At 48.7% G+C, this 71,680-nt stretch overlaps 1 protein-coding gene and 1 non-coding gene across 2 annotated transcripts; one reads left to right on the top strand and one right to left on the bottom strand.

Moving 5' to 3' along the window:
- The first annotated feature begins 28,053 nt into the window (after positions 1–28,053).
- Positions 28,054–28,126, top strand: TRNAK-UUU (transfer RNA lysine (anticodon UUU)). Its single transcript has one exon. It is a non-coding gene; the product is annotated as a tRNA-Lys (tRNA).
- Positions 28,127–31,548: 3,422 nt separating this feature from the next.
- LOC103001426 (uncharacterized) lies at positions 31,549–65,995 on the bottom strand. Its single transcript, XM_057528172.1, has 9 exons — positions 65,933–65,995; positions 65,706–65,831; positions 64,887–65,048; positions 61,557–61,752; positions 34,284–34,327; positions 33,311–33,769; positions 32,919–33,101; positions 32,506–32,691; positions 31,549–32,051 (listed from the first exon to the last, which is right to left on the bottom strand). The coding sequence occupies exons 1-9, from the start codon at positions 65,993–65,995 to the stop codon at positions 31,908–31,910; spliced, it is 1,563 nt and encodes a 520-aa protein (XP_057384155.1). The 3' UTR covers positions 31,549–31,907.
- Positions 65,996–71,680: the final 5,685 nt, after the last annotated feature.

The raw sequence follows: 71,680 nt of genomic DNA, 5'->3' as shown, positions 1-71,680 counted from the left end.
ACTTTAGGGAAGTGAAAATATTCTGTATAATATAATGATGGATAAATATCATTATATAATTGTCCAAACACATAGAATGTACAACACTAAGAGTGAACCCTAATGTAAGCTATGGGCTTTGGGTCATGATGACATGTCAGTGTGGACTCATTAAAAATAGTAAATGTACCCCCTAGTGGGGATGTTGACAATGCGGAGGCTATGCCTGTGTGGGGCAGGGGGTATATGGGAAATCACTGTAATTTCCTCTCAATTTTGCTGTGAGCCTAAAATTGCTCTAAAAGAAATCTTTAAAAAACTTTTGGAGTGATCTATCTTTTGCTATCTTGCTGATGTTCAGCAAACATTTTGTATTGACTGACGCTGTGATGGTCATTTGATGACCTCTCAGATTAGTACACTGTGCACGTTTCTTACTTTACCTTCCCAAGTAAAATCATTTTTCTGCAGAAAAAGTTAACAACTGAACTTTGGTCCATGGCTCCTACCATCAAAAGGGAAAGGGCCCAAGCTATGTGAGGTAGACTCCCCTTAGAATGAAAGCTGGGAACAAGAAGCAGTCTTTAACCACTTGGACTGGGTTTCTAGAAATGTTATTACTGAATATATTCACTGGCCATTGGCGTCAGTGTGAAGTCAAGTGGCATCCTGAATTTTCAAGATGAAAGTCCTTCTTCTCCGGCTGGTCAACCTGGAAGCATGGCTGCTGGAAGAGACCCGTACCTGGGTATCTGCTGCCACAGAGGCAACTGTCAATCACCTCAGATGATCTCATATAACACGCCAGGTGCCTTCACTCTCGCCTGGAATGCTTCCTTTTGCCTTCTCCCATCCTTCCTCCAAACGCCTTGTCTACAGAAAAACTCCACTGATTCAAGGAGATAAACAAATAGAAGGACTTTTAAGGAATCCAGAAGAAGCATCTGTTTTATACACACCAGCTAGTCTAAAATCAAACCTCATGGTCAGGCTCCTGGGGAGAGAGAGACGATTTTTAAATGTCATCAGAGTTTCCGGTCTCATGGATAAGTAGATGTCTTATAAATTCCCTGAAGAAAGGTCAAGCCTGCCACTTTTAGATAAAAAGGAAGGTGCTGCCAAAACACGCTATGTGGTTTGGAAAGAGAATTTCTGGGGTAAGGAGGTCTGTCAGGAGCTAAGAGTATTCCTTATTTCCCTCTTCAAACCAACAGGCTTTTGTATAACTAATCCCTCCTAACCAGAACAGACATAATTCTCTTCATATAGTGTCCATCAACTCTGCATCTGGTTGAGCTCGTTTCCCAATATTGTTTCTAGGATGAAAGAAAAAAGTCTCCAGACAGACCAGAGAAGAATTAGGTCCAATTTTAATCTTTACTTTCCCTGGACTGAAAAATCCATGATTCCAAAATCAACCCAATATTGCAGCCAGGTGCTTATCCTTAATTCTAACTAATTTCCTACCCACACCAAGGAAAAAGAAATATATTTTAAAAAGGGAAGTAAGACTTCTAAGTTGACTCTGGCTATGTCAGCAGCTCCTCTGGGTCTTTAATGCATCCCAGGACTCAGATGGCAGAGACTTTCAACCTTTTTAATCCATAGAGGGTTTTCCTCACAATGATTTGTTGACAAGGCAATGTCTCTGTACTGCTTAAAGCCAGGGAGAGGGTGTACAATGAAGATCACAGACACATGCAGAATCACATCTCACACTGAGGCACTGTCATGGAACGCCCCTCACTTGGCAGCACTTGGGGGTAGGGGGGTGACAGCATCCACCATACCTGAAGCTGAAGCTTGAGTTTGGGTAGTAAAATGATGCCATGCTATGCAGAGGTGAGTGCCCCAGAGCAAAGTCCAGTCTGCACGTCTCGTGAGAGCCTCTTTTTCAGTAAAAAGTAGTCTTGGAACCTGGGATGGTGGAAAGAGCAATTTATTAGCTACCTGGCTGTGGGTAAATCAGTGAATCTCTCTGAGCTCTGCTTTCTCATCTATAGAATGGCAGTCATCCATCCATCTCACGGGGCTTTGTGAGGGTTCCACGAGATAAGGCATAACTTACATCTGTTACGGAGTAGGTTTCCAATTTTAGTTGAACGTGGATCAAACCCCAATCACATTCATACTTTCAAATGAGTCTGTCTTAGTGTAGTAGATTTAAGCAACGTTTTTGTGGTTCCACAGACCGGGCTACAGGCCCAGCTCTGATGCTTATTATATGAGCATTCTTGGGAAAACAAAATTGTGTGTCTCATTTTCTCCTTTTATAAAATGAGAATATCAATAGCTACCTTATCAGGTCAGGAAGATTAGTATGATAAAGGATGTAAGCTTCAACATGGTACATACCAAAGAGTAAAAGCTGAATGTATACTAATTTGCTATGATTATAGGATAACCAAATTATACCTCTCTATATCTCTAAATAATTATAATTGTAGGATGCGCACCAAAAGGAGCATGACAGGCCTTCATCTCTTCATCTCAGGAAGATGAGAGTATTCAGGTCATCTGGCCACTGGGCTATCCGGTCCTCCAGGAAAGGTAATTTATCCAGTAACCCTTAAAGACACAGAAAAATAACTGAAAAATCTGAGTAGTAACTTTCATTTCCAAAATATTGTGGATAAAATAAGCTGAACCTACTACATATTTATATCAAGAAATTCTGAATAAAATGTATCAATCATTCTTTTAAGTATACAGCAAGCAAAGTCTACTGAGGTCAGGAATACAGGAGACTGAAAACCAGCGAGGGTGGTCCAGCTGTGGCAGCCCTGGGGGAGGCTATTCAGGGTCTTTTGTGGTTCTATATAAATTTTGGGATTACTTTTACCACTTCTGTAAAACATGTCATTGGAGTCTGCATAGGAATTGCATTGAATCTGTAGATAATTTGGGAAGTATGGACATTTTAACAATATTAATTCTTCCAATCTATGAATATGGGATTTTCCATTTATTCATTCTTTAGTTTTTTAAAAATAGGATTATAAAAGAGTTCAGCAAGGGTTTTGGATACAAAATCAATATACCCCCAAAAAACCCAATTATAGGATATCCAGTTCCAGAAAAAATGGGGTGAGAGGGAGCAGATTTACTGTCCTGCCTGAAACAATCAAAACAAAGATAAAAACAAACAAAATATTTAGAAAAACAGTGAACAGTTTTCAAAACTGAACATAAAGCAGTGAAGCAGTGACCCTGAGAGTTGAGGAACAAATGATGTGAGCCCTATACTTGCCCCAGCTTACTGTGTGAGAGTTCCCAGGCCACGGTGTAGGAAGGGGACCCAGGGAGACCGTGGAGGATTCCTTGAGTGGAAGGGTTGGAGGTGAGAGTACTGGAGAAAAAGGCAGCTGGGATTCAAGGAGAGAGTATCAGAGAGAGAGAAGAACCAACAAACAACCCCAGATATGTGAAGGCTCCCCCTGGAGTATTCAGCAGAGTAATGATCAGCACATCCATCTAAGGACACTATGTGAGGCCAGGGAAAGAATCTCGGGGACGCATTAGAGGGAAGAGTGGCTGGTGTCTGCACAGAGCCCAGAGGGGGGCCAGACCAGAAAGGGGCATTGGGTAGAAAACACAGAAGGGTTTTGTGCTTTTGAAAAAGGATTTTCAAAATCCTTTCAGGTTTTGTTTTTAAAAACAAAACTGTGAAACACACAGTTTTGTTTTTAAAAACAAAACCTGAAAGGATCAAACTGTTTCCAAGTAACAAAACTATGTCTCAAAACAAAATTCAAGAATATTTATAGGAATATAAAAATATCCAGCATCCAGCAAGGTAAAATGCATGATGTCTGGCATCCAACCAAAGCTAACCAGGCAGGTAAAGAAGCAGGACAATGCAACCCATAATGAAGTGAAAATCAGTCAATATAAACAGACCCAGAACTGACACTGATGTCGGCATTAGCAGACAAGGGCATTAAAACAGTAACTAAAACTGTACTCCACATGCACAAAAAACTAAGTGGAGACGTGGAAGACATAATAAAAATGACCTACATCAAACCTCTAGAGATGAAAACTGTAACGTGTGAGTTGAAAAATCCACTGGATGGGATTAGTAGAAGATGTGACATTGCAGAAGAAAAGTGAAATGGAAGCTATAGCAATAGAAACTGTCCAAAATGAAACAGAGAAAGGAAAAATAATTCTAAAAATGAAGAATGTCAGTGAGCAATGGGACAACTTCAAACAACCTAAGATTTGTGTAACTAGAACGCACGAAGGAGGGGAGAGAGAGAAGGTACAGAAGAGATGTCTGAGGATACAACGGCTGAAGAGATATATGCACCCCATGTTCACTGCAGCATTATCCACACTGGCCCAGATATGAAACAACCAAGTGTCCACTGATGGTGGAGTGGATAAAGAAAATGTAGTAGATACAGAAAATGGCATATCAGTCAGCCATAAAAAAGAAGGAAATCTTGCCTTTGTGACAACATTGGACGGACCTTGACGACATTATGCTCCGTGAAATAAGTCAGACGGGGAAAGACAAATACTGTAAGATCTGACTTCTATGTGAAATCTGAAAAAACCAAACTCACAGAAACAGGGAACAGATTTGTGGTTGCCAGAGGTGTGGGGTAGAGGGTGGGTGAAATGGGTAAAGGTAGACAAAGGTAGGAACTTCCAGTAATAAAATAAACAATTTCCGGGGATGTAATGTACAGTGTGTTGACTATGGTTAATAATATTGTATTGCATATTTGAAAGTCGCTAAGAGAAGTAAATCTTAAATTTCTCATCACAAACTTTGTAACTGTGTGGTGATGGATGTTAATTAGACTTATTGTGGTAATCCTTTTGCAACACATACAAACAACAAATCATTATGTGGTACACCTGGACAATCACAATGTTATATGTCAATTATATCTCAACAAAAGTGGGAAAAAAGAAAATCTTATGAATGGAATACAGATGACATCATATCAAAATTTGTGAGATGTCACTAAAGCAGGAAGCAGGGGGCAATATATTGCACTAAACACTTATATTTTAAAAAAGAAAGATCTCAAATCAGTGATTGGCTTTCACTTTAATAAACTAAGAAATGAAGAACAAATTAAAGTAAACAGAAGATGGGAAAAATTAACAATCAGAACTGTAGGGGAAGAGAAAGTTTTCCTCAACCCTCTTATGATCTCTGGTTGGGTCTGAAAATTGAACTGACAAAGACAGATTAACAGGAGAAAAGCAGGCACATTTTATTGAATGTGAGTGAAGGCCCTGAGAAATGACCAGAGCAGGAAGTCTGCGCCTTCCAGACAAAGAAACAATAAACTCGTGAAGAAGTGACAAGCCAGAGTGCTTTGGGCTTGGAGCAGTAAACGGTGAAGAAGTACTGGGAAGGTAAGGGTGAGTTTGATGAGGTTTGTATACAGCCTTCTTGGCCTTAAACTCCTCCGCTCCGGTGGGAAAGAGGTTCCCCCCACTCCTGGTACAGGGAGGGCACCTCTCACAGGGGAAATTAATCTCCTGCTTTTAGGGAAGAAGGGTGAGGAGGGGGAAGGTCAGAGTGACCTTCCTGCTTCTGCCATATTAAGATACTCAATATGTCAGGGTGCCTCATCTGGGGTGGCATGTCCTGGACCCCATCAGAGCAGAACTCAATGAAATAGAAAACAGGAAAATAATAATCACTGAAACTAAAACCTGGTTCTTTGAGCTGATCAATAAAATCGGTAAACTTTTAGCCAGATTGGATCAGAGAAAAAAGGAGAGAAGGCACAACACAACGATATCACAGTTGAGATGACGACATCCTACACAGGCCACAGGTAATGAAAGGATGCGGGAGTATGTCAACATGTGTGCCAATAAATTCTGGAATTTATGTGAAATGGACAATTCCTTGAAAGACACAAACTACCAAAGCTCACTCAAGAAATGTAGGCATCTTAAATACCTCTCTCTCTCTCTCTCTCTCTATATATATATATATATATAATATGTATATATATTAATAAAAATGAATCTGTAGTTGAAAACCTTCCCACAAAGGAAAGTGCAGTGTCTTCACTGGTCAGTCCTACCAATATTTAAGAAAGAAATAACACCAGTCATACACAAACTCTTCAAGAATGTTGAAGAAGAAGGAACCCTTGCCAACACATTCTGTGAGGCCATCATCACCCTGATACCAAAACCAGACAAAAATTTGATAAGGAATGACAAAACTTTAGACAGCCTTTGTGATAGTGAGATTGGAAATATGTAAACTTCTTCAGGGGGGAAAAATGGATGTCTCTATGGTGATAACATCTACAGTTGAAGACTGTACGGGCAGTGTTACAATGAATGAACCAAAACTGCATAAAGCTAAAAAAAAATTGAGCTAATATTGAGTTAAATAATATTGAGTTAACAAAAGTAAATTTCTATAAAATTAGAATTTATACAAAAACTATACATACAGTAGGATGACACAAAGTTTTTAAAACACACAAAATAATTACAGATTGTTTATGCAAACATACATATGTAATAAAGGTATAAAATGCACCGGTGAATGAGAAATACCAAATTCAGAATAATGGTTGCCTTTGGGGAAGCAGGAGACGAATGGTCTTAGGGAAACATCACATAGCGTGCTTTGACGGAATATGTGATGTTTTATTTATTTTTGTAAGCTATGTGAAGCAAATATGGCTAAATGATAAAAACTGACAAAAATTGGTAAATTTAATTGGTAAAAATTGGTGCTTTTACAGCTGTTCTTTATATTATTTCCTATACTTTTCTGTTAGGCTTGAAATAAATACCCCATGATAAAGCCATCATGGTTTGGAAAGTAGGTTAGCAGATGTGTTCTGCAGACTCGCTCCTGGCCTCACAGGTGTGACACCAAGAGGCCGCCGCCAAACACCCAGGAAGCCCCTTTATGTGGCTTGGACCACGGGGCAAAGGTTCTCGCACACCATGCAGGGGTCTATTTACTGAGATGCTCCTGGGTCCAGGCTGACTTTGATTCCCTGATGGGCATCTGCTCTTAAGAACGCTCCCTTCATGACCTTTGCACTGTGCCAGGCTTTCAAAGCACTTCCCAGATCATGCTTTTAAGTGTGACCCTCCTAAAGGAAAAAGACACAGAGCCACACAACCAAAGTAAACTCATCTGATGCTCTGAGAATTTCTGTTGGAAAAATAGACAGGTTTAGACTCACCAAGGCTGATCTTTAGACAGTTTCAGAAAGAAAGTCTCCCTTGGTGAGAGATGGGCTCGGGTGGGGTGGTGCCCAGGGAGATGGAAGATGTAGCTGATATTTCTGGTGGGATAACCAACCTTCGCATCTTCCGCCCCTAATCATTATCATAATACTTTTCCTACTTAATTCGGAAGCTGCTTATTTTTGTTTCAGCACGTCTCCTGGCAAAGCTGCACTGAAACACAAGCAGAAGCTTTTGTTAATAAATCTCACATTTCTCTCCATCAATACATGTAAATTACCTCTCCCTCAGGGGCAAAGAGAGGGACTTAGATAAATCTCCCAGAAAAAAAACAGGATGATGAGATGATTTCCTCTGCTCCCAACAAGATAAAAAATAACAAACATCACACCTTTTCCTTTTTTGCCCAGTAGAAAACAGAGATTCCAGGTTGATCTAGTTTCAACTGCTCCTGAGTCCTTTTACATTCATGTCAAATTGCTTCAGCCTTTGCTCCCAACAGCCAGGATTAAAAATTTAAAACTTCCAACTTCCTTCTTTGTTACCATACTATTATTTTTTAATAAACACTGTGACTGGGGGCATGAAGCAGAGGCTCGGGACTCCTGGGAGAGGGGGCCAGACCTGCCCTTCTGAGTCACACCCAACATCCGGCGGGGGGCCTGGGGTGTCTTTGGAAAGAGCGTGGTTTTCTGAAGGGAAGGCTCACCCAGGTGTTATTTTTAACAACTACAGAGATATTAGACACGATTTCATATAAGCCCTTCTTACAACTGCTCAAACTTCCTGTCTATAACACTTTGGGGTTCTTTTGAAAAAAACAAACTTAATTTAAATTATAATGTTTATTTTTAAAGTATGTCCGTGCAGAAAATGTGGAAGAATACAGAAATCACTTGCAGCAACGGGAACGCTAAGAGACAGTCACCAAAGATACGTATTTTTTTCTTAAAGGCTCTCCCGGCGGGTTCTTCTCCCTTCAGGCTTGGTGGGGTCCTCCAGGGCTCTTCGAAGACACTGTTTTTCGTGCTTCCAGTCGCGTGAGAGGGGCACTTCCCGCCCTTGTGAAGTCGGATGTGACTGCACGTGTCGTCTCTGCATCGTGCTTGGCTTTACACCGAGTCCGCGCTCACGGCCCTCCCTGGAGGGGGCCCCTTGGGCCCAGCAGAGAAAGGGGATCTACAGCTAAGGGAGACCCAAGGTCCGAGCAACTCAGGGCCACCTGCGGTCTTCCAAACTCAGGGCAGGTGTCCTTACAGGTGAACGGTCCTCAGGGGTCCAGTGTCCACCCAACCTGGGCAGGAAGGGGATGGAATTGCTCACCCAGCCTGAGAGCAGCCCTGGTGTCCACAGTCGGCAGGATTCTGCTTGCTCCCTGTAGGTCCCTCCGGCCATGGCCTTGGGGTCAGGGTCAAGGTCAGGGTCTGGGTTAGGGTCAGGTTTAGGCCCAGGTTTAAGGTTAGGATTTGGAACTCGGCCTTGGAACAGGAGAAAAGAAGGAGGGGCAGAGCCTAGTAATGGTTTTGTGGGAAACACCAGGCTGTCAGGTGAGGTACACGGCTGGGCATCGTTCAGCCAGCTGAGCCAAGAGAAAGGGCTGGATGCACGTGGTCACTGGGGCCTTCGGTGACGGGCCGCCCTGCTGCGGGGACGGGACCGCCCAGCGCTGAGCAGCTTTGACGGGGTCTCACCTGCCAACGGGAGGCGGAGCCGACGGCCATTAACAACGTCTTCCGTCAGTTTCTGCTTTTGCTTAGAAGGTGAAGAAAGAGAAAAATGCCTTGGCTCCTCTGAGAAACGAACACAAGCCCTATTTACGCTGTTTCTGTTCCTCCATTTAGAAGCCTGCAGCGTTCAGGAGGTAGCTCTGCTTCGGGGCAGCAGGTACGCGGCAGCTTGGGAACTAGCGCTCCGGGTCTGCCCGCCCCCTCCCTATGCCCCGCACCTTCCCCTCCCCTGCACCCAGAGTCGCCCTGTGGACCCCGGGGCACAGTGGGACCGCCCAGGCCCCGGTGGGGCAGCGAGGACTGTCCAGTGTCCTGTCTCGGTCCCTTCATCCCTCCAGGAGCCCCTGGAGGACAGCACGGAGGACGCGAGTTTTGTGTTTTGGGGGGTTTTCCTCCAGTTGGTGCAGTCCTGGGGTTCCCCCCAGCTGGTCAGGGCACCCACTGTCGCGGTCCCTTATTTGTGACAGGGCCCCGCCGAGGGGGCGCCTGTCCTGCCCCCGACACCGCCCTCCCACCCCGCCGCCCGAAGGCCCGACTGCTCTCTCCTCCCAGCACCCAAGCCTCAGGGGCAGAGAGACAGGAAGGGCCCTGCGGACGATCTAGGGAGAAGAGACGTCCCCTCAGGATAAAGCATGACACACCTTTCTCAGCTGAGTTACAACTTAGCTGCGGTCACACTTAATCAAACAAAAATAACAACTGCCAGTTGTTAGTATTTTACTGCAAGCCAGGCCCCAGATAAGGGGTTCCCGTGCTGTGTCATCGAGCCTCACACCTGGATGGACGGCCTGGAAGCTGCCGGCGTCTGAGCCTTTAGGCAGAGGCAGAACTTGAACCCAGACTGTTGAAGTCTGCCCCCTGTGCCCTGAAGTCCTGTGTTTGCTGCCTCAATGAGAAACAGCCCTGGTTTCCAGGTGTGTTCTGAGTTACGCTGTCGGCCAGGTGCAACCACGGGGTGAGGGTCCCGGGTAGCACGAGGCCAGCAACACCCAGCTCCCTCCTCCAAGCCGGGCTCCTCCACCGGTTCCCCAGGAGAGCAAGGCCAGCAGCACCCTCCCGCCCCATCCCCTCCTGCTGTCTATCTTCTGCTGTTTTCCTGTGGTTTTGCAGGTTTTGTTCTATTTTTCAAAACAGAGACATCTACATTCTGAACAAATTTCATCAAAAATTGATTCCCAGCAGAGAGAAGATGCAATCAAAATGGAAATGCTTTAAGCTTGCAGGCGGCTTTACATTTTGGAGCAAACAATCATATTTTTCCCTTTAGAATGTGGCCCAGCATCCTGAGAAAACAGGTCACCATGGTGATTGCAGTGTGTCTGCTGCATCCAGAGCTGGGATGACACCAGGTCCTTTCCTAGCTAAACAGTCCACTTTAGAGGACAATTCCTCTCTTATTATTGCCTGATATCGTGGTGGTATTAACACCCAATGCTCTCCTCACCTTTAATGGTGTTTTAATTTTGGTAGGCTCGATAGAAATCTACTGACGTTTAGAGAAAATATCATCAAAGTGATATTTGTGCAAAATACTTGCTCTGAACAAAAGAATGACTTTCGACTGTCCTTGTTCAGATAGCACGGAATCTGGATTAAGTTCGGTCAGGGTCCATCAGAGGAAAGAGCTGGCTTTAGCTTTGTCTCCAGCTGCCTGTGTTCTGAGCAGGGGAGGGGGCTCCCAGCCCCCATGCGTTCTGGGCGCCTGGTCCACGCGGCACCTCGGGGCTCCATCGCCCCGCCCAGTGTCTCCCCTGTGCTCACACATGCAGGTGTGGCCAGAGCAGTTCTGCCCATTTTCCCCGCCAATACCCTACTTTGAAAGCACATCACTATCCTAGTTGCAGTGGATGGTCGTGCAGTTACTCTTATCCTGAAACTGTGAGTGCCAGTGGGAAGACTGTGTCATTTGTTCAGGAAGACTGACCTGGGCTACGCTGGTTCATCGGGCCTGAGAGCCCCACCTGCTCCCAACAGAGCGGGAAGGACCCTCGGGGCTTTGGACTCGGCACATCCTGGCTTTGGGCAGGGAGCGGCCAGAGAGGAAAGGGAGGCCAGCGGCCTTGAGCTGCTGGAGCGCGTGGCGAGATCGACCGGGCCCTTCCTCGCCAGTCACAGCCTGTCCGCTGGTGTCTTAGGGACAAGTCCCACCACCCTCACCTCTGTCCCCTGGAGCTAAGAGCAGGGCTGGGAGCACGGGTCAGCAACTGTGGCCCGCGGGCCGGATGTGGTCCAGACCTTCACCCGCGGGCACAGTTAGGCATGGCATCTACGTTTCTTCTTAAGTTACTACTTCTGTCTGACAGGGAGGGAGGCCCAGAGATCAGAGTGCATATGACCCCACATTTCTTCCCTCCCTGCCTTACTCTTCCTTGTTCAGCACTTGGGTTTCTTACTTAAACCTGGTTTTCCTGGTTCCATCCATCCACATGGGGATGAAAGGGCTGCATTTTTCCAACGTCTGGTGTGCTCATTCCATTTGACTTACTAATGTAAGTGGCCTGGAGTTCTTTTACATATTTAAAAGGTTGGAAAAAATCAAAAGAAGAAGAATATTTCATGACACAGACAAATTATATAAAATTCCAATTTCAGTGTCCAGAAATAAAGTTTTATTGGTACATGGCCACAATGACATACAGCTGCATTTGAGCTGCAAACAGCAGACTTGCACAGATGTCACAGGGACCCTGTGGCCCAGATAGCTGACAATGTTTGCCTTCTGGCCCATTTCAGAAAAAATCTGCCGACCCCTGGCCTGGAGTACGCAGGCATTCCTGTGTAGATGGAAATATCCCAACAGGGTTTGTCCTGGAGTGTTTTCCTGATTGATTGTCACTGTTGATGTCAACTTTTGCTAAATCATTTGATTTTTTCTGTAATCATTTTAAAAGTAATATACATTTGTTGTAACAGATAAAAAAAAATAGGAAATATGTATGTTGCAAGTCATTCCTAATAGCCCCTCCCACCCCCACCAGCCCTGTCCCTCTGGGGTAACCACTGTTCATATCCCAGTGTGTTTTCTGCTCAGACACAGACTGTCATTATCGCTCTTTTTAGGAAAGGGGATTATGCACACACGTAGCTCTGCAACTTGTTTTGTCTCACTAAACACTGGACATCCCTTCAGATCAATTTGGACATCATTGATTCAATATTTTTAATAAATGCATAATATTCCATAGCAGACTTGGAATAATTTATTCAACTCTGCCCCATCAATGAGCATTCAAGGTCATTACCTTTGTTTTTTTTTTACGACTTTAAGTTCTGAAAATAACAATTTTTTTGTATTCTGGTGTTTCTATACTAGTGCTTTCATTCTGTAGGATAGATTCCTATAAATGGGATTGGTGAATCAAAGAGAACAGGTATTTCTCACCTTAATACACAGTATATTGCAAGATTTCTTTCCAAAAAGGGTCGTAGCAATTCACGCTGGCTAGTAAGGACACAGGGCAATGGACATCTTTTACCTTGGGGCTTGAATATTTTTTTGTCTTAAAAAAAATTCTTTCATAACATGCAGCTCTTTTTTTTTTTTTTAAAGATAGATTCACATTTTAAGGCTTAGTGGCTTGAAGAGAGCAGTCTAGGTTAGGGGGCTTATGCTGCGTGAGGAAGATTTTCTTGGGATGGAAGACCAGGCCCCAAGCCAGGGCCCATCTGCGCCCACCCCGTGTGGGCCCTCACTGGGTGTCTGTGAGAAGGCGTGGGGAGGGTGCGAAGGGATGTGACAGACATGTGCCCGGACAGGGCTGGGGGCTGGAGAAAGAGGACAGAGCGGAGACGGGCCCTGCCGCCAGGCCCGCCCTGGAGCCGTGCCACCGCAGCTGCTCTGAACCCCACCTGTTGGATGGCAGCCGAGGGCTGACCGTCACCGATTCTACTGGGTGTAGAAAGAACACATATTTTGTTTCTAAAATTCAGCAGCTTCTTTAAAAAAAAAAAAGGAACTCTCCATTTTAACAGCTTCCTCTGCTCAAATAAACTTCAAATGTTTAACTAGCCTGGCCTCGCATTCCTGGGTGGGATAGGAACAATAATCGTTGTATTTATTTTCTTTTTTTTGTAGAAAAAAGGAAGTTACAGAAACCTGAAGTGATCTCATTTCTCTTCAAAGAGCAAATCAGCTTTGCAGGCAGACTCTGGCGCCCACTCTGAAGGAGGTCAGAGAAAGCACGTATCTGTTCCTGGAGCTTGTCCCGCACCTTCGCCTTTGCTCCTTCTCTGAACCCCGACCTGCCCTCCTGCTCCGCTCGCTGCCGGCCCGGCTCCAGCACCGGCTCCAGCACCGGCTGTCCGGGGCCCCCCAGACGGAACTCAGGCCCCGAGCCCTGTGTTCCCACCCGGGGCCTCCCCACAGCCGTGTCCCCTCCCCAGTACCCGACCTTGGGAGGGCTCCTTACCCCTCTACTCAATGAACACAAATAGTTCCTACGGCAGAGGTGGTTCTAAAAATTAGACAAAAGAATGTGCTTAGACGGGGCTTCCCCAGGAGCGATCGCTAAAAAAAAATCATTATTCGTGCAATGCTAAGGAATAGCTCACACTCACAGCGCGTTTCGGGTGGGTGGGCCCTGGGCCCCCCCCCCTCCCTGGGAGACGGGTAGCAGCACTGAGTCAGGCCTGCACGACGGGCCCCTGCCCCCCAGACCTGGGGTCCCCGATGCCCCACAGGCCTTGTTCAGAGAAGTGGGAACACCCGCTCCATGTGCCCTGCTCTCCGAAAGGCCCATCGACATCTGAGTCTGCGCACGGTGGGCTCAGCTTGAGAGGCTGCAGCGACGACAGACCAGGAGGGGACCGGGTTTGTCCGGGTTGCGCCCCAGACCAGCCTTGGATGAAATGCTCTTGTTCCTTCCTCAGCAGGCAGCGTGAGGGCTTCTGTGCCACCTTTCTGAAGACGTGAGAAGCAGTACCCAGAGAACTTGCAGGTTTCAGCGAAGACTGGCCCATCTGCATACGTGTCCATGTTTTCATAATTTACTCTTTTCATTTTCTCGGAACAACTTTGGCCAACAAAAAATTAATCTGCATCCTTTGATCTATTTATTCAACAAATAATTATCACATGCCTACCATGTGGCTGTCAATTTAACTGTAAAACCACGCCCCATCCACTGCTCCAGAATAAATAAACAGAGCTTCCCAGGGCTGGCGCTTCTCAGAGGTGCTAATTCTCAGAGGTGGTGAACACCTAGGAGAGGGGCTATTTAGTGCCAGACCCTCTTCCAAATGCACCCCAGGTGTAAATTTATTCGATCCTCGTGACAACCCTGTGAGAATATTTGAGTACCCCTGTTTCACAGGTTAGGAAACCGAGGCACAGAGAGGTGGAGGGGCCTGTCCAGGGTCACCCAGCTGCTAAGTAGCAGAGGCAGGATTTGAACCCAGGCAGTCTGATGCCAGCTCTACGCTCTTAAATGCTTTGTTACGTGACTCTGCTACAATATACTAGTGGTGAGCGACTGAATGGAGAACCAGGTGGGCCTTAGCTACAAATTACGGTGATGGGTGTGGGACAGATGGCGAAGACTTCATCCATGTCTACGAGGCCCCGTCAGCTTGGTACTAAACATGTAAAGGGTGGAGGAGAGAGAGGCGAAGCCCGGGAAGGTGGTGGAGGGACTGTATTGCTGCCCAGCAGTTAGTGTGACAGCCAGCGCCCCTGGACTCCAGGGGACAGAGCTCGCGAAGGAAGGCGGAGTTTGATAAGGGACCCGAGGGGACCAAGCGTGTTCTACGATCAGCACTTCAAATGTAGGCACTCGCTTCACTCCAGCCAAGCCTGCCGCTCCGTGCATGCGAGGAAACCTGCTTCTTTTTCCCCTCGGCCACGGAGGCAGTTCCAGGCCAGCAGGAATCTGGCCCCAGATACCATCCGAGGGATGCATGTGACACCACCGCTGTCCCGCAGCGGCCAGGAGCTCACGGTGCTTTTGTCCAATTTCATCTCAGATGCTATTGTGCTCCTGAACAGTAAAGACGCTTGGTAACAAAAGAACCCAAAGGCTGCACAGATTCAAGCTGAACAGACTCAGATTTGACTTAGTCCCCAAACTTCTCGAGAAGGAAACCAGAAGCTGCGCTGGTGAGGCCCGTCGGGCTGAGATGGTGCGGAAGCCACTGGGGGACCCGCATGGGGTGAGGGGTGCAGCCCGCGTGTAGCTGGGGAGAGAGACCCAGCCAAGGCCAGAGTCACGGTCTCCCCAGCGTGGCCGGGGACAACCACCCACAAGTGTGAGTTCAAGCGAACAGTCCCAGCCTGCACCCACCTGCCCAGCTGGGGACTCTGGTCTCTCCTGCACATCAAGGTGACATGGGGCCACCCACCTCTCCTGGCCACTGTTCCCGCCATCCAGGGCCAAGGGCTGACCAGCTCGCCCGTCCTCCCGCCACATGGTTTCTGCGCTCGTGTGGCAGACACTTCCCAGAGCTGCCCCTCCTGACAGACCGCCTGCCACTCTCCTGAGTCCTTCCTGACAGAGTGTGCATGCGTGTACTTGTGCGTGCATGCACGTGTGCCTTGCATGTACATGCGTGCACTTGCATGCTCATGCATGTGTGAGCACGTGTGCACACTACTGAGTATGTGAATGTTCACACGTGTGCCCCAGTCAGCTTCTCTAAGGAGGGGATGGAAGGGCCCCGGGTCACTCACCGCTGGGTGTCCGGCCGGGCAGGCATGGGCCCCTCTCCGGATCCGCTGTGGGCAGAGAAGTGGAGCCCCGAGGTGGCCGGCACATATGACGCCCCCTGCCCTGTGGTTCAGAGGGGACCATAGGGTGGCACGAGATCAACGTTTTCTTTCCGGTATAATACACCGTTCTGTCTTCCACACACTGAACAAAATGGCAAGCGCGCTAGGGTGCACAAACGAGAGAGGAAGGTGGGAATCTTCCCCAGCCATGGAAGCAGGTCGAGGAGAATTAAGGAAAATGCTGCGTTTCGTGGTAGACGGGCTTTATCCAGTCCCCGGGATCAGTTTTCCCCTGGAGTGCAGGAGTCGTGAACAAGGGCCTGTGAATACCTGGAAAGCTACCTCCTTCCCGGCACCGAGTGCCGTGGGCAGGCCAGCGGTGCTGTCTGCTCGGGGCCACGGGGACGTCACCCCTAAGCCCCTCCTGACGACCAGGCTGAGCCTGGGACCCCAGGAAGCAGCAACACTTGATAAGAACCAGTTATTGGTTCATGCCAAGAACCTCCAACTTCAAATTTATCAAACCTGTTTCAACACGGTTTCAAATCCTTGTCAAGTGCAGGTGAAGGAAGACCTTTCAAGGTCATGAGTCAGCTCCGAACTCGCCTTTCACTCCCTTTGAAATTTAGGTGAATTCTGAAAAATAAAAAGTATTACGTTCCACAAATCAAAGAAACCTATAACTGTGTTGTCAAAGCGCTGTACGTTGTGTGCGTTTTGCCAACGTAACTTTATAACACGTGCGTGGTGTTTCTGAAAATGTCAGCCCCCTAAGGCAGGGGGCCCCGTGAGCTTTTCTCCCCCCGCCTGATAGACGAACACGTCACGTTTCATTTTATTTCACAGCACACTTTCCAATGACCTTGCAGTTGAGAAGCAAACCATCAGATCTGACCTTTTATCTTCCATCGTACCGGGTAAAGACAAGGAGTAAATAATAACGGCTGTGTCCTCTTTCCTTAGCTCTCAAGGGTGTCAAGTGCAGGTAACTCCCGAGAGGCTGACATGAAATGCCAATGATCTTTTTCTCTAAAGAACTCTGTATTTTATTTTATTTAATAACTTTAAAAACTGGGAAAAGCATAGCTACTGTTTTTAAATTTATCCGAAGCCTCTGTATGAAAGAGCACATTTGCACAATATACAAAAGGAAGGAATGATTACTACCTGTTGATTCCACAGCAAGTTTTTGCAACAGGACCAGATCACTGTTGGATATTTCTTTTTTTGGGGGGGGGGTCAAGTTTATTAAGGTATAATTCCATACAATAGAAGGCACCCATTTTAAGTGTAGAATTTGACAAATTTTGGCAAATGTTACCTCCATTTGTGACATCCACAATCAAGACCCCTCCTCCCCAAATGCCCCCTGTTCTTTGGAGTCAAATCCATGTTCCGCTGACCTGGCCCTGGGCAATCGCTGGTCTGATTTCTGTCACTATTAGTTAGTTTTGCCTGTTCTAGAACAATATCATCATATCATTGGAATCATGCAGTCAATATTCTTTTGCGTCTGACTTCTGTGCAGCAAAATGTTTCTGAGACTGGTTCATCTTGTACGTGTCAGTGGTTAGTTTCTTTTTACTGTGGAATACATTCTCTTTGTATAGATATACATTAATATGTTATATATTCTTCTGTTTTTGGACATTTGGGTTCTTTCCAGTTTGGAACTATTATAAATAAAGTCGCTATTAACATTTGTGTACAAATTTTGTATGGACCTGTGTTTTCATTTCTCTTCAGTAACCAACTAGGAGTGGAATTACTGTGTGTTTAACTTCATAAGAAACTGCTGAACACTTTCTCAAAGTAGTTGTGTTATTTTACATCCTTAGTAACAGCGCATGAGCTACGATTATTTCTCCTCCTTGCCGACATTTTAATTTAATCATCTAGAGAGTGTGAGGTGGTATTTCCTTGTGGTTCCCTGATGACTAGTGCCTTCGGGTATCTTTTCATGTGCTTATGAGCCATTCATATATCTTCTTTTGTGAAATTTCTATTCAAATTTTTAGTCTATTATAGGGTTACCCACTTTAATATTATTGAGTTGTTGGAATTCTTTATATATTCTGGTTTTAAATCCTTGGTCAGATAAATGGATTGCCAATATATTTTCCTCCCAATCTGTGACTTGCCTTTTCATCTTAACAGTGTCTTTTGAAGAAGTGAGCTTTTAATTTGGATGAAGTAAAATTTACCAAGTCTTTTCTTTTAGGTTTCGAGAGTTTTGTTTCCTAAGAAAGCATTGCCCTCTCCAATGCTGCAAAGATTTTAATTTTTGTCTTTCAGACACTGCACAGTTTTAGGTTTTATATTTAGGTTTGTGATTCAAGTTAATTTTTGTGTATGATGTGATGTGAGGGCCAGGGAAATACGTGGAGGTCTGGTTGTTTCCAGCAAGAATCGTTGAAAAGAGACTATTTTATCCCCATTGGAGTACACTTATGGAAACTATCAACCATACATGTGTGGGTGTATTTCTGGAACACTTACTCTCTTCCATGAATTTATAAGTTTAAACTGCTAAATTTTATTTTCTAATATTTTGCACGTGTTTTTACAAATATGTTCACGACAGATACTGTTCTTGTAATGTTCTCATTTGAGTATGTGTTATGTTGAGCTTATGACTCAAATTAGGAAGTGTCCCTCCTCCTGAACTTTCTTAACGTGATTGCAGAATTGCTTTTACTTTTTATAGTAAATAAAAAAGAATAAATAAATAGAATAAAGTGAAGCCACCTGGGCCTGGAGTTTTCACTGTGAGAAGGTTTATCATAGTCGATTTTATTTATTTAATAGATAGTGGGCTATATAGGGTTTTGGTCTTTTCTTGAGTCAGCTTTGGAAAGCTATATCTTTTAAAGAATTCATCCATTTCTTTTTATTATTATTATGGTAAAAAAGACATAACATTATCTATACCGTCTTAACCATTTTTAAGTGTACAGTTCAATAGTGTTAAGTATATTGTCATTGATCTCTGCAACTTTTTAATCTTGTAACACTGAAACTTTACATCAGTTAAACACTAATTCCCCTCCTTCGTCCCCCCAGTCCTCTATAACCACCTTTCTTCTTTCTGTTTCTGTGATTCTGAGTACTTTAGGTATTTCATATGAACAGAACCATACAGTATTTGTTCTTCTGTAACTGGCTTATTTCACTTAGTATAATGTCACATGTTATAGCATGTGACAAAATTTCCTTATTTTTTTATGGCTGAATAGTATTCCATTCCATATATATCATATATGATACATGTATACCACATCTTCTTTATCCATTTATCAGTTGAGAGCACTTAGGTTGCTTCCACCTTTTCGCTATTTGAATAATGCTGTGGTAAGCATGGTGTGCAAATATTTCTTTGAGATCCTGCTTTGAATTCTTTTGGCTATATACCCGTAAGTGGGATTACTGGGTCAATGGTAGTTCTATTTTTAATTTTTTGAGGCATCTGCATATAGTTTCCGTAATGGCTGCACCATTTTACATTCCCATCCATAGAGTACAAACGTTCTGTCTTCTCCACATCCTTGCTGACACTTAACTATTTTCTGGTTTTTGACAGTGGCCATCCTAGTGGGTGTGAGGAAACATCTCACTGTGGTTTTGATTTGCATTTACCTGATGATTAGTGATGTTCTGCATCTTTTCAGGTGCTTATTGTGTATGTCTTCTTTGGAGAAATGTCTATGCAAGTCCTTTGCCCACTTTTAAACTGTGTTGTTTTGTTGTTGCTGCTATTGAATTGTAGAAATTTCTTATATTTTCTGGATTTCAACCCCTTATCAGATATATGAATTGCAATTACTTTCTCCCAGTTCTAGGTTGCCTTTTCACTCTGTTGATTGTTTCTTTTGATGTGCAGAAGTTTTTAAAATTTAATGTCATTTCATTTGTCTACTTTTGAATTTGTTGCCTGTGCTTTTGGCCTCATATCCAAGAAATCATTGCCAAATCCAATGTCCTAAAGCTTTTCCCTTTGTTTTCTTCTAGAAGTTTCATAGTTTTAGGTTACATTTAGGTCTTTGATCCACTCTGAGTTAATTTATGTATGTGGTATAAGGATCCAACATTCTTTTTGTCCATTTCTTTTAATTTTTCAATTATACTACCACCTAACCATTTATAATATTCACTTATTTTTCTTTTAATGTTTATAGGATCTGTAGTAATGCTTTCTCTTTCCTTCCTGATTTTTTATTGAATGTTTTCTCCTTTTCCTTGACCAACTAGAGGTTTATCAATTTTCCACATCTTTTCAAAGAACAGCTTTCAGTTTTATTGATTTTCTCTGTAGTTTTCCTGTTTTCTATTTCATTGATTCTACTACTTTCTTAATTATTTTCCTTTTTCTTCTTACTTTGGGTTTCATTTGCTCTCATTTTTCTTGCTTTATGTGGTAGAAGAACATTTAGATCTTTCTTCTTTTCTAATGCAAGCATTTAGAGCTATACACTTCCCTGTAAGCACAGTTTTACCTGCATCCCACAGATTTTGATATGTCTGTTTTTATTATCACTCAGTTAAAAATATTTTCTAATTTCCAAGTATTTAGTCTTTCACCAGAGTTTTCCATAAATCCTTTGTTCTTGATTTTTTTAAATTTAATTCTGTCTTTGCCAGAGAACATGCTTTGTATTATTTCACTCATTTTAAAGTTATTGAGATTGTATTATGGCTCAGAATACAGTCTAAATTGGTGAATGTTTCATGTGCACTTGAAAAGAATGAATATCCTGCTGTTGTTGAGTGGAGTGTTCTAATTAGGTAAATTTGTTGGATAGTTTTATTCAAATCTTGTATATACTTAATAGTTTTCTGTCTAGATGTACTAACAATTACAGAGAGGACTGTTGAGATCTCCAATTGTAATTGTGGGTTTGTCTATTTTTCCTATAAGTTCTGTCAGTTTTTGCTTTATGTGTTCTGAATCTTTATTTTTAGGAGCATACACATTTAGGACAACTATGTGTTTTTGATGAATTGATTCCTTAATCATTATGAAATGCTTCTTTCTTTTTTTAGTAATATTATTTATCCTTAAGTCTATTTCATCTAACATTAGTCTAGCCATAATCAACTTTATAATGATTAGTGTTTCCATAGTATATCCCTTTTCCTTTTCCTCTTAGCTTTCTCTTTTAATTTAATAGATTTAGATTTTTTAAAAAAACATTTTAAAGATATCTTTCCATTGTCTTCCAGCTTGCATCGTTTCTGATGAAAAGTTGTGGAAATTCTGTTTTTTTCTTCAAGAGTTTCTTGGATATATATTTTTTAATTTTTATTTTATATTGGAGTATACTTGATTTACAATGTTGTGTTAGTTTCAGGTGTACAGCAAAGTGATTCAGTTATACATATACATATACATATTTCTTTTTCAGATTCTTTGTTCTTCTATGTATAATTTGTCTTTTTTCTTTGGTTGCTTTTAAGGTATTTTTTCTCTATCATTAGTTTTTAGCAATTTGATTATAAGGTGTTTTGTTATGGTTTTATTTTTATTTACACTGTTTGTGTATCTTGAGCTTCCTGGATCTGAGGGTTTCTAGGTTTGATCAATTTGGAAAATTTTCAGTCATTATTTCTTCAAAAACTGTTCTGCCTTTCTTTCTCTATGGGACTCCAATTTCATGTACATAATATACCCTGATAGTATCCCTTAGGCACTGAGTCTCTATTAATTTTTCTTCCATTGTTTTTCTTACTACACTTCATTTTGTAGAGATTCCATCAGTATATCTTTAAATAAAGCGATTTTTGCTTCCATAGTATTTAATCAGCTATTAAGCCCACCCGGTAAATTGTTCAGTTCAAATAGTGTATTTTTTTTTTTTTTTAATTTTTTTAAAAAAATTATTTATTTATTTATTTATTTATGGCTGTGTTGGGTCTTCGTTTCTGCACAAGGGCTTTCTCTAGTTGCGGCAAGCGGGGGCCACTCTTCATCGCGGTGCGCAGGCCCCTCACTATCGCGGCCTCTCTTGCTGCGGAGCACAGGCTCCAGACGCGCAGGCTCAGCAATTGTGGCTCACGGGCCCAGCTGCTCCGCGGCACGTGGGATCTTCCCAGACCAGGGCTCGAACCCGTGTCTCCTGCATTGGCAGGCAGACTCTCAACCACTGCGCCACCAGGGAAGCCCCAAATAGTGTATTTTTATTAATTCTAGAAATTTTATTTGGTTCTTTATATAGCTTTCCTTTTTCTTCTAGTTATGTTCAAACTTTCCTTTAAATCCTTAATTATGTTTATAATAGTTGTTTTCAATTCGGTTTGCTAATTCCATCATCTCTCTCATTTCTGGCCATGTATGTATTGACACACTTCTCTCCTGGCTATGAATCACAGCTTCCTACTTCTTCATGCCAAGCGATTTTTTATTAAATGCTGAACATTATGATGTTATGCTTGTGAAATCTGGATTTGTTGTCTTCCTTTAAAGATTGTTGTACTTTGTTTTGATAGGTATTTGAATAACTTGCTTATCAGTTTCATCCTTTTGAGACTTATTTTTTGTCTTTCTTAATAAGTTTTAGAGTAGCTTTTACTCTAGGGCTAGTTTAGCTCTTATCCTTAGGATTACTTACCCTTTTAGGATTGTTATTGAATGTTTCAGGTGTTCAGTGAGGTCTTTCTGGTTTGTCAGGAATACAATGTATTTGTAATTTCTGAGTTTCCCATTTCTATCACCCTGGTAGTTCTTTGACTGTCCTGTTGGAATTTCATCTATGCACACATAGTTAGTATTCAACAACAAACCTACAGGAATGCTTATATGGATTTCTGGAATTCTTTTTCTACATGGCTTCCTACTCTCTTATCTGCAAATTCCAGGCATCCCAGCATCACCAAATTCCCATCATTGTCTTCTCAACTTAATGAGGCCACCATGTTCTGCTTGAGCTCCTCCTCTCTGGGATGGAAAAGAAAAGAAAGTACTAAGAAAACCAGAGCAATCTTTGTACTCACCTCATTTTATTCTCTCATGGATCACAGTCCTATGCTATTTGTTTTCCACTCTCTGGAAACAATTATTTCATATATTTTTTAAGTTTTTAGTTGTTTACTTTGGAAGGGCAAGTCCAGTATCAGTTACTTCATCATGATTGGAAATTTGTTTTTCTGATTTGTTCATTTTTCCAACAAAAGTATATTAGTTTTTAATTAGAAAAGGCACCATATGAATATATATAAGTATACATATATACTTAAAGAACAATCTGTTGCTCTCTTTTTGCAAAATTCATCTGAAATAACTGTTTTGTTTACTCAGCTAGAATATTACCATAAAGAAAAAGGAAATTATTTTCCTTATCTCTTAATATCTTAGATCTTAATATTAGATTCTTTCTTGCTATAACACCTAAGGCCAATCCCTTGACATAATCTTTCCTCCATAGCTTTGCCATGTAACCCACATATACCCTGGTGTCCCAAGTGGCCTAGTCCCTTCAGGATGTTACAGTTTTTAAAAATTCACCCCTAGAGCCTTGAAGACATGTATATCATCACTATATCCTATTTCCTAAGATTCAGACAGTGGCAGCCATAACAGTATCTGACGTTCTCTTCCATTTGCAGAATTCTCAAATTTTAGTGATAGTCTCCCTTTTCTTATGACTTCTCCTCTGAGCTCTCTTCACCCAGCCTCCTGGCCACAATCACTAATGCGACTGCTGATTCTGCCTGTCAGCTAAACCAATCCACCCTAAGACAGCTGGAGCACCTAGCAGCTCCATGCCCCCAAACCACACTAAATCCCACAAAAAAAAGCATTACGAGACACCTGGAATTATACTTTTCCTCTTACTCTGACTGCTTTTCTTATAGGAAATACTCACTGAGTATTTATTACTAAAACTCTCCGCCTCACTTCAGACAGATAAGAAATATATTTAAGGCACAGTCAGATATACTATAAAGACAATCTTTCCGTAGAGGCAGAGTTGGGGAATTTAGATCACAGACAAACCTGGGTTCTAGAATTCACTTGCAATATAAGCTCAGGCAAGTTATTTCATTACCTGAACCTTTGATTTCTCATCCATAGAATTCAAATAATAATATCTAGATCTAAATATAGGTTTAGACATTAAGTGAGATTCAGTATAGGTCCTAGCAGACAGTAGACACTAGGTAAATATTAACTTCCTTTTTTGGGCAAGAAACTTAATCTTTTGGGGTCTTAGTTTCCTCATTTGTAAAATGAAAACCATAATAACTTCTTTATAGGTTACTATGAAGATTAAGGCTATTTCTTTGTAGGTACAGTATAGCCTCATATGGAGTAACGCATGGAAGCAGTACATCCAACAAGCACTCTCTGTGAGATGACCAAACACAACCTTAGCTTCTGTCTCCTACTGTCCCTTTAAACATTATTCAGCAGGATAATCATCCTCCGCTCCTGTTGAAAACTCAGACTCGTGAATTCTCTGCTTGCTCTTAGGGAATAGATAGTCCTACAACAGCTCTAAATCACAACACTGTCTCAGTTCAGAAATGTGAATTCCAGTCTAAGATATTCATCAAACCCTAAACTTGATTTAATATCCAGTGTCTTCTCTTCCTGGAGATCCATCTGGAACCCTGCATCCGGCAGAGCAAACTGCACAGTTGCACGTGCAGATAGATAGGTAGATAGATAGATAGATAGATAGCTGATAGATAGATAGATAGATAGATAGATGATAGATAAAGAGAGAGAGAGATCTTTTAAAAACTCAATCACCAAAATATTATTTTGCTGGGAATTAAACATAGAAAAATCCAAATGTTTAAATGGCCAACTACATCCCTGTCTGTTTTCTCAGTCTTTGTATAGATTTTAATACTCACACCTAGGCCTAAAAATTCCACAGAAATATTCATAAAGGAGGAGTTGCTTTGTGGTCATAAAAGAAACACTAACTTTGGGCTTATTCTCAGGAAGAGCCCTGTGTAGTGTAGGAAACTCTGACTTGGAAAATGAGATTCTTTTTAAAAAATTTTTTTAAATTGTTTTATAACATTACATAAGTTTTCTGTATACAATATTATGTTTTGCCATCAGTATACATTACGGTATGTTCACCACCATCCATCACCATACTGTTGACCCCCTTCTCCTCTGGTGACCACTACCGTGTTCATTGTGAATATGTGTTTGTTTTTGTTTTGTTTGGCTGTTCAATTATTTTGTTGGTTTTTTTTTTTGCTTGTTTGTTTTTTTTTATATTCCACATATGAGTGAAATCATATGGTATTTGTCTATATCCCCCTGACTTATTTCACTTAGTGTAACATCCTCCAAGTCCATCCAGGTTGCCAGAAATGGCAAGATTTTATCTTTTTATGGATGAGGGATGTTCCATTGTATAGATACACACCATATCTTCTTTATCCATTTATCCATCAATGAGCGCTTAGTTTGTTTCCATATCTTGGCTACTGTAAGTAACGTTGCAATGAACATGGGGACGTATAAAACTTTTCAAATTAGTGTTTTCACATTCTTTGGATAAGAGCCCAGAAATGGAATCGCTGGATCATATGGTAGTTTTATTCTTAATTTTTGAGGAATCTCTATACTGTTTTCCATAGTAGCTGCACCAATTTACATTCCCACCAACAGTGTCCGAGGGTTCCCTTTTCTCCACATCCTCACCAACACTTGTTATTTCTTGCCTTTTTGATAATAGCCATTTTTACAGGCATCAGGTGATATCTCAATGTGGTTTTGATTTGCATTTCCCTAATAATTAGTGATGTTGAATATCTTTTCATGTACCTGTTGGCCAGCTGTATATCTTCTTCGGAAAAATGTCTATTCAGCTACTCTGCCCAGTTTTTTTAATTGGGTTACTTTTTGTCGTTGAGTTATATGGATTCTTTATATATTTTAGATATTAACCCCTTATCAGATCATCTCGGTAGATGCAGAGTGAGATCTTGAATGCAGCAGGCACACAGGAGCGTACAGCCACTGGAGACTCTCTGCATGTGATCTTATTCTTGCTGAAAAAAAACATGACCAGAATCTCAGGAACTGGATTATTACAAGTGGAAGGAAACTTACAGGCTATCAAGACAAGCCCTTCACTTCACAGATAAGGCAGCTGAGGTAACTCCCAGGGCCACCAGTGAAACCAGCAGGCCTGGGGGATAAATCTGTCTTTAGGTTCCATTTGAAGCAGGTCATTTAGAAATATCAAGTGGTCTCCACATCTACACCCTTTCTAAGTCAATAAAAACTAAATGAGATTTGTTTCTTTTCTTTTCTTTTAAAATTAGATTCCACATATGGGTGATATCATGTGAATTTGTCTTTCTCTGTCTGACTTACTTCACTTAGTATAATACTGTAAATCACAGGGAACTCTACCCCATATTCTGTGATAACCTATATGAGAAAAGAATCTAAACAAGAATGAATAGATGTACATGTAACTGAATCACTTTGCTGTACACCTGAATACTCCAATTAAAAAAAAACAAAACTAAATGGGAGTCAGGACTGGTTATTCTAGTTATTCTGGCACAGTTGTTTATACATTCCATGACTGATTTTTAATATTTGCAAGGCATTCTCCTAGGAATACAAAGATGAATTAGGTATTATCCATGTTAAGGAACTAATGAACTTGACAGGTTGAAATGATGGGACACATTTTAAGAGAAGTTTATTAAAATGTACAGTAAATTCCAAAAGTCTGTGGATCATAATAGGATGGGAAAGATAAGCGTAACAGCAACAAATGTAAGAGACTGAAGGGTATCGGTGGAATGCATGGTCAGTCTCTGCCCTAACCAACATACGGCTCCACGCTAATTAAAGGCAGCTCCCCAATTTGCAAGACGTAAAATAAGGTCCACAGAACAAGGAAAGCTACCACCTACCCCCTACTTGTCACATGACTTGAGGTATTTCAGTTTTGGAGCACACTTTTTAATACACTGACAAAGCCAACTAGGAGCATATGAGCATATGAGGATTAATAGGGGATTGGAGACCGCGTTTTACGGGAACTCTTGGGAGAACTGGGGTTATTCCTCCATTCCTATATTTGAGGAGGAGTTGTGTGCAGCGGGCATGTTCTGGGTGCATCCAAGGGTTAGAACTTGAACTAAAATAAAACATGCAAATTTCAATGCAACACTTTCACCAAAGTTTTCATGTCATGTATTTATTAATAATGTCTCCACATATTTCAAAATTCAGAAAATGCCAAGGTCATAAAGTGTCCTTGTCCATCCAGGAGATGAGAATGTCCTGTCTCTTGCATATCCAGTCAAAGAAAGAGGAAGCTTCTAGCAGGGAAATGTTGTCCCAAGATCGGATGGATGGATGGCTGTGCTAGTGCTGTTCCAACTCTACTGGCTGGGATGGTGCTGAGGGCATCAGACAAAAGTGAACAAGTTGATCTCCAGAATCTCAGATTCTGTGGCACTGATTCTCTCCCCACTGTGAGAGGTGGGAGTCCAGACTAGCATGGCAGTGCCCTCGTGACCCTCTGCAATCTCTCATGGCTTCTGCTGGAAACCACACAAGGGGGGAGGGGACTGGCTGTGTGTCCTCTAACTCACCTTCCCTCCCCCTTTCAGCATCTTCCTTTCTTCCTAATGGAGCTCTGTGGCCCCCCAGCGGCTTCATTTCAGTGATTTCTGACTTGGGGGTCCTTGCAGCCCCCCACTTCCCAATCCTCCTGCAGTCTCCATCCTGAGCTTCTGCTTCTACAGTTCTGTTTCTCCCCCGCCCTGGGATCCCTGTTATTTGCAGCCGGCTCTCTCAAGTCAGACGGATTCCAGCTTCCTGAATCTGCTCCCTGAAACATCCTTTTCCTGTCTTCCTGTTATCTTAAGGCAGGTCTCTGAAATCTGAGAGGACAAGGCAGGCTAGAAGGTGTCAGGAGACACAGCCGAACTGGCCATCCCAGCTTGTCCAGACTAGTATTCATTCAAAAAAGCTATTGGAAATAGCCTAGTGTCATGAACTCATGGTGTGTCCCCCTAAAATTCATATGTTGAAACCCAAACCCCCAGAAGGATGCCATTAGGAAGAAGGGCCTTTGGGACGTGATTAGGTCACGGGGGATTAGTGCCCTTATAAGAAGAGACAAGAGAGCTTGAATTCTCTCTCCCTCTTATACTCTCTCCCTCTCTCCACGTGGGGACAAGGCAAGAAGATGGCCGTCTGAAAACCAGGAAGAGTGCTCTCACCAGACACTGCTTCTTCTGGCACCTTGATCTTGGACTTCCCGGTCTCCAGAATATGAGAAATAAATGTTTATTGTTTAAGCCCCCAGTCCGCAGTAATTTGTTATACAGACCAAACTAAGGCACCTAGTACACTGATAAAACCACACGGCCTTATTAAAAGTACCCACAAAGCTATGAGTTTTGAGAAGATATTTTTCATATGGCTTAGTTTAAAATTAAATTTTTCCGAATTCCTTGGTGGTCCAGTGGTTAGGACTCAGAGCTTTCAACTGAGGTGGCCCGGGTTCAATCCCTGGTCAGGGAACTAAGATCCTGCAAGCCACGTGGCACAGCTGAAAAAAAAACCTTAAATTTTTTAACACAAAGTTTCTACCACGTGGTCAGTAATTCAACATATATTGAATGGCCACCAAAGCCATCTCAGCCTGGTGTCGGCGTCAGCTGCAGGCTGCTCCCAGCCTTCACCCCCAACCCCACTGCTTGCCTCCACGTGGCCCAGCTTTGTCCTTGGAGCCCCAGGTGCACGGACGCAGCCAGACTTCCCCACGTCCCAGGAGACGGGTGCTCGTTACCCACGTCGTGCGCCAGGGTTTGAACACAGGCATTGTCAGACCCGCTGCTCTCAGATATGGTGAGCGAGGCTGGGAGGCTCTGGCCCGTTGAGGAGGCGGCCACAGCCCGACATCCTGAAGCGGAGCTGACCGGGGACATTTTCGCACCAGCACAAATGAGTGATTTCTCGCAGCAAGATCAGGATCTTGGAAGAGTGAAGATTCCGACACCAGCTTGGCTGTGCCAGTGGTGGCAGGTTCCTCTGTCCTTCTTCTGTGCCTCGATTTTGCATCCATCAAATGGGGTCACAGACCCCCGTCAGCCTGCTGCAGGATTGAACAGGGATATGCACGTTCAGTCGAGCACGGTGCCTGGTGCATGGTGAGCACCCAAGAGGTCCGCTATGATGACCATTATCATCTCTTTTTGGAGACCATTGGGTCCATTGGCCTTATATTTTTGGGGTCCAAATATAAGAGATGAACAAGAAATTTATTGCGATGACCAAAACCATTGTTAAAGAGAGAAGTAAACAGGCCGTTTCCCCAGAGGCCCGAGGCAAGACCGTGTGAGGCAGGGTGAGCAGAAGTCAGCGTGGCCGGCAGGCGGGCCGTGAATGCGGCGTCACCGCCAGACTGACCTGGAATCATCACTCCTGCCCTTCTCGGCAAAGTGTCTGACTGAGGTGAAAAATTGAAATTAGTTCATTTAATTTTAACTTCATCCATATACAGCATGAGTAATGAATTAAGGCTCCAGACAGGTTGAAAATATAATCCAGCAGCAGCAAAAATGCAATTCAACCCAGAAAACCACCGGGTAATAACCTGACGGGGGAAAAAACCCACGTGGAAGAGTCGGTGGGGGAGGCATGTACATAACAGCAGCATCTAAGGAGAGGGAAGGAGCCCGGATACGTTCAGTGCCCTCTGTGCGTCGGCCGTGCGGGCCGCAGGGATCGCCTCTGCGCGTGGCGGCAGCATGCCTCCCCAGGACTGGGCCGATGGTCTGTTATTTCTACCCTCTGGCCTTCGCTCCCTCTGTCTCTGTCTCTGTCGCTCTCTGTCTCTGTCTCTCTGTCTCTGTCTCTGTCGCTCTCTGTCTCTGTCTTTCTGTCTCTGTCGCTCTCTGTCTCTGTCTCTCTGTCTCTGTCTCTCTGTCTCTGTCTCTGTCTCTCTGTCTCTGTCTCTGTCGCTCTCTGTCTCTGTCTGTCTCTCTGTCTCTCTATCTCTGTCTCTGTCGTTCTCTGTCTCTGTCGCTCTCTGTCTCTGTCGTTCTCTCTCTCTGTCTCTCTGTCTCTGTCTCTGTCGCTCTCTGTCTCTGTCTCCCTGTCTCTGTCTCTGTCGCTCTCTATCTCTGTCTGTCTCTCTGTCTCTGTCTCCCTGTCTCTGTCTCTGTCGCTCTCTGTCTCTGTCTGTCTCTCTGTCTCTGTCTCTCTCTCCCTGTCTCTGTCTCTGTCGCTCTCTGTCTCTGTCTGTCTCTCTGTCTCTGTCTCTCTATCTCTGTCTCTGTCGCTCTCTGTCTCTGTCGTTCTCTGTCTCTGTCTCTCTGTCTCTGTCTCTGTCGCTCTCTGTCTCTGTCTGTCTCTGTCTCTCTCTTCTGACAGCTCCATTCAATCCCCACCAGGTGCCAGAGTCAGGCCAGGACCTCCGTCTCCCTCTGGGGGTGGAGGGGGAGCTTCACGTCCCACGCTGGTCAAATCTAACTGCTCCGAGGAAGCAGTTTGAAGGAAACTCAAAAGATGCAGATTAAAAAAAAGAAAGCCAAATGTGATCATTTCTGTGTTTGGTTGGTGGCGGCGGGATGGGCAGAATGGAAAAGAGCAGAATTTTCTGGAAAAGAGAATCACCTTTAGTTTGAGCAAGCACTCCAACAGGCCCCCAGTTCTCCAAAAGAAAAAAGTCCCAGGCTATGGACTTCACGGAAAAAAGAGAATTCTTTTTTTTTTTTTAAAGAGAGGTCTCAGTTATGAAAAGAGAAACTGCTGTGTGCTTGTGTGTGTGCAATCTGTGGTGTATTTACACAGGATGTATTGACGAATACCCTGTGCCCAAGGAAAACGGCGGGAACGAGAAGGAAGCCCGTCCCCGCCATGAGGAGGGACAGTGAGACTCCCTGGGGTGGCGGCGCCGGTGGGTGTGGACTCCGCGTGCTTCCTGTCTTTTCCCTCCCCCGCCCTGTCCCCGGGGGACACCTGCTCACACAGCGCCCTGCACGTGGTTCTGGGCAGGAGTCAGCCGGGGGGCTGTCGGTGTCCGGTGCTGGGCAGTGTGGTGGGCACACGACCGGCCCCGAGGGGACTGGGGGCAGGTTCGCAGGTTCAGGGTGTGGGTGGGAGCAGCCAGGAGGGAGGAGGCTGGGGGGTCTCAGGGATCCGCAGAAACATCTGAGGACGGCGGGCACTGGGCACGGAGACTCGTCCTCTGCACCGGGCGGCTTGACTCTGCCCGAATCCCCTGTGTGCGCCCTCAGGACACCATGCCCTTCGCAACCTCACCTGGCCATCAGGTGCAGCGGAAGTGAGGTCCCGCTGGACGAGGGCCACGCAGTGCAGAGCCCAGCTAGCTGGTGGAGCCCCCAGACCAGGGGAGGTGCCCCCTGCCTCTCCGCTGGCCGAGATGCACGAAAGCCCACCTGTGAGCAGGTGTCCCCAGGACGGGAGACGTGGAGTAAGGCATGCACCCTGTAAGGGCCGAGCCGGGTGGTTTGGGACCTGCAGCTGGACTTCCTGCGAACTTGTCTCGCCTCCCAACAGAACGAAAGCCTGCAGCTCCAGTGCAGAAGCCGCCGGCCTCGCATAGCGACGCAGCCCTTGAAGGATGCCTCAGCTGATGGATGGGCGGCGGGTGGGCACCACCCTGGGCCTCCAAGAGTGGAATGCATGGCGCTGGTTAATAATTGTTGCAAACTGATCATTATTGAAATTGCTGTGTCAAAATGTTGACGTGATAATACTCTGGACATATTAAGTTAAATAAAATACATTATAGACACTGACCTCACCTGTTTCCTTTTACTTTTTTTTTTTAACATCTTTATTGGAGTATACTTGCTTTACAGTGGTGTGTTAGTTTCTGCTGTATAACAAAGTGAATCAGCTATAGATATACATATATCCCCATATCTCTTCCCTCTTATGTCTCCCTCCCACCCTCCCTATCCCACCCCTCTAGGTGGTCACAAAGCACCGAGCTGATCTCCCTGTGCTTTTACTTTTTCAACGAGACTGCTGGAAAGCATGCCTCACACGTGGCTGGCATCACACTGAGGGCAGTGCAGCTGTGACCTGCATCTCCTCAGTGCTGGCCCCGTTTGGGCTGGGCCCAGAGCAGGTGCCCTGTGAAGACTTCTCGGTGATGGACGAAAGCCCCATTTCAAATGTAGCAGGAAGGAAATCTGGTGCTCGCCTCCCTGCCCCCACCGATGGCCAGCAGGTGTGAGCACTCCCGGCCTCCCTGCAGGCCTTCAAGGCCTCTGAGAGGAAGAGGTGGGCCACCGGGGCAGCCCCCGCTGTCCCTCCCGTTGGAAAAACGTCATCTTCCCCCAGGGCTGACCAGCTCCTCCTGACGCCCCGGGGTGGCCATGTAGCCAGGCCCAGCCGGGGGACACGGCTTTCCTCTGGCTTGAAAGCGCAGACGTGATTCAGGAGAGGGCAGCGCTGGCCACCTTCGCTTGAACTAGAACCGCAGACCAGGGAGCTGTGAGCCAGAGCCACCAGGAAAGCCCTCCCCACGAAGACCCTCCCCACGAAGACCCTCCCCACGAAGAGAGCCCGCTGAGGGGAAAACCACCAGGCAGCACGGGGCAGGAGCAGGGGAGTGTGGTGGGCCCTGGGGAAGGAGGGAGGTGGTCGTGCTGCCCAGTTTGAGCCAGTGCGCCAGGCCGAGGGACGCCACCCGCGCAGTGACAGGGCCCCTGGGACCCTCCGTGCCCCTTAAACCAGGGTGACCGGGTTTCACTCATTTGCACCCAAAAGGGTCCCACTAATACGGCCACCCTGAGAAGCTGGAGTAGAGGTGCGGGGGGCAGATAACATCACTAGCACTTTTTTCCTGAGAGCAAATGTTTCAAAGGCCTCAGGGGAGACTAGCGGCCTGTATCCAGCGGCTGATCCGGTGGGGGTCAGCTCACCCCACGGGCAGCTCCGAGGTCCTGCCTGCTCAGAACGCCCGCGCGCAGGGGCGCCCGCAGCTGCCCGTCTCCACCGAACCCGCAGCTGGACCGCTCATCTGCTTCTGGTGGACACCTCTCGGGGCAGGAAACACGAGCTCCCTGGGCACTCTCTGGGACGGGGGTGGGTGGGGAATGCTTGCAGGGCTGAGAATAACATAAATTAGGGAGGGGAGAACCTATTAGTTAATGTATCGGTGAACTTACATATGGCTGCTGAAGAAAAATTAGGCATAATTTAAAAGCACTTTTGCTTGTCGAAATATTCCCTATATACCACCCTCTAACATTCATGGACACACACATACACCACAGATTTGACTGCGGGACCCTGGAGTGAAGGGGGCTTTTGGCTACTTAGGGGCTGCACACACCTGGGGAGCCCGTAACCTCCCGGCATCTCCGTGTCCTGGCTGGTGACACAGAGGTGGTGTCAGCCTCGCAGGCAAGCCCCACCGTGACTGAGGAGATGCAGCACGGCGACACTCTGACCGCTGGCCCTGACGTTTCCCCCAAATCGAGCTGTCCATCGTTAGAGCCAGTGGGAGCTGGGGCCCCTGCCAAAGGACACTTGGGAGAACCCGGGTGCCAACAGACCGAGTTTCACCTGAGAACACCTCTCCTCGGCCCGCAGTGAGCCGGGGGCAACTGGGGCCCGTCCCCAGGGAGGCCCCCCGGAGGCGGCCCTCCGCCTCTTGGCAGCAGTGGGGGGGGGGGGGGGCTGGGCCTCGCTCAGGGTCCCCGCTGCCACCCGGGCAGATCTCACCACTTGGGAGAAGTTTACATGGCAGAGCCGAGCCGGGGTGCCTGGGCCTTCGTGACAGCTGCCTCCCAGTCTCTCCCCGCTGGACAGAGATGCAGCCTCCTCTCGCTGTTCTGATGCGTTTCCAGCGGGGCCTAAGTCCACACGTGCGCTGGGCACTGAAGTGGGTGCATTGGATGGTGAGCGGACCAGTGGGGTCGTGCTGCAGGGCAATTTCAGGAGGACGGAAGGGACCACGCCGTAGCACCTACTGATGCAGAATCTCGGGAACAGGGTCCAGTGCTCCCCGCCTTCTGGAAGTGGTGACTCAGTCCACTTCGTGTCCCAAGGACCGCGGCTGGGGGCTGCCAGGAAGAAGCAGGAAGGTAGCAGCCCACGAGGGGTCACCACGCCATCCTCGTTAAGCGCCAGCTGCGTGCCTGGACCTTGACACAAGTGAGCTCTTTCGATCCCACAGCATCCCTGCAAGACCAGCACCATGGCTCGCACCACCAGGAAGCTGGTGCTTTACAAGGGGAACGGTTCCCCGGTGAACTTGGGGTGATGAGTTCATTCCGGTGGGAGAATGGGGTCCAGGTCCCCTCTTAGCACCTGGGACCCCGCAGATGCCATCAGCGTTATTCACGCCTGCCGTGGGCGCAGAAAAGCCCTGAGGCCGGTAGGCTTGGCCCGTCCAGACCAGCTCCCAGAGGCACTTCGCCCTCCCTCCGGTCCCATCACTTGTTACAGAGCTCTCGGGGCCTGCCCGCTGGACCGCCCCCCATCCCCCAGAGGGGCACCTCGCACCCAGGCTCCCTTCAGCGCGCTGTGTCCCTAGACAACGTGAATCCCCTACCAGCTGGTCGCCTGACTTGCGACTGCCCTCAGCGCCAGCCCTGGGTCTTCGTGGGCTGCCTGCTCTCGGGATGCACGCACCTGGGGCTGCCCGCTCCAGGGTCAGAGCGAAGCTGCACGCAGCCCCAGAGGAGGCGATTACCTTTTGTCCCAATGCACAAAAGACTGGACGTGCCTGAGAACTTGCTCCAAAACACACACGGTCCGGGACGCTCCACGAGGTTTACACCCACCCAAAGGACACGGCACAGTCAAGTCTTGATCCCTGGATTCCTTCTGAGACCTTTGGGAAGGGGGGGGGGGAGACGCGGGGAAGCGGCAGGGGCTGCTGTCCCAGGTCACCAGCCAGGTGACCGCGGACAGGAGACGCCCTCCCGGGGCCTCATCCGTAACTCGGGGGCTGCGACCCCTTCCTTCCACTGAGCACACCAGCAGAAGAGTTTTAGGTCCTGCCCTTGGGGAGAAAGCCCGCTGTGAGCCAGGCTCTGGGGACACAGGAGGGCACCAGAAGTGGCCCGTCCATGAGGGGGTCTCCGCAAGCCTCCACACACAGACCGAGAGCTGCTGCCCGCCCCATGACACAGCCGCGTCTTCCACCTGCAGGTGCATGGTGCTGCGCGGAGCAGGACGTTTGGCCAACATAGGTACAGAGAAAAGGACACAGAACAGGTAAGGACATCATTCTCTCCAAGGGCGGGAAGGGGGGGCCTGGAAGGACACGGGCAGCCCGGACTCACTGCAGGGCCAGCCACCGAACCAGCAGGACCGAGGGGGCGCCCAGCGTGAGGCTGGGAGAGAGAAGCCTGGGACCCTCCTCGGGGTGGGGGAGGGGTGCAGGGGGGCAAAGACGCACCTCGGGTCAGGCAGCTGGGCGCCAGGGAGTCCCGCAGAGAAAGGAAAGGTCCTGACCGTCGATCAGAACTAACCCGAAAGAACCCAGGTCCCACGCGGCTCAATCTTGGTTTAAAGTAACATTCGAGCAGCAAAGTCCAGCTGCTGGAAAAATGAAAGTTTTAAGCATGCTTAAGTTCTGTGTTTCTGTCTTTCTCTGCCTCCCCTCCTCCTCCCCCTCCAGCCAAAACACCTCCACCCACCCCCAGGCGGAAATACAAGCAAAATTCTCAGCAGCACTCCTTAAAATTCTTCTTTGACGTTGCTGCCACTCCCCAAGTTTCCACACTCGTGGCCGCTGCTAAAAATCTTTCTTTTCCCTTCTGCTCTCAGGACTCTCATGGGGTCGGGGCGGCCACGTTGTTTCCTGACGGGCCCCCCTGCACCCCTCGCCCCTCCTGGTCCTGTGCTTTCCACGAGGAGGGGCAGTTCCAGGATTGGAGGGTCTGGAACTGACACAATCGGGGGGGCTCTTCTTCAGAAAAAGAATGCAAAATATGGGCATGGAAGGAAGTACAAAAGAGAAAAATTGTTTGGAATAAGAAGAAATCAGAGCAAATTATAATTATTCAGAAGCTGACAAAAGCAATAAGCATAACAAAAAAGAGAAAACAGAACCCTTTTGCTAATTAAGTCCGTGATGGTGACTAGCATTTTGAAATATCTCCTACGGAGAGAGGAAGGAGGGAATCAAGCCTTTCTTCTAACACATTGTTTGAGTTGTTTCCTTGCTCTCCATCATTTAGAAAGCTTCCTTCCACTTCACGACGTCCTGCAAATATGGGTTGCAGTTGAAGGTGGGTGAGCTCCGATTCTGGGCGGCCGGCCCGGGCCAGCTGGCATCGGGGGTCCCTCAGCTCTGCAGGGCTTGAGACTCCGCAGCGTGTTCTGACCTCTGGGGGCATCAGAATGGCCTGGAGGGCTTTTCTGCGTCCAGACGGCCAAGCCCTGACCCCACCTGGTGAGGCAGTCTCTCTAGGACTTGAGCATCCACAGTTGAGACCACGAACTTGGGGCCGAGGGCACACCAGCATGGAGGAGGTATTTCCACCAGGTTCAACGTGTGAGCTCGGGAGAAAATCACTGCCATCCTTTGTGGTCACCAGGCCGGGCTGCAGCTGCACTCCCTCCGTTACACCATCCGTGCAGGGGTTCATAGACGCCCAGCAGTCTCCTCTGGGAGCTTGGGGGCCGGCGGGCCCTTTGACCAGAAGAGGCTGAGGGACTGTTCTAAAAACGAGTTTGGGCATCAGTGCGCCTTTATTTAGAATAGGTCATAAACATCAATTCAGGTGACAAGGTTTCTAAATATGCTTTTCTTCACACTTTACCTAGTGTATTCATTTCCCAGGGCTGCTGAAACGATTTCCCACGGGCTGGGGGCTTCAAGCAGTAGAAACATGTTCTCCCGTGTCTGGAGGCTGAGACCAGGCGTCAGCAGGGACTGACGCTTGGCCCTCCGAAGGCGCCCCAGAGAAGCCGGGAGAAGATGGCGTTTGCTTATTTCCTCTAATATTGAAAACTCGAGTCAAACACCCCCCCCCCCACATGTCTCTGTGGAGCGCGGGAAGGGAGACGGGCCGACCGGCGACGGGACTTGTCCAGTCTGAGGATGGCAGGAGAGATGAGGCAGCCTGCGCTGGGCCCGGAGCTGCTGGACTAAACTGAAGACCGTGCAGAGCACGACCTGAGAGCGAGGGGGCGGGACACCACCTGGCTGCCCACCACCCCCCCCCCGCAGCTCCCTGAGCATCTGAGCTCCCACTTCGGGCAAAAGAAAACCTGAGGGTCATTCTGATTGAAGGCGCAGTTTCAGTACTGTCACCCAAGGGAAGCAGAGTCACAGATTTGTTCCTTACAGATCCCAGATCCCGGGCGGGGTGGGGGAAGGGCAATGGGCTAGGGAGCAGCCCCTAGGCCAGGTCCCCAGCCAGCAGGGGAGACAGCAGGGTGGCAAGGACCTCTCACCTGTGCGGTGATCGGGGTGGAGGGCACCCAGTTTTGAGGGCTCAGCTCTAAGCCGTCATTTTGAAGGGCTTCCCGGGAACTGGGGGCAGGACTCCTAAGCTCGGGCCCTGAGTACCCCAACTCGGTGTGAGCAGGGTGGTCACGCTGTGAAGTGCCTCGGCAGGAACTCAGAGGGCTGGTTCCTCATCACACAGCCCGACGAGGCGCCTCTTCAGCAGGGCCGTGGCTCCCTGGGGAAGCAGTGGCTCAGGGGGCCCTGGACGCAGGGAGGTGCCCAGAGGACACGTGCCTGGGGCTCTGGGGATCCTGGAAGCAGAGAGTGTGGAACTGAGGGTGGCATCGGCCAGGCCGTGTGTGTGCCTGACTTGGAGGGAGGCCAGGATGCTGCTGGGCCCCCAGAGACACGGGCCAGCCGGGCGGATAGAGCAAGTCACTGCCGGGGGAAGGTGTCTGGGGACCGTCAAGGGGTCTTCCCTCCCACCCTCAGTGTCACCCTACCCTCCTCCGCCTCCCCCGGGTCCCCGAGTCACAGGCCTTGGACCGGCCCCGCCCAGCAGGCCTGCGGAGGCTGGGACTCTGCACCTGCTATACAGCATCTCGTGCTGACAGGTGACAGGCACCTGCGTTCCTGAGGAATGAGAGCTCTCCGGAAATAGAGAGCGTTTGGAGCAGGTAAACCTGTTTTCTCAGGCAGGCTTGGTGCCTGCATGTCAGGAGTCGGGCAGGGTCCCCCTCAGCCTGACCCACGTACAGCAGGACAGGCCACCACAGACGTTCCGGGGGAGGCTCTAGGGTCTAGAGCAGCGCTCCGTCCCCAACCTTTTTGGCACCAGGGACCGGCTTCGTGGAAGACAGTTTTTCTACGGACCGGACCGGGGCGGGGGCGGGGGATGGGGACGGTACAGGCGGTAAGGAGAGCGATGGGGAGTGATGGGGAGAGATGGGGAAGCAGATGAAGCTTCGCTCGCTCGCTCGCCCGCCGCTCCCCTCCCGCCGTGAGGCCCGGGTCCTAACAGGTCTGGACCGGCACTGGCCCGTGGCCCGGGGGGGTGGGCACCCCTGGTCTAGAGCACCTGCGGCCACGAAAACCTTGCCCGAGAGTGAGAGATCCCTCCACGGAGAAGACGGTGGGGACGCGCCGGGGACGTGAGACGTGGGATGACCGTGCCTTCCCTCAAGCCCCTTCCCACCATCACACTTCCCGCGGCCCAAACAGCCCGCGCCCTCCTCCCCCCTCCCCTCCCCCCCTCCCCTCCTTCCCTCTCTCACCCCATTAGGCCCGCAGCCCTGCATTGCACGTCACCTTTTCACCTGTTAAATGATAGGAGTGAAAACCTGATAGAACTTTTGTGAATATAAATCAGAAAATGCGAGAAAACTGCTTCCCCCAGTGCGGCCAGGCAGTAAGCACTCAATAAAATGTCTCATACTTTAGAAGAGAGGGAGTTCACCTCGTCGGATCTGAAGGAATTTCCCAGGGTGAGAGTGCTATTTAAAAACAAATATTTTTTTTCTTTTCAAGTTCCAGCATTGAGAATGGTTCCCAGTGCATTTTAGGTGAAAAACAAACAGAAAGGCTAACCTTTTGTGCTGTGGTGTTTGGTTACAGAACAGGGGTGGGTAAAGGCCAAGAGAAACCTGGTCTCAGAAGAGGGACCATTCTGGACATGTGCACCTGGCTGTCAGCAGCTGACATCCCCAATGGAACAAAGGGATCGTGTTCCCACCGGCCCCGAAGCCCAGAGGGCAGGCAAGGAGCCCACATTCATCCCCAACGGCCCTGCTCCCAGCCCGGTTCAGCTGACACCCGTGCCCGCTGGACACGCTGGGGGACGCGCCCGTCTCGGGGTGGTGTGTGCAGAGCTATTATCCAAGACCCAGCCCTGCAGGGTCAGGAACAGGACGCTTGGCTTCAGAACCTGCACGTTTGCATTGAAGGGTGGGACCTGCCGGGGCTGTGACTCAGGAAGGTCAGGGCTGAGGCAGTGAGAACTCCGTGACCCACTGCCTCTCCCCGAAGAGTCATCGGGCTTGAAAGGAGGCCGGTGGCCTGATGCTGAGGCGGGAGGGGGCTGAGCTTTCGGGAAGGAGTAAAACCACCACGCCTCGCTCAGCCAAAAACTCACAAAGAGGGTAAATCAGCGCCCAAGTCCACTGGCCTTCCTCGGCGCAGGGAAACTCGGTGCATGCCTCCAGCGAGGTATGGGGACAGCCGCGCCTTGGAATGTTCCGTGGGGCGTTGCCCAGCGCCCTGCGGCTGGTGTGTTGACAAGCCTCTGCTGAGAACAGAGGTTCGCTCTGCAGGCCTGTGACTTACACTCAGGGTCAGCAGGACTCTCCAAACAAGGCAGACTTTCATTCTGTTTAATGTGACCCACACGGGGCCCTGTTAGACTCTTTCTTGCTCCCTTAACTCTTGTCACAGCCGACGACGGGACACAGTCTAGAGTGGAGACGCCCCATCGCAGCCATCCATCGCTTTAGGTTCATCTCTGGAGGATCTCACTCGTAGGATCACTTGCTGGATCGCTGTCCTAGGGCCACCGTACCAGGGAAGCACGAACCGGGCGACTTAAAGCACCGCAAGTTTATTCTCTCACAGTCTGGAGGCCAGAGGTCTGTGGTCCAGGGGTCGGCAGGGCCGTGCCCTCTGGGAGGGTCCGGGGGAGGGTGTCCCCGCCTCTCTCCCGCCTCCCGGCGTTGCCGGTGGCAATCGTGGCATTGCTCACGTGCAGCTGCCTCACTCCTCTGTCGTTGGCACCTCATGGCGCTTTCCTGGGGCTCTGTCCCCACGTGGCAGCGCCCCCTCCTCATAAGGACGCGCGTCACTGTGGATCAGGGCCCACCCTAACGGCCTCATCTTAATTTACGTCTACAAAGACCCTATTTCCAAATAAGGTCACTTCACAGGCACAGGCTTAGAACTTAAGCCTATCTTTGGGGGCGGGGGTGGGAGGGCACAATTCACCCCTTAGCAATTCCCAACTTCAAGTCTGAGGTATTTTTTAAAAACAGACAGACCTGATAGCCTAGGTATCATGCTTTTCCTCCTTCGCGCCTGTGTCCCCTTGAACTCACGGGCTTGTGCTCTGTTCACTGTTGCACACCCGCTAAACTCAAGTCCCTGGAGGGCGCGGAACCCCCCCCCCCAGGAAAGTGCCCACTGATGCACCTGATGCCGTTGTCCCTCCAAAGTCCCCCCCACCCTGTGCTCAGAGGGCTCTCCTCCTTCTGCTGTGCATGTGTGAATCTGTCATTGAACCACCCACCGGAGGGGCCGCCCTGGTGTCCAAAGTCCCCAGTTCTGTGTCTTCCTCCTGCTTGTTTTCTAAAGGACAGTGTTTGAAGCTCTCAGAGCCACTGGTGACGGGAGGCTCTGGTCCCCACAAGCCCTGGGGGAAGTGGGGAGAAAGAGGGATGCTGACGGAGCAGAGGGGGCGGGTGCAGGGCGAGGGGCTGCGTGGGGACAGACCCCTGGGGGGACACGAGCTGCGGCTTGGAGGAACAAAGAGCACGAGGGGTAAACGTTCGCTTCGCTTTGTGCGCTAGAGAGACCCTCCCCGTCGCTCACCCATTCACAGGGGGGCAGCTCCCCGCTGCCGCCAGCCGCAGAATTAATGGGACCGATGCCAAGCGCGTGATGAGACACCAATAAATATTCATGCTTTCCATTACCGGCAGTTTTCATTTGCATGTTACTCTTTAGAAATGATAGCAAAAACACTCACAGTGTAAAAAAAAAAAAAAGATTGCTTTGGTTGACAATAAAGGGGTTTGTCTCTTGGTGGGAGATGAAATATTCACATTAATTTCAAGGATTTTCCTGTGAGTGTGTTGAGGTCTTAGCCTGCTGGATGCAGGACTGTATGCAGTGCCCTTTCATATAAAGTCTGTGTCCAAAACAACATTGGTATTTTTTTCTTAAAAGCAAGATATACGAGAGAAACTAATTCACAAAGACATTCAGAGACAAAAATACTACTAATAATACAAGCTGTCAATAAAAAGAGTAGAGAATTAAAGACACATTTTCCCAAGTTAATGTTAAAACAAGCAAGGGGATCCATCGACTAGATGTACTTTGAGTGGCTTAGTCCTTTTCTAGAGCAATAGAACGTAGAGGTCAAGGAGGAAATTGGAAGAAAACTCCATAATCTCATGGAAGAATTATAAAAAGATGTCCCAGAGGGAGGGCTGAATATATTCTTCTATTCAAAACAGTGATCAAGAGAAAGACAAATAAATCAGCAGAGGAAGCTGAGCAAATACACATTTTTCTAAAGTGGACACATTTCGAGGGCAGCACACACCCGGTAACCCTGTCTGTCACTCTGTTCTCTGCAGACGTCCCGCTCAGGGGTGTCCAACCTGAGGCTGGGCAGGATGACCCTCTAGGCAGTGAAAAGAAGACACAGTTACATTTCCAAATCCCCTCCTTTACGACTTCTATCTGGGAGTGTGATCTCTAACACACGTGATTTGTTAGTACAACAGTATGCCCCATAATTCATAGATAAATTGGGAGCTGCCTGCTCAAAGGTTTCTGTTGATGGGGTGTGTGCTTGGACACTCCCCACAAGACTGGACATCGACAGGACATGGAGACGAGGAGACAGTGGGAGGCAAGGTCGTTACGGACCCAGAGGTGTCGGCGCAGGAGGCCCTGCCTAAATCAAGAAAAGGCACCGCTGACCTGACGGTGGGTGTCCACATGCGACCTGAGAAACAGGCTTTACTGTTCAGGAATTTTCATGGTGGAGAAAAGAACTTTAAAAAAAAAATCTCTAAAAGATTTTTTTTTAAACTAAAGTGCATAGGCTTTGAGCTTGAAAGATTTCACGGCTGGTTTTTAGTAACTGAAATAAGTTTTAAAGCTTATTTGTCGATGTAAGACTTTATTTGCATTTAGCATAGACTGTGATTTTATCTACTTCTGACACCAGGTTTCGACAGTGTATAATTTTCAATATACCCTCCCTTCCAAGACACATGTTGACAGAATTTGGGGAGTGAGACATTAGTGCTTCAGATCATTTGTCTGAAAGGTAAAAAAGGTGATTTCATTCATTTGTGTTTGTTTTTTCAAGAATAGTTTTCTCCAAGGAGCTCGAACCCTGTTACGAGTCTTGGTTTCATGAGGAAGGCAATGGATTTGTTGTCTTTTGTTTCGTATTTGGTGTCATTTCTGTGTTTCCTCAGCCTTGGCCAACAGGTGGGGACCGGAGCAGCAGGGCCACGGGAAGAGTGACAGCACTGCCACCTCAGGTTCAGTCCACAACGGAACCAGACGGAACCCACAGTCCGAACCCCTCTGCTTCCTGGGGGCTGGAGGGCGTCACTCACAGGTGCTTTCAAAGGAGTTTTCCTGCGTATTACTTGGGGTTCCTTTCTCCAGACCCCAGGACACCCCGAGTCATGATGGGAGAGGGGGCAGGACCCCGAGCAGCATTTATGAGTCACGTTCCTCTATGAAATTTGATCTCAGATAAATGGTCTGAAGAACTAATGCCTCACCCGTCAACTTCTGCCGATGTGTATCTTAGAACAGAAAATGTATTACATGCTGTCAAAAAGCCAGTGTCAGAAGTAGATAAAAATCAAAGCCTGTGTTAAATGCAAGTAAAGTTTAAATCTACAATGACTTCTGAACACCAACTTGTGTCCAGCAAGTGTCCTGTGACACCCTCCCGCCTTGGGACGAATTCCTTCTGGAAGCACTGTGGTCCTCATGCAAAGACCCCCAGGGGAGGGCCCGGGGGTCTGTGAGTGTCCAAGTTCCCAGGGCATGTTCAGTGTTGGTGTCCTCTCTGCTCAGCACCGGGCCTTGAACTTCCTAATGTCACTGACATCTCATCAAAACTCTCCTGAAAAGTGGGGCGAGGATGCAGCAGGGAACTTGTATTTCCCCAAGGCTCCAGGTGACACGGGACAGAGGCGGCAGCGGTCCCCGCAACCCCCCGCCGACCCCGGCATTGGTCCTGCGATGGGTCAGCAGCCTCAGGCTTTAGCCGTGACCTTGTCCCTGCTGGAATCCACTGTGGCCGGGACAGGAGGCCCCAGGGTTCTGATGCTGCAGCCTCTGACCTAGGACAAGACCTCACACCAGAGTTTACCTGCCCGGCTGCTGGGAGTTCCATAAATGGTCATCGAATCAGAACAAGCTAATCACGGTCGGACGCTCTTTAGATCGACAAATATTCCTCAGAACTACTGTTGCTGAAGTTCTTTGGCATTTTCCTTAAGAATCAAGATCTCTTAAAGGGTTAATCCATAATTTCAAAGAATCAGCCAACTGACTCGACACGTGCAGCGATACAAGTGCGGATGCCAAATGCCAACCTGACGATGGAACTCAGTCCCCTGGAGAGCTCTGGTGAGTCCTGGGGTCAGGGGCCTGGGAGGGGAGCGAATTCAATTGCTCCTTCTCCAGGTAATACGAAGTGAGTGGTTGATGGAAACTCCAATGATTGTCCACTCCTCCTTCAGCATTTACTCATCCGAGTGCTTTCAAAGAGGATCATTATAGGCAATCACTGCCCATTAGTTATTCTTCCCCATGTCCCTGCAATACAGCCTCACTGCCAGCCCATTTGCTCAGCTGGGCTAGCCAGAGTGAGGAGAGCTCATCGATTTGCAAAACCAAACAGTAACAGAAATTGGAGTAAAAAAGTCCCCTTTCTGTGGCTCCAAAGCTGAGTAAGAAAGAACCTGGGAGTCTAAGACTAGAAGTCCTTCCCGTGGGGGGCAGGTGTGCCGTGTGCAGCTAGAGACCACGTGGCACCTGCCTCCCGATGGTGGCTCCCAGGGGACCACGCAGGTGTGAATGCACACACATGCACACACACACACAACACATCACCTTCATCACTTCCCCACACAGAGGAAACACACATGTGGACACACGTACACACATACACACACCATGCCTCCACCTTCATTTCTCTACACAGAGAAACCACATACTTACACATACACCACCACCACGTTACCTCCCCCATCACCACCACCATCATCACAATCACCATCATCACCACCATCACCATCATCATCATCACCACCACCATCATCATCACTATCACCCTCATCATCGTCATCACCATCATCATCTCTGTCATCCCCACCATCATCACAATCACCATCATCACCACCATCACCATCATCATCATCACCACCACCATCATCATCACTATCACCCTCATCATCGTCATCACCATCATCATCTCTGTCATCCCCACCATCACACCATCACCAGCATCACCACCACCATCACCATCACCATCCCCACCACCATCACCATCATCACCACCACCACCATCACCATCATCACCATCATCACCATCACCACCACCATCATCATCACTATCACCCTCATCATCGTCATCACTATCATCATCTCTGTCATCCCCACCACCATCACCATCATCACCTCTATCATCCCCACCATCATCACAATCACCATCCCTACCACCATCACCATCACCACCACCATCATCACTATCACCCTCATCATCGTCATCACCATCATCACCTCTGTCATCCCCACCATCATCACAATCATCATCATCACCATCACCACCCCCATCACCATCACCACCACCATCATCACCATCACCACCATCATCATCACTATCACTCTCATCATTGTCATCACCATCACCACCCCCATCACCATCACCATCAGCACCATCATCATTATCATAGTTATCAGCACCACCAATACCACCACCTTGGATCGTTTTCCATTCAGTCATTCAGCTTCCTTATGCACACTTACCCCTCTTGTTCATTCATTTATTTAGCACTAAGTGCTTCCTGTATGTGTTCATCGTTTTGCCAGGCCCTGGAGAAACAGAAATAAATAGCCCATTGTCCCTGTCCTAAGGATCTCACAGACCATAGGAAATGCAGAAAAGTTAACTTTACTGTATACATGCCACCCACCTCTTATACAAGTCACACTCTAAAAAGCAAGGCATATAATACAAGTCTAAAAAGAAGCTTCAATGTTTGAATAAGGAGGGATACCCACTCACTGAGGGGAACCAGACCAGCAAACCAAGAAACATCCCTCATCTCCATCCACTCTATTACGTGGATTTGCACACCTCCAGGGGATGCACTGAGCAAGATCCCAGCACAGTGTCCAGAGTGAAGGGTGCACACGTCCCCTCTGGCCCCCCAGCCTGAGCATGTGCACACCCCCAGGCTGGACGTCTGCAGAGAACAGAGTGGCAGGGAAGCTCACCTGGGTATGTGCTGCCCTCAAAATGTGTCCACGTTAGAAAAAATGGGTATTTGCTCAGCTTTCTCTGATTTATTTTAGTCTTTCTCTTTATCACTATTTTGAATAGAAGAATATATGGCAGGCTCTGGAACCGTGGCATTCTGCTTTGGTCTACAGTCAGAAATGCTGCATTAGGTCACACTGCCTTTAAGAGAAAGGGACAAGGACCCCACCCTAAAACGATGTTGATTTTTTTAAAAGCTTTTTCTAGATACATGCATATATCTGTTTAAAAACAGAGAAGGACCTCACGTCCTAGCATTCACTGAGTGCTTATTACATGCTAGCGACCATTTAATCCTCACATAAACTTACGGGCAAGGCACTATTCCTACTTCCACTTTAGCTGAGAAAATTAAGGGTCAGAACAAAGTCAAGATTGCAAATTGTAATCAACTATACTTCAATTTAAAAAAAAGATTGCAAATCTTGTGTGTCAGAACCTGGATTTGTACTCTGGTTGTTCTGACCCCAAATCGTGTACTCTCGACAACCATGGAGCAAAAGCTTCTCCTCCCCAGACCCAACCCATCAGCCAAGGCAGTGCCCATCAACATGGTGTTGAACTTCCTCCCAGCTTCTTCCTCTGCCACCCCATCATCTTTTTGGTGAATTCAGCACCAGAATGTAGGAAGCAGAGGCGGTTTTTCCCCACCTGGATTCCTGCGTGCTCTCTTCCACCTTCATTTTCCAGCAAGATGCTGCTCGGAGCTGCCACGTTGGAATAGCCATGTGGGCAGTGGACGTCCGGAGACGGCCTCAGCCTCTACGTAAAGCACCAAATTAAACTCACTGAACCAGGACAGCTGGGCCGAAGCCTGCTGTGAACTACACTGTAAAGAATGAAGCCACAGTGCTAAACGGCAGCTGGTTCGGGACGTCTGGTGCTGAGACTTCATCACTGTACCTGCGGCCTTCCCTGTCAGGACACCTGCGTCTGCAGTCCAGAGGTGCAGACGCTTTGTCCTCCTCACGAAGCTTAAACGTCTCCACGCAGAGGAGGAAAGGGGTCAGAATGAACACAGCACATCTCAGACCACCCAGGGAGCATTTAATGGAGAAGTCTTCCAAGTCACAAAGTGGGTCTCTAATTTCCGCTCACGTTTATAACAAATATTGAAAATCTCAGCGCCCTTTGCAGTCCCACCAAGTTCTGGTTCCTGGCGTGAGATGCCACCTCAAATCAGGTCACGGGGCGTCCTCACCACAGCCCAGACAGCCGAGCTCTGAGCCAGCCTTGTCCTGGCCACGACTGCCTGCCCCGCTGCCTCTCCTAGGAAACCTGGAGAGTTTTGACTGGATTCACTTCCTCTTATTAAAAATTGCATTTAAGGGACTTCAATGGCCATCGAGTGGTTAAGACTCTGCGATTCCAGTGCAGGGGGTGTGTGCTTGATCCCTGGTGGGGAAACTAAGATCCCACACGCCACACGGCGCAACCAAAAAAAAATACTGCATTTAAAAGTGAGCTCCCAATACAAGGTTCTTACTATGAATCAGAGAAACGGCACACTTCCAGCTTTCACCTGCTTTGATAAGCCTGTTACCATTTAGGCCCCTCTTAGGCAGCTCCAGCCAGAAAATAAGAATTAGACCTTACTGGGTGGCCCGTCCACTCCAAGGGCCAGCCTCTGGCTGCTGTTTTGTATTTTATAGATGTATTTAGTATATAGTATGTTGAGCCTTGAACAACTTGGGGTTATGGGTTGACAATGTGAGTGTAACTTTATAGTTGGCCCTCTATATCTGAGGTTGTATACTTACTGGAAAACATCTACGTATGAGTGAACCCTCGCAGTTCAAACCTGTGCTGTTCAAGGATCAACTGTACATGTTTATATTAAAATATCATTTATATATATTATTTTAAAATATATAAATACCCATATACTATATACATGTACATTCAGATTGTATATACATAATAAACACATTCTAAAAATCCATTCTGGGGATGCTGAAGGCCTTGGAGCTATGTGCTGTGTACGTCTCCAGGGCCAGGAGACCTCGGTTCTGGACCTCTCTTGGGCTGGCTGGCTGGGTCACTGGGAGAATCTCATAACTGCTCTTGATTTCTTCTCCAGAAGACAAGGCACCTCCCAGAGAGTGTGTGTGTGGGGGTGTGTGTCTGCCCCCTATCGAAAACGTATCGCAGAGGGGCCTTTTCTTCTCTCAGCTGAGACCCCGGCTGTGGGCAGCAAGCGGGAGCCAGGACACAGGGCCTGTCAGCCGCCCCCCGAGTCACGGAGCCAACAACGCAAAAGGCTCTGGGCTCCAGAGGGAAGAGAGAAAGGGGGCTGGGAAGACGAGGCCCCATCTCAGATGAACATCCAGATGTTCATCTACCGTCTGGGGCAGTGTCACACCTGCAGGAGCCGGGCCACCGCCTGGAGGAGACCAGGCCGGCGCCTTGGCCACCCTCTGCCCTGTTCCTGGCCTCCACTGCTCACTTAGACGCAGAAGTGTGTCCCCAGCTTCAACGCTGGGCTGCGATTGGGCACCAAGGTGGATCTGTTTTAACCTCAGACGTCAAGTTATTTATAGGTTTTAATCACAGCCTTAAATAACAGAGGAAATCATCACACATTACAGTTGTCTGAAGCCATTGAAACATTCTCTCAACATTTTTTTATTTGCAGCTCGGCCTTCAGACCCTTGAAAGCTGGTGTCCTGGGCGGGTGTTGCTCTGGGCAGGGAGGGATCCTTGCTTCTTCTTCTCTCTCCCTGCAGCCAGCTGCCCACCCCCTCCCTAGGGCCGCCCTCTTTTTAGGCAGCCTCACAGGTCCCCAAACAAATACAATATCACGTTACAAAATTAAAATTACTGTAGTGGTCATTTAGTGTAAATTCTTTTTTCCACCAAGGACACTGTGGAATTATTTTTCTGATTATAAAAATACCCCACACTATCAGTGCCTGAAACAGAAACATGGTTCATGCACTGATGGGTTTTTTTTGGTTGAATTATTTATTTATCTATTAATTTATTCGGTGGATCCATTTTTTTTTTTTTTTATAAATTTATTTATTTATTTATTTATGGCTGTGTTGGGTCTTTGTTTCTGTACGAGGGCTTTCTCTAGTTGTGGCGAGCAGGGGCCACTCTTCATCGCTGTGCGCGGGCCTCTCACTGTCACGGCCTCTCTTGTTGCGGAGCACAGGCTCCAGACACGCAGACTCAGTAGTTGTGGCTCACGGGCCCAGTTGCTCCGCGGCATGTGGGATCTTCCCAGACCAGGGCTCGAACCCGTGTGCCCTGCATTGGCAGGCGGATTCTCAACCACTGCGCCACCAGGGAAGCCCCCTGGATCCATTTTTAATTGTTTTATTTTGTAATTTCTTTTGGTGTTCAAAATCTTTGTTACTGAGGAGTTTCTGGTGAGCTCCTAGTAGAACTTGCATTGTGGCATCCTTTCAACCATGGGAAACACATTCTTCATCATTTTTTGCTGATGATTTTTTATTTGAATTTTTTAGTAATATTTTCACAGGGGTCAACATCTAGACCCACAAAAGGTCACAGGGCAGTCGGTCACTCTCCCACCCTGTCCCCAGGCACCCGACTTCCTTCTCGAGAGGCACCGGTGGAACCAACTTCTTAGGTATCTTTCAAGAGAGATCGTGGCATCTAGAATTGCACACACAGGCACATTTTCAAGGAGGACGTGGGAACTGCTGCAGCATCACCGTGGGCGTGGAGCCATGTTCATGACCAAGGGAATCAGGAAGCGGGGATCGCCGAGGGGCTGTCTGTTAGCAGTGCTTGACCGAGCACACTCACTGCCCCTGACCCAAGGCTTCTCTGTTTTCCATCAAAGACTCTGAAATACTGAATCAAATCACTGGCTAGGGAGTGGAATCATCACGACTTGATCCAACCCAATTTTTCTAAGTTTCTGTTAACTTTACTCAAATAAGAGAGCTCATTATTTTTATTTTTTATCTATTTTCTTGTGCTGAAGAAAAGTATAGTGTTTATTGCAAGGTGTCAAATAAGAAGAATGGGCAACTTATGCTCAAAAGACTTAAAGTCCCTGATGGCTTTCAGGGTAGGTTTTTTTTAAAATTAATTAATCAATTATTTAATTGCGGTATCATTGATTTACAACTCTGTGTCAGCTTCAGGTGCATGCAAAGTGACTCAGCTATATATATCTATATCTATATATATATATCTTCCTCCCCAGATACTCGTCCCATACAGGTCACTACAAAATACTGAGTACAGATAGCTCATTATTTTTAATTTTTCCACTTGCTTCGAAGTGTCACATTACATATTATCTCATTAACAGTATGTTCAAACTACAGCACAATCTCCAAATTTAGTAGAAATCTGCATGTTTTCTTTTCTTGACTTTTTCTCCTTCAACTCAAATGGCCTGGGGTTGGTTCTAAAGTGTGTAGGTTCATATGACCCCCTAAAATCAGTATTACTTACTTCCAGGTGACTAGAAACAAAAGGGAATTCTAAATTCTACCCAAGAGAACACTAAAGGACATGTACTCAATGAAAAAAATACATATGTGTGTATATCAAGGAAAATGAGCCATTCACACCCACTAGCAGCAAAATGAGTGAATCTCAGAATCATAAAACTGAGCCAAAGAAGCAAGTCACCAAAAATGCACACAGCAGGCCTCCTCCAGAGACATGGGCCATCCATCAGGGATGCACAGCATATGCAGAAAATTAAACAGAAATGTTAAAAACAAGAGTTTATCCTGAAGGTAAGGCCAGTGGCGTCCTCATGGGGGGTTGTGGAAAGGGACCCGCAGGGCCAGTGTTGTGGGAACAGAGGATGTGGTTTTGCCTAAATTTAGACAAGGTTGATTAATCATTGATTTTTCTTTTATTTGGACCTAAATAGACCCACGGCTGGCAGTTCATGTTGAATCGCCTGGAGCAGATTACATCACCCCCAGTCGATTTGCACACGTGACTGGTTTCAGGGTCACTGTCTTATTGGAACCACGGAGAGTTTTCATTTTGCTTATTTTTCATTTTGCAACTGACTGTGCATGAGAGAAACACCATGACCAGAGAGGCCTGTGGTCCTGCCCCAGGCTCTTCTGTGGTCGCCTCCGTGAAGGTCACTTGTCTTTCAGGGATAGGACACGATGTCTCCACACTCCTCTGTCTGCCTGGGGCCGGTTCGGTCAGCCTCCCATTGGGAGCCCAGCACTCTGAACAGTTTCCCATCTACACCCAATTCCCCCCTGCTTCTGGCTCCATCTCTCTCTCCCAGCCACGGGAGGGCTCAGCTTTTCCTTGTGGGGGGGCGGGGAGGAAGGGTTAGCTCACGCGAACCCGACAGCTTTGAAGACATTTTGGCAAATTTGAATAATTTTTTGTGATTAGGAGCTGCACATTCCTCCCTTGTAGCTCAGAAACGCCGAGATTTCAAAGCCATCCAGCATCCCAGCGCCAGTGACACCACCTGTGTCAGAGGAGGAAGCCTTCAGGACCTTGGAGAAGCCGTACTTCGCCAGGAACAGGAGCGCTCTGTTTCCTCTCCCCTGACTGTTCTGGAAGAGACGACATGACATGCCAAAGACACACCAAGTGTACGGAGGGGCCTGATAACAAGCCCAGGGCTTACTGTGCATCTAAGTCAATTGAAAGTTGAATTCTGGGATAAACCATTGCCCTAGTTGGGGCAGATGCCCGAGATCTGTTTCTGGAAAATCCTGGGAAACCCAGTGCTCACAGTTATGAACGTGTAAGGGCAGCAAAAATGGTTGTAAGATGAAGATACCCACCAATGAAATGACGACTCCGACACCCAGACCTTCCTCTCTGCGCAAAGCGACTTCCATCTGTGCCCGGGGCACCAGCATCTTTGCTGGCCAGTGCGTGACTAAGCCACAGCTTCATCGTGCTGTGTAACAGCACCTCCAAAGCGCAGGGCTCACGGCACAGGTGCCCTGCACCTGCTGCAGCCCCGCAGGGGGTCTGGGGCTCAGCTGGTCCCAGCTGGCTTGGCTGGGAGGCCCTGCCTGGTCTTAGGTACAGGCTGCAGGTTGGCTTTGAGTCGGCCCAAGTATCTCATCCTCCCAAGACCAGTGTTGTCACAATCAATGGCAGGGCCACAAGAACCAAGCCCAGCACACAGCACAGGTAAAATTTCTGATGACATCACGTTCACTCACACTCCATTGGCCAAGGCAAGTCACGTGACCAAACTCAGAGTCCCCAGGGAGGGGCTTATCTCCTGCCCCAAGGGGAGGGGGTGTCTGCTGAGAAATCCTCCGTTCATCATGGGGGCCGTCACCATGGTTCCTCCCTGGTTATCGAACCTTGAACATTTGAATGCAATGCAAGATGACTACAAAATAAAATTACAAATCTTGCAGGATGCATTATCCCATGGAATCAATGAAAGTAACGTGGAAGAATTATTTGACTCTCACACAGAGGCACAAGCAGGTGAAGGTGCACTTCAGTTGGCAAAAAGAGAAAAGCAGCTTAAATGGTGGCAAACCACAAATTCACAAGAGAACTGTTCAAAGGCCAGGAGAGGCCTTTGGGGAAACTGACCCACACATTGCAAAAATTACCTTCTTTACGCTTCCTAATGGGAAAGGAGGGATCCCGCTACCTAAAAAAAAATTCTATTGAGAAAAATTATACCAGAAGACACCCCACAGCACTTGATTCCTTCCTGTTTTTAATAAGTATTGTCAGAATTGCAATGAAAACCTGAATTCTGCTAAATACGTGAGAAAAGTCATTTATTTGCATGGCTTCCAGTTTTTTTTCAATATAATGCCCCAAACCGAAACTGTTTATGCTATTTATTCTGAATTTTTGGTGCCCACTTTAAGCAAATGCCTGGTAAGTGGATAGTGAGGCCCTTCTGAATAGAGATTTGGAGTTTAGGCTCAGAGACTGGGAGACTGGCTCCAGTCTCAATGTCTGTGACAGCCTGGTCACTTTGGATTTGTTGTTTAACCTTCCATGGCTGAGTTTTCTCATCCACTCCTCACTGAAAAGGTCAGGGAGATAATGTATCCAAAGCAAACAATACCTAGCACATAGGGGCACTCAGTAAGTGGTATTATTATCGAGATTATCACATCGCCCTATTTCTGCTTCTAAAATTGTATTTATTCTCTGTATTATGGTACATATTATTTGAGGTCATCTAATTGCAGTAAAGTTCCTATAACTAAATTGAGCAAAATACACTGAACTCAAACAGTCTACACATTTTCACCTGTTCTTCTGGAATCTATTATATATTACATAAGCAAAAGAGGATTAAAACTCAGAAGAAATATAATGTTTATACAAAAATTAGCATGTCCTGAAGGGATATAACTAACTATAGTCAAACAGTTCCTGTGCAGCTGGGTGTAAAATTCATGTGTTCAGTGATAATTTAAGTATAAAGTTACATAGAAGACACAATGGGTTGGCGGAACGCACATCCAGAGAGATCCATGTGGAATGTTTCTCCCACCCTCTCTGCACTTCATTCACCTTACCTGTTGCCTCAGTCTGTGCACAGCAGAAGAGGTGTGGGTGACCAGAAAGGGAGGGAGAGAGGGAGGAAGTGGGGGGAGGGAGGAAGGGGGAGGGAAGAGGGGGAGGGGAAGGGGAGGAGAAGGGGGAGGGAGCTCACTGCTTCTTAAAACTTGTTATTGCAAAGACAGCATGAAATATTCTGTATTGTTCAGCATTTGAAATCAAATAAATTAATCAAAGGCAAAAGCTAGTTATTAGAGAAAAGGTGATTGTCCACATTCTCTGGGAGAGGAAAGGTGTTTGTAAGTCACAGCAGCACATACAGCCAGGAAGGCACCGAGACCATGTGTTGTATCTGAACTGAGGGGTCAGCACAGGCAGTAAAATGCACAGTAAAACCCCTGGGTCATGAGAGAAAGCCCATTCTGGGTGGAGGAAGCAGCCTGAACAGAGCCACAGAGCCACAGGAGAGCACGGTGCGTGTGCGCGTGTGTGTGTGCGTGTGTGTGTGTGCACGTATGTGTGTGTTGAGCTGCAAGTGATTGGTGTCGCCAACACATATGACACTGGAAGGAAAGGCGTGGGGAGGGCAGTGGAGAAGAAGGCAGGGTCCAGCCACGGGCTTCGCGCACCATTCTGATGGATTGAATTACATCATCAAGGTCAGTGTTGAAAGATGGGGTGAGGCCTGACCCTTCTCTAATGGGATGAGAGCCGTGCTCGCCCTCCCCTGAAAAAGGCACGTGTGCACGTTAGCACAGACGCACGGCATCCAGCACACAGCACAGATATTTATACACTCACAGGTAAACCGACAACTGAAAGTCCCCCCCTGGGGCAGAGGGGCAGTGGGGAAACAGCCCATCAAAGCTTTCACTCCGGGGAGGTGTGGAAGGTGAGTTGGCCTGGGAAAACCAGGAGAAGGATCTCATGGTGGCCAGGAGAACTCCCCAACACAATCACCACCATGAAAATGCAATACAGCCTCTCATCCCCCAGCCGCCATCCACTCCTGAAAAACAGGAAACACCTCATGCTTATCCCGCGGCTCAGGAGACAGGAACCACCTCAAGTAGAATAGAAGTGAAAGACCTGGGGTCTCCTTCACCAGGACAGCCCGGGGGCTGGATGGGGTTGATAAGAAACAATATGGCAACTGGGCAAAGCAGATCCAGAATGGGGAAAAGAATGAAGGGCAGCACAGAAAGTTCAAGTAGGACACAGTCTGGAAGGACCAAGCTCAAGGGACAGAAGGAAACCCCAGCAGGGCCTCCCAGGTTAAGAGGACTGATTGCAGGGCCTTCCCTGGCGGGCCAGTTTTTAAGACTCCACGCTTCCACTGCAGGGGGCACGGGTTCGATCCCTGGTCAGGGGACTAAGTTCCTGCATGTCGTGTGAAGTGGTCCAAAAATAGAAAATAAAAGAGGATTGATTGCAATAGGCCAGGAGAGAGCAGACGGACGGAGCTAGGAAGGTGTAGCAGGAAGGAAGGGGACATAATAATAGGATGAGGTGTTGGGGTAAAGTTGTCAGGACTTGGCTTGCAGGGGAAAATATCTCTCTGGGTGCAGAAGGCGAAGTGGCTGGTAGATGCCATGCAAAAAGGGGAGGTCACGGTGATACTGCCAGACGGTGACTCTGCGGAAACGCGCATTTGTAAAATATTCTGGGAATCCTCGGGGAGTACCCAGGACAAAGACCTGTCACCCTCCCCACTGCCTCCTTCGATTTCAGAGACATCCCTGGCTGCCCATTGTCTGCTTCCTTCCTGACCCATCTTCCTCTCCCTGGCTATTAAATGCTGGAATTCCTAAGGCTCCTTACTGCGAATTCTTCTCTTCTCATCCTGAACTCTCTCCCTGAGAAATCTCATCTGTGACCCCAACTCCAGTCAGCCTTCAGATGAAGACGAATTTCAGCTTCTTATCTCCAGCCCAGACCCCTTTGATGAGCTCAACATCAATCTGTGTCTCTAATTGCATCTCCACTCGGACGTCGTAACTCAAATTCAAGATAAAAGGAACAAACTCCAGCTCCCCTTCCAGACCGTCTTCCAGGGCTTCTCTGAGTTGGTCCCCAGCACCGGCATCAGTACAGTTCTGCAGCCCAGCGAGGGCACCTCTTACAGCCTCGTGTCCGATCCGTCTTCAGAGTGTGTTTCTCTCCTGCATATCTCTGGAATTCACCCATTTCTCTCCATCTTCACTGCCACCACTCTTGTCCACCAAGGCCTCCTCTAGGTCACTGCCCACCCTCCTGACTGATCACTCCACACCACTTTGTTCCTTTCTATACCACCCGGGGTGCCACGGCCAGAGTGGTTTTAGGGGACATGAATTGCTTGTCCCTCCACATCCACGTTCTAGACCCTTCCAAACAGCGACCCAGATGCCCAGCCACGCTCGAGGGGTGGGTGGGATGGACCCCGTAGACCAATGTGCATTGCCCACAAGGATTCTTTCAAGTTAGGCGTGCATCCAAAGACAGATCAATTGAGATTATTTAATCTAGATTCTGGGACTTTTTGAAAATTCTCCAGGAAGCAGAGTTTTTCTTCCCCACTGGCCAAGAAAACAGAGCTTTTACCCAGATGGCCATCTTTGAACAAGCCGTCTCCCTTCCTCCCTCTGTCAGGGTCCTGGAAAGAACTCCAAGGGCCCGAGCCCAGGGTTTAACACAAGCCAGGCCACATTGTTGCAGCCTGGATGGAGTCTTCCTCAAGTTACATGAACGAACGAGCTCACCCACTCGGATTTCCTAAACCAGTTTGATTTAGGTTTTCCGTAAAATAGAGCGAAAGCATCTAAATGTTGTAGTTAACATGTCATGATCCTCTGGGCAAAAGTGCTTCAGGAGCAGCTCATGACTCCTTTTCTTCGCATAAAACCCCAAAACCCTTAACCCAACCCCCAAGGCCCTGGCTGATCTGGCCCTGTTTTCCTTCCAGACGCTTCTCAGCTGACTCTGCGCCTTGCTCTCTGCACGCCCCCTGCACTGAACTGACTTCAGGCCCCTTGTCACTTTCCTGCAACGTAACGTCTTTGCACTTAATTCTTCATCTGGGATGTTCCCCCTTCTCTCAGCCTTTCGTGAAGCTACTCTTATTCACCATCACCCCCCAGGTCATTCATCTTTTGCTCCAGGGAGGAGGGCACAGTCAAATTCCTATTACACGCTTTCCTAGAATTGTGGTCCTTTCCTTCAAAACGCTTTCCGCAGTAGCTAATTCAACATCGCATACTCTGGTTATTTGATTGTCTGCCCCTGCACTCACCAGCAAACTGTGTGAGTGATGGAGGCTGTCCGTTTCTGCTCGCAACTGCATCCCTAGTACCTGCCACAGGGGCACATAGTAGGTCCTCAAAAATGGCTATGGGGTGGCTGGATGGACGGACTGATGGATGGATGGATAAACGGTCAGCTAGCTCTGGAGGTAGAGTCAGAGACAAGAGCAGCGAGAAGTTTCTGGCTTGCGTTACTAGATGGAGTCTTTTACTCAGCTGCAGAGAGAGAAAGCTGGGCAGGGAGGTAGGGGGGACACCAGGTAAAGTGAAAGGCAGGAGACAGAGACCATGGTCCCCACGATCACTGCAGGAGGTGCTGTTTTATCTCCCATTGTCTCGGAAGAAACACTCCGACCTTTTCAACCAGCCATTGTCTGTGTTCCACAAAAGCCAAATATCTACCTTAATCCACTTCCTGCGCCCACCCTGGTCCCCTGAGCACCTCCTGGCCCCATCCCCATGTCCTCCTCCTTTCTGGATACCCACGCAGCCTGCACATACTTCAGTCCTGACCACCACTGATGAGGCTGGTCTTCCGCACACGGAGCAAGCTCTCTGAAACCCAAACAAGAAATGTTTATAATTGTATTTATTTTTAATAAAGAGAATGTGAAAATCTAGCGTGTCCACCAATGAATTGCTAAAAACAGTGTTTCTGATTAAGAGGAAAAGGACAAATTGCAAGCCTTGGCATTTTTAAAGTTGAGTGGATGGATTGGGAGTTTGGGGTTTGTAGATGCAAACTATTATACAGAGAATGGATAAACAATAAGGTCCCACTGCATAGTACAGGGAACTATATTCAATATCCTGGGATAAATCATAGTGGAAAATAATATTTACAAAGAATGTAAATATGTGTATAACTGAGTCACTTCGCTGTACAGCAGAAATTAACACAACATTGTAAATCAACTATACTTCAATAAAAACATAAAAAAATAAATTCCAAGGAAGAAGAAAAAAAAACTTGAGTGGGATCCTACAGAACTAAAGATGGTAGTTATTGCGGCATTAAGGTTTAGTTTGAAAATAAAATATCAAGGCTTAATTATTGTCACTGCTGTTTACATTGTAACCCTAATTAAGTTAGTTTTAATTTCCCTTGGCAATGTCTTTGCAATCTTTTATTTCTGATTATTCAAAAATAGGTGCTTACAAAGACAGGTTATTTCAGATATTCCCCACAATAAGAAAAATGTTTTTTATGTGAATTTTCCCATTCTAATTATTACTGAGACATTTTCTGGTGACATTTTCATCTTGTTTATGGTTATTTATGAAATATGGAATACATGAAGAATATTATATGGTGCACCATTATTCTTAAAGACAGTTTATACTCATGTTCATTAGATGTAAGCATAGAAAGTAGGAGTCTTTGACACCGCAAAAGAAAAGTGGATGTGGGAAAATAGGGAGAGTACAATGCTTCCAAGTAATTCAGTTCTCTATAATTAATTGTCATTAACATGGCTGCATTGGGATCGAGAAAACTCTACCCCTAATTCGTCTTAATAAGTTCCCTTAAAGCCACACATTTAAACTGAGGGGGAGAAGAGCTCCAGTGAATGATAATACATAGGAAAGCATTTTGTTTTCCTCCTTATGGTTAGGTGTAGGAAGTAGAAAGTGGTCCAGTAAGCCAGTGAACAAGCATGCTGGGCTCCTCCTGCCACAGAAGGGCAGGGGAATCGGGACTGAACAGTGGGAGTTGGGCGGCTGGCAGAGGCAACCGTTGTGGCTGACTCTGGATGTGAGCTGAGCAGTGGGCATGTGAGTGGGGCGAGGAACCGGGAGACGATGGACTCAAAGGATTGTAGGTCCAAGTGAGGCCGAGCGCGGAGCCCCTGTGAGTCCTTCTCTCTCGGTAATGAGACCGTCTATAATCATCTTTCGGCTGAGCACCTGGCATCCTGGAGCAGAGACAGCTTTCCCAGGCTCTCCTGCAGCAAGGTGGGTGTGTGGAAGGGGACCAGGTGTAAGCAACTACCAGACTACCTTCAGAGGGGGACTCGAGACCTCCGTCCCCTCTTCCTCCTCCTCCTGGCTGGGAAGCTGGGATAATGGGATGCTGGGATGCTGGGATACTGGCATGCAAGGATGCGAGGATGCTGGGATGCTGGGTTGTTGAGATGCCGGGATGCTGAGATGCTGGGATGCCGGGATGCTGGGATGCTGGATTTTGGCTCCGGTTTGAGTGGCCCTTTTGACGGAGAGATGGAAGCTGTGAGTGGAGTTTGTCTGAACAGTGAAAGAGAAGCGGCCCGCACTTCAAGATCACACTGCAGCCGCGGGGTCTTCCCTGTAACTGTGCTTAAGACGCTGATGTGTGTGCATAAGTGTGTTTGCCGTCGTAGCCACACCCGGTCCTGACTGATGCAGGCCCAAGCCCTGCGCACACCTGGTTCCTGGTGAGCTCACCTGCATCCCGGCCATGGGTTTCAGGCACTGCTCTAGAGCTTATGTGTAAAAGGGCCCAGCACCCTGTGCAGGCCAGCCCTCACCTTGCTCCTAAGAGCCGGGATTTCCAGGATGCTGGTTCCAGCTGGCAAACAGGCTGAAATGTACATGAACACAAGCACATACATTCCCATAAATGCACATACATATACATATGTGTGTGATGTATATGAACAATCACACACAATCGTGTGTATATAAACACATATGGATACGTATACACGTATGTGTGTGTACATATTGCTCTTTGTGCCACTTCATGGTGAATTTTATTCAGCTACTTGGCAAAAAGCAAGGTGACCATGCCTGTGTTCCAAATGGCCTGGATTCCAAAACTGATACTAAATTCTCACTAAGTCAAAGGCCAGTGGTGGCAACTGCTGCCTTTCCAGTCTCAGCCGGGACAGCGTGTTTGCAGCAGAGAAGGCGGGGGCTCAGAGCATATTCTGAAGCTGTGAACAGCCTGCGAGTCAGGGAATTCGGGTTGTGTAGAAAGAGAAATATTTAAATTCCTTTCTGATTCTCTGAGTTGTGGCATTTTCTTTAATACAGAAAGATTAAAGCAAATGGGAGAGGCTTCCCTGGTGGTGCAGTGGTTAAGAGTCTGCCTGCCAATGCAGGGGACACGGGTTCGAGCCCTGGTCCAGGAAGATCTCACATGCCGCGGAGCAACTAAGCCCGTGTGCCACAACTACTGAGCCTGCGCTCTAGAGCCCATGAGCCACAACTACTGAGCCCACGAGCCACAGCTACTGAAGCCCGCGTGCCTAGAGCCCGTGCTCCACTGCAATGAGAAGCCCGCTTACCGCACTCGCCGCAACTAGAGAAAGCAGCAAAGAAGACCCAGAGCAGCCAAAAATAAATAAATAAATTTATTTATTTATTTATTAAAAAAAAAATAAAGCAAACGGGAGAGGAGTTGTTTCTATATGAATATTTATTAAATGAGCTCAACAACTTCACCCTGGTTCCCAGGGGCTGCAGATGGATCCAGCGTCTCTGGAAATTTCAAGAACGCCCTTATTTTGTTTCATTATCAGGAGTTAAACTAGGAAGGGGACAATAGGGTAACTCTCTTTCTGATTGTCCCAAACCTATCCCAACAGCCCTGTGAGCCACCAGGACACTCCCAGGATACCGCCCCTCACATTCGTCCCTCATCTCCCTGAACTGGGGGCGAGATGAGCTGGACTCCTTGATACACCAGCAAGTTCACACGAGCCCAGAAAACCCTGGGATTTCTTTCTGGTGAGGCAGCCCTAAACCTCCCAGGGAATGACAGAACTCGGCACTGCCCAGCCTGGCCGCCCACACCCCCCACCCTGGGGCCAGAGCTCCACGGGCACCGCTTACACAGCCAGCTGTTAACTTGGGGCGACTTTTCAAAATAACTGTTGATCACAGTCATGATGAAATAACGTAGAGCTGAACATTGTTCTTACCCCTGCAACAGTGCCAAGAGCTAAAAAAGACAGCCCTATTCCCGTCAGGAGTGCTGAAGCTGAGAGAGGTTTCATTTTAATCAATAGCATTTGGACACATTGAGAGTGAGAAACCATTTGAGTAGACCACATACCAGATTTAATGATGGCAAATTCATTGAGAAAGTGAGCAGACTGAGAAGCAGCTCCATTTGTCAAATCCTGGTCGCATTGCACCCAGAAACTGCCTGCATACACAAGAGTTTGGCAGAAATCACCTGAAGCATCCTGTGGGAATCAGTTGACTTACAGTACAGAGTGGTGTACAGTCATCATTATTTCTAAGTTATGTATTTCACATCCTTTCTATCAGAAAGATTATTTAGACACACACATACATGTATATGCACAGACACACACACATGCATATGCACACACATGCATATGCACACACACAAACACACACACACATGCACATGCACAGGCACATACATGCATATGCACAGACACACACACGCAGATGCACAGACACACACACATGCATATGCACAGACACACACACACACACACACACACACGTATATTTTCCTGGAGAACCAGTTGTTAAACATTAGCCAGCACCTCCCAGCCCCATCCCCCAGCCCTCCCTCCCTCCCCACCTCCCACATACTCTTTCCTCGTCTAAAAATAAGTTTCCTGGTATCAGAGCAGGGAGAAATCCCAGCCGAGTTTCGAGGATCTTGGGTGAAGGAGTCATTGTCTTGCTTTGGAAATCTTCCAGAGACAGAAACATCCTTATTTAACTTTTTCCAAAATGTGCCTGGGCCTGAGAGGGTCCCTGGCCGCTAGCTGCAATGCTTTATTAAAATTTCAGAAAAGAGCATTATTTCTGCAATGTGTCAAAGTATGGATTTATAGGAAGTGGCTCTAAAGCAGTAACTGGTTGTGTTTCTGAAGCAGATTCCATGACATTTGTATCCAAGCAAGGCTGGCTTTTGAAGTAGTTACCTCGACAAGCCCCTCACTTACAGCAATCTTGTTTCCAGAGCTTAAAACATGTTTGGAATCCACACACACACACTTTTTGGACTTGACTTCAGGACAGTGTGTGAACCACCGAGGTAACCCAGTCTTATTTCTGGATTTTCACCAAAAAGTATACTATCCAGCATTATCATTCACTTTACCCCAAAAGTTCCAAACAACTTCTGCCTGATTGTAAAAGGAAAAATCCAATTTCAGAATTTAAAATTTGACACCGTGAAGCAAGATGGCATGAGATAGGAAGAGAGACATTTTCTATCTAAGACATATTGTGCAGGCCACATTGCCAAAAGAGAGTATTCTTTCTTTTCCAAAAGAATTCCCAGAGAGTTTTGAGCTACAAACAAAAAAAGTGTGTGACATCCCAAGGCGACTGATGGTTTGGGAGGCACTGCGGGGACATAAAGTCCTAACGTCCTTCCGCATCTGGAACAAAGGGGACCCCAGGGGCCTGGCTCACAGGCAGATGCCCAGGCTTCCCCCAGAGCTGCCGCAGGAGCAGGGTCAGGGTCGGCACTTTCACCGGCTCCCGCCCCCCCGGCCCGGTTGTTCCCCTCTCTGCGGTGTGACAACCATGTGATTACTGTACCTCCTGCGTGCGTGGCCCCAGACTCCAGCTCGGGTTTCAGAGAAAAGGGTCGGTTCTCTGCAGCTCCCTCTGCTTTGGGCCTTGTGTGCGGCGGGGGCACCAGGAACGTGAAGGTGGACAGGTCCCTGGTGGGACCATGGGCGGGGAGGGTGACCGTGCCCAGGCCCTTCCACCTGCTCCTGGCACCCTGGTGCCCCTGCAGTTAGGAGCTCCGGACTGTCCTCTGACAGGTGTCAGCCGTGACCATGAACCATCGACACTCACTCTGCCCTCTGATCCAGGAGCAGCCTGAAGTCTCCTGCTGGGCCCGGGCAGCACCTTGGCCGAGAAAACCAGAGCAGAAGCAGACCAGACGAGCCAGCCACACGCAGACCCAGCATCCCTCCGCGGCCTGGAGATGGGCGCTGACGTCACTCGAGCTCACCAGCTCTTGAACCACCCCCCATCCCAGTGGTCACCTCTCCAGGGAGGGAGGGATGCACGTGGGCAGTGATGGAGTGTTGGTTCTGAGTGCGTGCATGCTGGGACACACGTGTGTGCACATGCGTGTGCGGGAGTGAGGGGGCTCTGTGTTGCTGCTGGGGGGTCTCACAGACATCCTCTGGGGCGGCCTGCACGATCCCACAGCAAAGGCCAGGAAAGCAGGCTGTGGCCTGGGAAAGAGAAGACGGGCAGTGCACCGGGCTGGTCAGGGAGCTGGGCCTGGTGCAGGTGCCAGGGAGGCTCGGGCCCACCTGCCCAAAGACGGGCTCAGGGCCGAGGGCAGACACGCCTGGGCGTCCTTGGTTGGGGTGTGGAAGGAATGGAAATCTCAGTGATCTAAACACAAGTGATGAATCACAGGTGGGTCATGGCGGTCCTACCCTGGCATGTTCTCCACCTGCCCATCTTACACCCGCCAGTTCTGGCCAAGCTCAGAGCAGGTGTGAAGCCAGACGCTGGGCTTCTCAGTTTGCCCTTGGATTCCTGACCCTGAGATGCAGGGGAGGAAGGCCTTTCCCCCGTGAATGTCAATTTTTCTTCAGACCATTGGATCCCTTTCATGTGCTCCCTGGGATCGAGCATAAACCCTGGGCCGCTGGTGGTGTTGGGGGCACATAGATGAATTCCTCAGACATTCAGGGAAAAGAGAATGGTTTTCAGGGTGTAAACAACTTCAAATACACGAAAGCCGAGAAATTGTTCCCCCTCACTGTGAAGTTAATGGAAAGTCTGCACAACCTTGCCCAGAGGAGAAAAGAGACTTCAAGGTGCCTCACTGGAAATACAACCAAATGAAATGCAGAGTTAGGATAAAGTTTTACAGAAATACACCATCTGTGTGAGCTGAAAACTTACAAAATGAATGCAGTGTTTTCAAATCGCTATCTGGTGGTCGGATAGTCTAATGGGAATTAATGGCAACCTTTGAGGTTAGGATGAAAGAGAATCATGTTAGAAGCAGTTAAGAAAGTTGAAAGTCACAGTATTGATATGGTACTGTGTGTCGGGAACTTTGAAAATCCCAGGGTGTCAAATATAAACACAGTGCAATCAGTGCCCCAAGGAAGAGGCGGTCTGGTTAGACCAGGGCGCTGATGTCGGAGGATGTCTCCTAAATAGTTTAATGGGGATGTCGTCCGCGTGATGCCAGGCGGGAGTTAGCTCCATGCCAGCCCCCCAGGTCAGCTCCAAGCCTGGACCTAGGAGTGGGGGAAGGGCTGGGTGGCCGTGCAGAATGTCCGGGGCTGTGTCACTTATGTCGCAAGCACTTTGTGTGTGGTCCTGAGTCACGTGCAATTGCCTCATGTAAACCCATATTTTCTCACAGGTTTCCTTCTCCTTCTGTGACTTATCCTTTAAAACACCTGTTACATGAGTCAGCTCGGGCTGCCGTAACAAAAAGACTGGGCAGCTTAAACGACAGACATTTATTCTCACAGTCTGGAGGCTGGACGTCCAGGGTCAAGGTACCTGGTAAGGGCTCCCCTTCTTCTCCACGTGTCCTCGCATGACCTCTTCTTTGTGTGGAGAGAGAGAGAGACTCTCTGGCGTCTCCTCCTATGAGGACACTAACACTCTTGGATCAGGGACCCACTCGTATGACCTCATTTAACCCCCATTACTTCCTTAGAAACCCCATCTCCAAAGACAGCCACAGTGGGTGTTAGGGCTTCGACATATGAATATGAATTTCGGAAGCATACAAACCTTAAGTCCCTAACACTTGCGCAAAATAAGTAGATGGAGTAAAGGATGTATTTTCCTTTTGCAGAATGAGTCATTCCTTTAAAGTTCTGAGTTAAAGAATCCCTCCTAAGATGCTATACGAGGGGGACCCTCCTGACAGTTAACTTAGATGCCCACAGTATGTCCTCTCCTCACAAAATTGCCTTAACAACACTTATTTTAATCTGGGTATGTTATATTACAGTAAAAGTTATACTTGTACACTGTTTTACAGTTTTACAAAGGATAAGCTCATATATCTTGACAGGTTTAAAGCTTAAAGCAAGCTTATGTAGTTTGCTCCTCCGTTTTCTCCGGGGGGAAGCTGAGATTGGAAGTGCGTCTCCAAGGAAGTTGGGCTGTTCAGCACCAGGGCAGGTACCCGAGTCTAGGGTCTGAACCCCATGCTGTTCTGCTCTGTGGTTCCAGCACATTCGTCGGGAATAGTCACACGTCAGCAGAGGTGGAGGCTGCGATTCCATGTGACGATGTGACGACTGTGGTAGAGGAAACGTTCCAAATAGGTGTTCAGTCTCAGGACATGAAGGACCTTGTGCTTTGGGAGATGCCTGTGTGGCTCTGATCTGAGGGAGGTGAGCGGGGATCCCACAGGGGTCGGGAAGGCGGCCAGGTGTCCCTCGGGTGGTTGGACGTCTGGTGGTTTCACGATAAACAAAGAGCTCTTTCACAAACGGTGCTTGTAGACCCAAGCGTCTACTACATTCCCAAAGGGAGAGGCCACAGAGCCCTGAGACAGGGCAGACGGCTGAGACCAGGGTTTATTTGGCCACTTTCAGAGCCCAGGCCACCCTCTGCACGCGGCAAGCGACAACAGCCGTGGGCGCCCATCCACCTCAGACGGCCGACTGCTCGGCACCCCCACTGCTGCTCTCGAGTGGGATCCATCTTCCACTCGCGGGCATCCCTCCATCGTGGGCACGAAGGGGCACGCCTCCGAGACACTGGGGATTTCCCGACGGCAGGAACCTGTCCTCGGTTCCTCTTGTCTTCTCGTCTCTTCCTTTGGCAGAGGGGCTCCGGATTGACTCTCCGACCCTGGACGCCCAGTAAAGGGCTTTCTTAGACAGGCCTGCCGACTGGACGTGGGCCTTGGGCCCCCACTCTCGGCTCTTCCTCACGGGCCAGCAGCCTGAGACCCGGCTTCACACACTGCTTGTTCCTGTGGATACACCGCACGGAAAGCACACAGCGGAAGGGAGCGTCCACCGCGCTCAGTGACACCTCTGCCGATGAAAGCACAGGCGATGCGGGGCTCGGGGGTCCCTGTGAGAGTGGAGCTCGGGGCGGGATCAGGAGTCTCAGGTGTGGTTCTGGATTCTTCTGGGGCCCGTTGACTGGCAACAGCGAAACTGGCTAATTTCTCTGAGTCTTACCCGCTCGTGGATCAGTTTCTCCAGGAGTTACGTGAAGAAAGAAAGGACCTTAATCTCACTGATCAACTTCTTTTTTTCCAGGCGTGGTGCTCAACATTCCACCAAAGATTCCCCATTCAAAGCCTTGGAGGAAGTGACAGCGACTGTTCTCAGAGATGAAACAGCGTCCAGGAAAGTCCCACCTGTTCCTCCCAAGAAAGACGGAAAATCCCTGGTTCGCTAGATGCATTTTTATTACCCGACACCATCACTGTGCGCCGGCCCATTTCCAGTCTGTGCTGGTTCTTAGAGGGTTAGACCCAACAGCGGCGGTGCCTGGCCCGTGGACGGAGCATGCTGTGTGCTTTCTTCTCATCCGGAGGCCGGGGGGTCCCTGCCACTGTTGCTTCTGTCCTTTTACTTCCTCTTACATTCTACGCAAAAGCTGGCTCTTCTCTCTGGAGATGGGACATAATAATAATAATAACAGCAGGCAGACGCAAAGCTCAGGCAGGGACTCAGAGCTCGCCCAGGTGTGGAGCCAGGACTCAGGTCCAGACAGGCTCACGTTCGAGTCCCGAGGGTCCACCTCCTCCGGTCCAGCTGGAGCCCAGCAAGAAGACCCTCCCGCAGGCCCGGCCTCGCTCCGGGACTGTGCCCCGTGGCTCACTTCTGCCAAGGCCCGGTGCCTCTCCTGGCGCAAAGGTTCAACTGCACGCGAATCCTGGCGATTAACCTCGCAGTGTGAGGGGCCCCAGACGCTCCACCATGCTGAGCTCTTAGAGAACACATCACCGCCTGGTCGCTGGCACTCGGGGGGCACCGGCTCACTGCACACAGCCCGGGAGGGACCCTCATGCTCACCCCTGTTCGATCCATGACAGAAGCTCCACGGAGCAGCTGCTGCCTGGACGTGCCCAACAGTCCCCTCCCTTCTGGGGCCGGGCCACCTGTTGTGTCTGCGCCAGAACCTACGGCCCCTCCGGAGTTGGCAGGTGCGAGGCCGGCGGGGGGGATCGTGCTCTTCAGAGCTGCCGAGGGTCTCTGGGAGTGGGTTCCCAGAGGGTCTGGACTGCAGGAGATCAGGTAACGCCTCGAGACCCCTCCCGGGGCCGTGCCCTCGTCCGCAGGGCTCGCTGATCACCAAGGAAGAGGGGTCGGCGACAAGCCAACCCTTCTCCACCCCCGGGTCCCCTCCCGCCCTGTCTAGAGGAAGTGACGAGTGTTTCAGCCGGCACTGCGGCTGGGAGCTGCGCTCCTCCCCTCCCCAGGGGCCCTGCCTGTCCTCCAAGGAGCTTCAAGCCGGCGCCCCAGCGGCCGCCTCGGCCTTGTGTCTCGTTACCTCCCTTCCAGCGTCGGGAGAGGACAGGGGTCATCCACACCCCCGGATGCACGAGCCGCTCCGACCACCAGGCTGCAGAGAAGGGCACCTCTGGGATCTACCCCCGCCTCCCACACGGGCGACGCGGCCACTGAGCCGGCTGGTGTCGCTGTCACTACTCCGCTAGCCCCCCGCACTTCATCCAGACTCCTCGGGGCGCGGTCAGAGGGTGCGGGGGAGGAGCTGACGACGGCCACGCCCCGAGGGAGGGTGTGCACCGAGGACCACGTGCGCACGGCGGGGGTGCGGGGTGCCAGCGCCCATGGCCACGTCCTGCTGCCCCGTCCAGGCGGGTCAGTGCCCGCGGTCTGAGCCTTGAGGTCGGAGTCTGGCTCCCATTGGCTTGGCCCCTCCCTAGGACGAGGGTCTGCACGTTCGGTCTTCCGCTCCCCCTCTGCGTTTGGGGGCCTTTCCCTCTCAGGACCCCTGTGAGAACCAAGTCAGGTTATGTGCACGGAAGGGCTTTGGAGGCGATGAGTCCTCCAAAGCATAGAAATATCAGGCTCTTGTCAGGGGAAACCCACCCTAAGGAACGCGCGGCCTGTCATCCCTCCTCGAGGTGGCCCTGCCTTCCCCGCACCCCGTTCTCTTCCTTCCAGCCTGAGGGCCAGGCTGGGGAAGGGACGCGGGGCTCCGGTTTCAGCTCCGCCAGACCCCACGCGCCTCCCGTGAGGCCCTGAGGCTTTCACGGGGGTGAAGAGGCCGGTGGGCTTTGCGGCCAGAGGATCTGACCCACCCACTGACGGGGTCATCACTGCTCCCGTGACTCTTCCACCGACGTTCTCGAGCAAACAGAGCACGTGCGCCACAGGGCAAAGCAGCAGGTGCATGGGCACCTCACGTTCTAGAACGTTCTCTATTCCTAAACATGCTCATGCACGTCAGGCTGGGTGAGCACCTGCTCGCAGTCTGACTCTGTCCAGTCCAGGCCTGCCCTTGCTGTCCAGCCACCAGGGACCCCGCGGCAGGACCCCACTCTCCGCTCCTGGGCGGCGTGGGCGTCAGAGCTGAGCCTTGGTGACTGGCTGGCATTTCCGTGGGAACTCCACCATCTCCTTCACAAAGCAGCACTTCCCTCCTCTATTTGTCCCGAATGGAACTCTCCAGCCCCCCCAGTCCTGCACGTGACCAGGGAGCACGTGCGTTCACGCCCCTGTTTCCATGGCACTGAGTCTGCGATGTTCCCGTGTAGACCAAGCTCAAAGACACAGGAGACCCAGGGGCCACCGGTGCCCCCCGTCCTTGCCGCCTTTTCCACGAGCCTCCTTGGACACAGGGGGGCCGCGGGGGCTGAGTTTATGCTCAAAGACCTGACTAACTTGCAAACCCACATGCCCGTGGAGGCAGCAGCTGCCTATGGTGGTGTTTAGTGAAGGAGACTTCACCGGCTTCTGCTTGTTTATTCTACGAACAATTGTTTATCTCCTCCATGGAGGGGAATGGTTATTTGTCAAAGACCAGTGCACTTTTGCCCTCGTTGCTGAAACACAGCACCATGTAGCCCTAGATGACATTTTCTTTCACTGCATTTTGGGCCGAGCTGTGTACATGAACGAGACGGCAGCATGACACAGCTTTTGGAGGACAATGGCTGTCTCTGAATAAGCCTCGTTTGTCATTTTTGTATGTACTTGGCTTTCCTTGCTGTTCAGAGACCCAGCCTTTCCCAGAATATTGTATTTCTATTTACTGTTTCTTATGTGGCCTCTTTCCCACCTCCTCACTCCCCTGCCTAACTCTAAAAAGCTGGAATGGGAGAAAAAAATCTGCACATATGAATTCCTTACTTTTCCAGTTTGCTTGCCTTTGTGTCAGCGTTTGCAGCTTGCACAGCACCATGGGGGACGCAGGTTTGCAGGAGACAGAGTCCTGGCCTCGGAGAGCCCCCCCGGGCAGAGGGGCCAGCGGGAGAGCCGAGGGGACACGTGAGCAACTGCAGGTCAAGGGCACCAGGCCCTGGCGAGGGGCGGCCCCGGGAACGCAGACGGTCAGCCCTTCACACAGAAGCCAACCACGCATCGCGCTGAATTTCCAAACACAAGCCGACGACTGCCTGGCCGGCCTGGAGCCATGACAGGCTGCTGCAGACAGAGGTCCCCTGCTGTCCCCTGGGCCACAGCTCCCCCTTCCCTGTCCCCGGGCTGGCGGAGATGGAAGGGACGGAAGCTCCGTCAGACAGGAAGTAGTTGATCTCCTGAGCACATTTTTCAAAAGTGGCATGTTTTCCAGAAACCGCCTTCAGAGGTACCGCGTTGGCATGGCAACTGTGAAGGTTAGGATGACAAGATGTTAGCAGAGGCAGAGGAGCGCGAGGCTGGTGAGCAGGAGTGGGGGGGTGTGGACGCTGTAGAGCCTCCCGCCCCCTGCGGCCCGTCTGGGTGGTGGCCCTGCGGGGCCCCTGGGGAAGGTCTGCTTCCTCCTCTCCTCCCGGCCGTGGCTGGGCTTGGACTCCCGTGTTCCCAGGAAAGAGGGGGCGGAGGCCCACAGAAGTGCTGGTCGTGAGACTGGGGGCTCAGCCTCACCAGGCACAGGCCTGATGGTTGCCCCGGACCCCTGGAAGGAGCCCGGGCCAGGCGGAGCTAACTGCCCTGAAGGCACAGGAGCCGTTTGCAGCTGCCAGCCGGGGACTCCAATACCTTCCCCATCGCGGGGTCCAGTGTGTGTCTGGTCCCCTTGACCTGGGACTTGTCACAGCAGAGACTGTGCGATGCCAGACACACAGACACGCTCCCGGGGCTGTGACCACACACCTCTCAAGCTGCGGCCCAGGAGGAGCAGTGAGTACCGGCCCCTCCGTCTGGCACGCATGGGCTCTTCTGAATCACACAGTTACCCAGCCGGCCAGCGGGGGCCCTGGGAGAAGCCAGGCTGTCCTGTTTCTGGCCTTGCCCTCTCCCTGCACCCCCGGCCCTTCACACCCCAAGCGAAGGCAGAAGGATACACAGAGCCCCCTTCCCTGCCCTGGCCTCATGTGAAATCTAACAGCTCCCTGTGGCTTTTTCTGGGGAATTTGTGTCTCATGCTTCCCCCAGACCTTGGCTGGGTAGGGCTGGTAAGGGGTCATAGCCATCGCGCCGCTGAAAACCCGGCTTCCCCCGAAGGCTCGGATCCCCTGCTCCAGGGCCTCCATCCCTGAGGAATGTCAGCTCCTCATCCCTGTGGCAGAAACGTTGCTCCCATCAGCACAGGCGGCCTGGAGCCTCTCCTCTCCACCCTGGACTCCCTGCAGCGGGAAAGGGGACCCGAGTGCCGAAGACACCACGAAGGCTCCCCAGGAGGAATTTGGGGTGAACCGTTCCCAATCAAAAGGAGACGGACAGACACCGCAGGCCCAAGAGGCATTCCGCACACAAGGGGCAGTCTGCAGGGCTGAACCCGAGCCCCTGACTCCCAGCGTCCTCCTCCTCACAGCACAGGTTCAGCCGGAACCCTGCACGGGGTGGGTCCAGGTCCTCACCGCGGGGAGCAGAGACGCGCCTTATCCCAAGAAAGGCTCCTCGGGGAAGGCCCCACCCCCTTGTCCTGGAGGCGCTCGTGCTCATGACTTCAGGCAGACGGGAGCTCTGCACTGCTCTACTTGCCCAGACTAGTGAAATCTGAAGGACCTCCCTTTTCATCAGGACATTTTCTAAGAGCACATGAATCTTCCAAGTTTCCCAAGGAGGCCTGAAAGGACTGAAAACACAAGTTTAATACAATGAGAGCATTAGGCAGAGTTCCTACTAAACATCTAAGGAGCCCCAAGAGTGCACAGACATCCTTCATAGATACTGCATACGACAAGGGGGTCTGTGACCTGGGTCCCAGTGACATCAACACGCTGAACGTTCACAGTCAGTGACAAAGGCCCAGGGCCATGTGGATGTCATCACAGATGGACACAGGCTGATCGGAATGTAGGACACCAATTTGATCAACTCGAGTTAACTGCTGTTCTTTGGAATTAAATAAATGACAAAATTCAAGTTGCTGTTCAAACTGGTTTTGAAAAACCCTGATGTTGCGGCTTATGGCAATTGTGGGCCTGCTCAGAAGTCCCAGGTCATGTCAAAATAACCTCATATATATGGGCAAGCTGACCAGATCTTATTAAGCTTTCCATTTTAATTCAATTATGCAGTATAATATAGAGTTTATCTTGTTCTCTATTTAGTGTGTAAATGTACACACTAGCCTATTCAAATTTAAAGCACTGCAGTCTCCTTACTATCATCACCGTCAGTACCACCAACATCAACATCATCACCACCATCACCATCATCACCATTATCATCATCAACATCATCACCATCAACATCAGCATCAGCATCACCATCATCACCATTATCATCATCAACATCATCACCATCAACATCAGCATCAGCATCACCATCATCACCATTATCATCATCAACATCATCACCGTCAATATCAGCACCAGCATCACCAGCATCACCATCATCACCATTAACATCATCATTGCCATCAACATCACCACCATCATCAACATCGTCACCGTCAACATCAGCATCAGCATCACCATCATCACCATTTACATCATCATTGCCATCAACATCGCCACCATCAACATCGTCACCGTCAACATCAGCATCAGCACCATCACCACCATCACCATCACCATCATCACCATTATCATCATCAGCATCCTCACCATCACCACTATCATCAACATCGTCACCACCGTCATCATATCATTACTTGAGAAGGGACTGTAAGACCTCCCAAATGCCCTCTCACTCACCGTATCTCATGTTTCCTTCTTTGCCATGCCGCCATCTTGCATGAATAAGGTTCTCACACTGCGTCTCTATTTCAAAACACAGAGGAAAAGCAAGCCTTACCGGACTCTCCCTCCTGAGTGACACAAAGCACACAGAATCTTAACAGAAGACCCTTCAAAAGTAGATATCCAACACTGACCTTTTCTCTGACTCTATCCAGCCTCGGGGGGTGGGGGGTCAGCATCCAATGTAACACAGAGAAGCTAACTGAAAACTAGTCAGTAGGTGAATAACTCATTATTGGAAATCGACTATGAGGTTCAGACCAGAGTCTGATTGTGCTGCTCCCTGAGGGTTCCTGGTGTTATGGCACATGGAGGTATCGCAGACCTAGATCCCTGGGGTGGAGTTACGCTACAGCGAATGTTCCATCTAGCCTAC

The sequence above is a fragment of the Balaenoptera acutorostrata genome, chromosome 14, assembly GCF_949987535.1.
Source record: "Balaenoptera acutorostrata chromosome 14, mBalAcu1.1, whole genome shotgun sequence".
In the NCBI taxonomy this organism is placed as follows: Eukaryota; Metazoa; Chordata; class Mammalia; order Artiodactyla; family Balaenopteridae; genus Balaenoptera; species Balaenoptera acutorostrata.
The sequence above is the reverse complement of the archived record's forward strand: the minus strand, read 5'-3'. Positions and strand labels throughout refer to the sequence as shown.

Bases quoted from the DNA above. Each gene is read 5' to 3' on its own strand.
- LOC103001426 (XM_057528172.1), bottom strand. From the start codon at position 65,995: ATGAGGGTCCCTCCCGGGCTGTGTGCAGTGAGCCGGTGCCCCCCGAGT. The intron at 33,770-34,283 runs GTAATCGCCTCC...CTGGTCTTGCAG, and splicing joins TTTGTGCATTGGGACAAAAG to GGATGCTGTGGGATCGAAAG. The intron at 33,102-33,310 runs GTGAGATCTGCC...GTCCTTTGGCAG, and splicing joins ATGTAAACTTCTCCCAAGTG to GGGCCCCAGCTCCCACTGGC.